The sequence below is a fragment of the Triturus cristatus genome, chromosome 1_2 (assembly GCF_964204655.1).
Source record: "Triturus cristatus chromosome 1_2, aTriCri1.1, whole genome shotgun sequence".
NCBI lineage: Eukaryota > Metazoa > Chordata > Amphibia > Caudata > Salamandridae > Triturus > Triturus cristatus.
The window spans coordinates 465,179,081-465,251,169 of NC_140580.1; positions in this window are offsets into that span (position 1 = coordinate 465,179,081).

The window sequence follows — 72,089 nt, forward strand, 5'->3', positions numbered from 1 at the left end:
TCCCTAGAGCCGATTTAACAGAATGCACTTCTAAATCTATGTTTAGCCAACCATACTGACATGATCATGTTCAACGTGTTTTATAAGAAAGACATGTGTTTCCCTTCCCCTCTGGGGATCATTTTCATGTTTCAGTCTTTAATGATAATAACATCCACATGCACATTTCACCATAATGCATGCATTTACAATATATAACCTTTGAGATATGTGCAATTAGGAAGGGTCAATTGAATTTGAGGGTCTCTCTCGCTTCATACTTCTCTATATTGCCGTGTTCATCATCATTTCAGATACTAGCATGGATATCCCCATGGTGTATTTCTTCCGTATTTTGATGTGCCCTCATGTGTGATGTGCCTGCTCCATAAAATGTATAATCTTCTAGAAAAGCGATGTTGAAATGTTCCTTTTTAACCAGAACGTTTTCCTCCCCACAGTTATCACAAAATCAAACTTCTTTTCTTCAGAAACAAGACTGTTCAAACAGATGCATCACTAACTTATGCTGTACTATACTCAGAGTCTAAGGGCCATATCTATCAAGCTATTTTGCGTTCGCAAACATTGTGAATCACAAAAATAGTGTGTTTGCGAACGCAAAATAGCATATCTCAATGTATGACAGTGTTCTGCATCGCAAAATGGAAATTCGCAAAAATTGAGATTACCGAATTTGCAAGGCAACAAATCTGCGAAAAACCATTAGAGAATTCGCAACTTTAGAGTCCCAAATTGCAAATTCGCAAAAATGTATGCCGCAGTTTACAAATTCACACTTGAATGTATGAAAAATTTGCAAATTGCGAATATGTAGAAATCGTAATTTTGCACCTTGAAATTACCACCAACTCAAGGCAGGTGGTAACCAGGTGCAACCTATTTCAACAGGCCTAGAAAGCGAGGAGGATGCAGATTCAAGCAGCAGCACAGAGAAGGAGGAGGAGACAGGAATGCGTTTACAGAGTGCACATAAGCCTGTTCCAGCAGACAGAGGAAGAAATACATGCGAAGCATAGACTAGACTCAGCAACTATACTAGACCTGATAGTGACCTACAACCTATGCTTGAGCATCCAACCTGCAGGACCCAAGTCATTTCAACACATGTGTAGGTCCTCTGTTCACAACACTTACTAGCATCAGGGAGCTTCCAGGGAGTGATAGCTACAGCAGGAGAGGTGTCCCAAAGTTGCCTGTCGCACTTTTTTCATGCATTCTTGGATGCAGTGGTACAGAGGATACACAATTACATCAGATTCCCCACCACACAACAGGCATTGCAGCAGACCAAACTGGATTTCTACCAGATAGCACAGTTTCCCCATGTAATCGGGTACATTGATGGGACACATGCAGCCCTCTGTCCCCCCTCAGATACTGAGTATGTATTCAGGAACAGGAAACCATTCCATTCACTCAACATACAGGTCACATGTAATGCAAAACACATAATAACTGATATGGTGGCCACATATCCTGGCAGTGCACACGATTCCTTCATATTTAGACACAGTGGAATATACACACGTCTCACTGGGGGTGAATTTAGCGAAGGATACCTGCTAGGTAAATGCATGTTACACACTGATGGAATCATTACTTCTGCATGAATAGGACAGTGATTAACCATATGCCTTTCATCCTGTAGGTGACAGTGCATATGCTGGGTGCTCATTCATCCTCACACCGTACCTCAATCCGGCTAATCAGAGTGAGAGAAAACACAATGGCGCACACAAATCAACGTGCAATGTCATCGAGCGGACATTTGGAATACTGAAGAGCAGGTTCCGCTGTCTGCACAAAAGTCGAGGAGAACTGTAGTATAGGCCAGAGATCTGTTGCAAGATCGTGGGTACTTGTGCCATGGTGCACAACGTTGCAACAACAAAAGGCATACCAGTGGAACTCACAGATTCAGAATCAGATGAGGATGAGGACCCAGGTCCACATCTCGGACCAGCAGGGGGTGTAGGTGCAGCAGATGGCAGCCAGAGACGTGATGAAATAACACACAATTATTTCTAGGTGAGCAATGATGACACAAAGCTATTTATGACTGTAGAATAACTGTGTTTTAATATACCTTAACATCAGGTAAAATGTATTCACACAGCCTACAAATCACAAGTAATGTGTGGCTTTTATTGTTTCACATGTCATGTACACAGGACATGAAAAATGGAATGACATATGTATGTATGCCATGGGTTACATCACTTAATAGCATTAAGCTGTGGCAACACTGTCTATTTTTTGCATCCACGGATTGCAGTTCCACGCTCAGTGTTCTGACTGCCCTCCCTTGATGAGGCATCTGATGCTGTTCCCTGCTTCACACTACACCGTCTGGGTTCAGTCATGGGTGGGGTAAATCTGCTGCGGCTGGAGACCTCCTCACTGTCCCCTGCCCCCTGAATTCCTGTGCCAGCTATGTTTGCTGTCTGTAGCTGGTCAACTGCATTGGTGACCTGCACCAAACCCTTGGCAACATCCTGGCTGCAGTGTGCCATTTCAATCTGCATCCACAGAGTGCGTTTTGATAGTACAGTTGTGGCATTGCACAAACGGTTGACTGCCTTACTGCAATGATCCAGACGGGTGAATAGATGTTGCTTTTCCCTGCAAATGGATGCATGGTCCCTCTGCATTGTGGCACAGAGGTCCTTGATGGCTACGGTCATTTCCTTAATGCTGTCTGAACATGCCTTATTGCCCTCTTCAACAGTGTGGTTTAGCTCTCTGATGCCCTCCTTTATGTCTGTTAGATGGTGATTGACAGACACCAGCTGCCTGTTCATTGACTGCATGCTTTTTGCTTGCAGACGCTGAACCTTGACCATTGTGCCCTCCAGCCCAGAAAAGACAGAAGAATCATCTCCCACGTCTGCAGTGTTTTGTGCCCTTGGCCTGCATCTCATGCGACTGCTGTCCCTATGGTACATAGGAGACTGGTCATGTTCCTGCCGTGCCTGCTCCTCTTGCCCTGGATGTGGCTCATCCTATATGCCTTCCAGTTCTCCCTCCAACTCCTGGAATGGAGCCACAGTGTAACGGCATTTTCTTTACGCAGGTGTTGGGTGTGTTGTGTGCTCTGTCTCCTCTCCCCTTGCCTATTCCTGTAGCTGTGGTGCCTCATGAAGTTCTGTGTCGTCACCCTGTGTCGCAGGTTCACCTGTGAATACAAGAGAACTACTTATTGTGTGTCCTGCTTTCTGTTATTCACAAAATTAAATTCGATACAGTTGGTGTACCTAACTGCTGTGATTCATATTGGTTTTTACTGTTGTGTCTCAACTGCAGATATATTGCTGTGTGTCAATGCTTAAGTGTGTTATGTGTGTGACTACATCTCCCATGATGCATTGCTGGGTGACCACTAAATTGTGGAATGGAGTGGCATTGATACTTAGATATTGAGGTATTCCTGAGTGTGGTGTTTTGTGGGCAATGGGTCAGGGCTGATTTAGCATACAACTTACCTTGTCTGGTGTTGGGCGTGGCTGAGCTGTCAATATCTGCAACCCCGCTGATGCTTTCTGGCTGTAGGGTGGACTCCACCAAATCCTCAAGGAGTGTGGATGCAGGCTCAGTAGATGGACCTCCACCAGTTTTCTTTGCCTCCGCGAGCCTGTTGGCAACCTTATGTTTTGACCTTGAGCGCAAGTCGTACGAACGCTTGCGTAGGTCCTCAATGGAATCGCAATTTTATAAATCGGTAATTGCAATTACGATTTTCACCGAATCGCAGTTTTTTTGCGAATTTTTACATACATCGTGTTTTGCAATACTCAAATAGCAATCTGGTAAAAATCGCTATTTGGGAATCGCAATTCTCTTTTTTTATACATATACCCTAAGCTCCTACAGCATATTTTCTATTTAAATTCTTCCTTTACTCCAGGTAATAACCATTTTTATCAAACTATATAACTATATCTTTTTTTCCCTTCCAGTAGGGACCATGCTGGTGCGTCATGTTTGGGTTTGTTTCTAAAGAAGCTTTTTGTGGGCTTAATAAGCATCTTTCCCTCGATACTGTATGCTGATGGAACAGAAACCATTTTGAAGGCAGGTATTTGCTGTAATCACCTCTTGTTAGGCACTATACAATCAGGCTCTGGTGACATTGGATAAAGGAAACAGAGCAGGATGAATCGAATAAAGAAAACAGGGCATAGAAAAAAGAAGTGGACGGAAATATGCAGATCAAGGGACAGTGAAATACAGAACAGACAATATGCACACAAACCAGGAGACAAGTGGAAGTGCACAGGTAGAGGTAGGAACACTGGAATACAAAACAAGGAAATTGCACACAAACAAGGACAGAACTGAAAGTATGCAGAATGAAGTAGGAGCAATGGGATCATAAACTCGGAATCTACACACAGGCAATTCAGGACTGTGAGTGTGCAGAATGGACTAGTAACACTGGAAACAAGGAATATAGAATGTTCAAAACACATAAAAACTAGGAACAAGCCTTAAAGCAAAGCAGTTAGACAGCCCAGATTGACAAGAGTCTCAACATAACATGATTGAGTAAAATCATGTACTGCACTGGCCTCAGAGGAAATAAATAGCTGGAAGCTTAGGAAAGGTGAAGGAAGATACCGTGTATGAATAATTCGCCGGATACTGGAACTCAGTGATCCACCATTGAAGGGAAGGTTGCACCTGGGGAGTGAAAGACTAGGAAAGGAGAAGGAACAAGAAGGGAAACATGGAAACCAGGTACAAAGAGTTGATCATACCTGAGCTAGAGAAGGTACAGAAAGTAGGTATGTATGGGTCAGAATATCTGTATGGAACAGGCAACATGATATTGAACAGAAATTCACCTTCAGAACATGATCTAGGTAAGGTTTGAATAAGGAAGAAAATACATGGCCTAAAGCCACAGGATGGTGTTGAGGAAAGCAGGACTGGAATGACAGGCTTAGCCAGGTGTGCAGTGTACTGGTGACTGTTCTGACGTAATCTGGTCAAAAAGCAGGACCTAACAGAGTCCTCATGAGCGCTCTAAGGGTGATTTTAGGGTTTTTGGAGTGAGCGCTCAGATTAGCTGGCCACATCATGAGCAGAAATGTTTTAGCAGGCATTACAGGACTCGAGGACTTGACCCTCAGTCCTGAAAATATGTTTAAAATAGGACACATGGGGACAAGGTAGGGAAACCTTGACTATCCAGCCCTTGAGGGACCCCCCCCCACGGAAAACATCTAAACATTTAAAGAATCTGTTTTGTAGCCCACTGGAGTCCTGAGGTACTACTGCAAAAATATTACTTTTTATAATGGAGAGGCCCTGCTTTTGTTTAATTTCCCCCATGGCGGGCCAGGGAACAGGGGAGTGGGGTTGAAACATTTTGTAAAATGTTAAATATGGAGCCGGGGCATACATGGGCGGCTGAACAAGCTAAAGTTTGGCCGTGAGGACTACATCCAATGGGGACTATTGCAAATTGCTAGTCCCAGGACCCCATCCCCCTGGAACATCATAATAATCTTTTCTCCCTAGCCGTGGTCCGCCCAAACCATCGGCATGAGCAGAAAAGGAAATGCACCTTCTAGGCAGTAGCAGAGCAATGGTGGCTTCCACAGAGTGCAGGAAGCCAGCAGGGTCATGGGGTCTTGGGAACCTGCACTGCAGCCCCCAACAGAAAAAAGTGGCACTGGGGCACCCACATAATGTGCATACCCATCCCAGCTGACTGCATGAAGCCAGCATGGTTGGCAAGGCACCCAGCAAAGCAAATATATTAGATGGTTGCCCTAGGTGGGACTACAGAATTCTACTAAAGGCAAAACATTTACAAAAAGCAGAAGAGGAAAAGAAAAGTGACAAAGCCATTCATAAAAATTCACTTCTTCTGTCGCCAGGCGCACCCCATAATGCCCTTTGTGGACTTTGTATAAGTAGGGCTGTTTCCCAGGCTAGTGCACTGAACAGATTCTATAGAAGCTGTGGGAGACACCATTTTGGCCATGTTTTGTCAGTGTTCTGGGTTAAATTCCCCCTTCATTCTCATATGCTGCTGAGGTGCTGGATATGAACCACTGGCTCTCCTTCGATAAGGCCGAAGGTCAAATTTGTAACCTAAACTCTCTGGCTGACCCCCATGCTTTATGCCTTGAATTTGGCTTACTCTCCTCATATACTTTATCCTTGGCAGAGGTTATGAGGTGGGGGTATTCCCTCACCATTCTTTAGGTCCTTTAAGCGAGCAAGCAATTTATTTGGGCTTAGTTGGAACATTGACCCTCGCATGCCAAAGTCTGTATTGAAGCAGTTTATAAAGAAGTATGTAACAGCCATTAGTCTGGCCAGAGATATTGCTTTAAGTCAGCCCAAGTCGTGTAAAGAGGTGGTTTGTGGGAGCGCATTGGGGAATAAACCACAGCCTTATTTTAACTTGGAACCTATCTCATGGGATTAGAAGGTATTTTGAGACTCCACTTGTTGCCACTAAGAGAAGTTGCTGGCATCTGGGATAAAATACCGAAAGAGGAGAAAATTTGTGAAATCTGCTGTTTACAAGTTCAAGATTTTAATCATGTGCTATTTGTGAGTCCGGAGCTACAAAAAGCTAGGCACATATTTTTAAGACCATCATTTATCAAATTTAACATTTATTCCACCAATGAGGCCTGTTTATTTTTCTTGTCCCACCAAATGAAATGGTCAGTTATAGGATTTATCCATTTTTGAAAATGTTTTTGGCTGTTTATTAGGTAATTTTAGTTCTATTTCTTATGATGTAATATTTTGATGGTTAGTTATTTGATTGTATATGTGTCCTAATATTTTTCCTGTTGCTTCATAGGAATGCTTTGTCTTATTTTTTCTCTTGTATACAGTATTTTGCACTTTGCTGTTTTATATGACTGTATCATCGTCATCCATTGCACTGTATGTATGATAATAGATTTTTAGGAGGCAGCCTTGTACAAAGGAAGAATTATTTATTGAATGTAAGGTATTTCTTGTTTAACCTGTAGTGTGTAATTTTGTGGACCTCCGTAGGAGTTCCATATTATAATATACTTGACTTGACTTGTGGACTAATTAGCATATTTTCTATTTTTGGTGCCCCAACCTGGGCACCAACATGTTCTCAGAGGTTTGTGGAGGCATCAGGGAGTGGAGCAGTACCCCAGAAATTATTTAGAAAAAGTATCCCAATGTTTAATGAGATGTATACAACGTGATCACAGGAAAGGTTCATGACGGCTTGAAGGATTGTTAGAGCTGAAGCTTTTGTTCTTTAAGTGAGGATTGCAAGAGTATCTTGTGGTTTGTATTATGGTTGCATTATGCGGCCAAAGAAGTCTAAAAGGAAGACTTTGACAAATGTTTAATGTTGTTTTAAGTACTTGTTTAAATGTTTAGTGCTAAACGTTGTAATGTTATTTATGAAGAATGAGTGTCTCTGAACATAGTTTTGGATTTGAATGAACTTAGTGTTGAATCCTGACATGCGATTACTGTTTTATCAAGTTACTGACCTTTTGATAAAGCCAACAAGCTTGTCGTCATATATTGATGTTGTGATCCATTAACAAAGCCAATAGACTTGCTTTGTATATTGATGTAGTTACCCTTTCACAGAGCCGATAGGCCTGCCTTTTATATATTAATGGGGCGATCCATTGAAAAAGAACAGTAGGCATCCCACATTTAAAATGGCACTGCCTTAGTTGTGATGTTGCAACTTGTATAGGTGGTATTAATACACACAGCCTTTACCATCTACAGAGGTTCAGAGGGCAGCTCAGACCCACCTCAAATCCTTACACACACAGCCTTCTTCCTGCATGTAGGTCTTTGTGGACAGGCCTGTTCCTCACTAAACTCTACTATGTATAGCCTTCACCCTGCACAGAGGTTTTTGTGGTGGGGCCAGTTTCACAACACACCATACTACACACTGCCTTCAGCATGTACAGGGGTCTTTGCAGACTGGCCAGTCCCTCACCAAACCCTAATATGCCTAGCCTTCAACCAACTCAGAGGTCTTTGCAGAGAGGCCAGTCCCCCACCAAATGCTACTACGTACAGTCTTCACCTTGTAAAAAGTTCTTCACAGAGAGGCTAGTCCTTTACCAATACCGCTTAGCAGAGCCTGCGCTCTGTACAGAGGTCTTTTTTGGAGAGGCCCATCCCTCACGAAACCCTGCTACACACAGGCTTGACTCCTTAAAGGAGGTATTTTTGAAGCCAGTCCTTCACCAAACCCTACTCTGCAGAGCCTTTGCTCTATACAGAGGTCATCATGGAAAGTTCAGTGCCTCACCAATCCCTACTATGTACAGCTTTCACTCTGTACAGAGGTCTTTGTCAAGAGTTCAGTCCCTCACCAAACACTAAGCTCAGTCTGTGCTCTGTGCGCAGAGTGTGTGTACAACCCATACACCTAAGCCTCATAAGGTGGGAAGTCTCTACTACACACAGCCTGCTGTCAGGATTCCCGCCACAGATCACCTCTTTTGACTATCACAATATAGCAGCATGACTCATTTAATCCCTCCCAACTAGGCCTGGGCGGAAAATTCCGTTCTGCTTGCGGAATTTGTGGAATTTGGGTAATTTTCTGTTCCGCGGAGAACGCGGAATTGCCAAAAATTCCGCAATTCGCGGCTTCGCGGAATGTTTTGCTTGTTCGCGCTGTCAAAATGTGTGTTCACGAGATATTTCTCCCCAAGCACGTAAACAGCATTCGCGAACAGGAAAAAAGCATCGCGAACAGGCGGAACAAGCAATTTCGCGTGTTCGCTGAACTTTTGCATGTTCACGGAGATTTTTTACTGTTTCGCGGAGCTTTGCGGAGCGCGACTACGCAAATTCCACCCACCCCTACTCCCAACACTTATGAATGAACAAATGTCTTGTACCCTGACTTTTGGCCATATTGCATGCTGTTGGTAATAGCTAGGTGCAGCTGGTGTTCCCCGGTTTGTTTGAAAAAGATTATTAGCTGTTACAAATGTTTCACCATGCATATGCAAGGACAGGTTTCAGGAACCACGGAAACATCCCGAAAATCCACCAGAATAGGCATCAGGCAACTGGCATAGATGACATCAATATGAGCCTTCCAGAAAACAGCCCTCATCAAATTAATCCCCTGCACCTGTTCCTTGCTATAAGAAATTAGAACGCAACCTTTGTGAATTTTCTAAAGCACCTTCTAGAAGACAGCCTCATCAAATTAATCACCTGCACCTGTTCCCTTATATAAGCAATTAGAACGCAACCTTTGTGAACATTCTAAAGCACCTTCTAGAAAGCAGCTTAATCAAGTAAATTATCTGCACCTGTTCCTTGTTACAAACAAGTAGAATGTGACCCTTGTGACCGTTCTAAATCAGTCTTATTTAAAGACAGTACTCACTCCTCCCCTTCGCTTAGCCTCTTCGCCTGCCACTTACCTGTTTCTCGGCTTTTGTCTTGCCAGCTCCCTTGATCCTCCCACTTCGACATCACCACAAAGAACATCCTGCATTAGTCTCACACCTGGATGGAAAAAAGAACAAGAAAAGGAGGGCTGCATTAGCAGACTTGATATTATTACACGGTGAGCTAATCCACAACATCGTGCTGTAAGCAGAGGTAACCAGTGTTTTTGTGCAACTTGTACATACTGTTGGCAAGACTCTGCCAGAGTGGACTTGGGTGATGCTGGACCCTTCCAAATTTGGTTGTGGGTTTGATGCTGAAATCATACTCACTACGGTTTTGAGAACTTTGATGAAGGGGCCTCTACGGACAACTTAAATGAACACACAACAACAACAAAACTAAAGGGTTGGCTGAGATTTGAAAAGCTTTTGTGAGTTCAAACCTTAAGAGATAGAGTTAATATTAGACTAAGCCTTATTATTTGTTTGTTCATATGTACCATATCTGTCGGTACCATTCATCATATTAGCGTGAATGCCTGCTGCAGTGTTGCTTTTGAGTAGACGAACTACAGCATCTTTAACTCTACATGTTCTCTCCAACCCAAACCCCTTCCGCTTGGGATTTGCCACAGGAGAAGTGTTGACTCCTGTAAATGGAGGAAAAGCCTCGGGAGGATTTAGGAACTAGCGTCGCTGCCCCATTGTAATCATTTGGGATCCAGGTAGGTAGCTTATGACACCTGCACTCTCTACACAGCTTTTGAAGGAAAGCTCACTCCCCACCACACTCAAGCTTCGTATGTAACAAGACCCTACTATGTACAGTTAGGTATGGTAGTAATATTTTACTGCACATTAAAAAAAACTAGAAAGTCAATAAAACACCAAAGGTTAAAGTGATATTACAATTAGCTGTGGTATTAATTTCTTACCAAACGTTTAAAAATCCCTAGAAATTCACTGAAAAAAAATCAAATGTTAAAGGTACGCTACAGTTGGGTGACAATGTCAGTAATGATGTCACATTTTAAACAAAGATGAAAACACAGCCCAGCGAGGTAGCGCCTCTGGTTGAATTGGCTTGTCAGGTTTGTTCTGGTCCCCCAGAGGTCTTGAAGTAAAAAAAATTCCCAGGTTTTCAGGGATGTTATGAGTAGTCCAGTTGGACACAGTCAAGGGTCCCAGCAGCACAGGGACAACATTTGAGTGTCAAGACTCACTCCAGCAAAGGCCACCAGCAGGATCATGTCCATTCAGTACTAGTGATCCGGGAACATCGAAAAAAAGGTCTCTTGCGGCGTGTTTTCTCCCTCTAGTTTCACAGGAGGGCAGACAACTGACCCCTTTGTCCTGAATATAGGTGAGAGCAGGCCCAGCCCTACAGGTTTCTTTACAGATCACAATAGCAGGTGCAGTCCTTCTTCTGTTCTTCCACAGGTCCAGAGTGTTCTGTGGGTGCCACTTAAATGCCAGGCACTATCTCATAGGTGAGGATGACTCCTGGCCCCTGACTAACCAAAAGGATAAATGTTCCCAGTGGTAACCTACCACTTTTGCAGCAGTTCCTCTCTGCCCTACTGAAACAATCCCACAGTGCCCTTGAACTCACTAAATCCAAGTTGGTGAAACCCATCTCCCCTTGTGCACAGTTTGTATGCCCACCCAGAGGTATGGCCAGGGTACTGATTAGCCCCTTTTCTGTGGTCACATGAAAACTGTTCCCCCACTAGGTTTGGTTCCTGCCTGACTGACTGGGAGGACAAAGGAGGAGGTTAATTCAGGTGGCCTCTGGCATCTGCTTGTGACAGGAACGGCTCCTTTGAATTAAATTAAGTTATTGGGCACAGCCAAACTGGTCTTCCTATCGAGGAAACAAAAACACTTCACCACACCCAGCTCATTGTCAATGCTATGGAGGCAGATTTCACATCTCATTAGGGCTATACACTAGCTTGTGACAGTTGGAGGCTACTGCAAATTAGCCCCCCTAAGCTTAGGCAGGAAACATGTAGCTTTTTAAAAGTGCCATGTCCTTACTATTTATTAAAACTTGAACTTCACTATTGATCTGGGATTTTGAAAAATATAAAAAATTGTGTGTTAACCATAGAAAAACATTCCCTGGAAGAGGGGGAGGTTAGGAGCAGCCTTTGCTCCCCGGTTTCGCATATGCAGAATGGAGTAAAGTGAGACTAATCTACTAATAGTCCTCACTGCGTCACCCTCTCCTACCCAACCCATGGGCCCTGGGCAGCGAGGAAATAGAGGTGCTCCTGACTGCACGGCATTCTGTACTTGGGCCTCACGTAAAATGGGAGTTGCGGGAGCACCCCGGGGCTGGCATCCATCATTCGAGTAAGAATGAAGCCACGTTTCTCGTGCATTGGTGGTAATCCAAAGTTATTTTTGTTTAATTCTTCCATGTGAGGAAGCATTTCTTATTCCTAGGCATTTCTTATTCCTAGGCAGCCACCCCAGAATATTTCACCTTTTGCTTTGAAGACGTTTCCTATTAATGGAAGGGGCTGGTACACAGTATAGCTAAGCAATTGCAGTGCACGGACGCTGCAGGGTGCCGGTGCAAATTGCTTGTAAAGAAACCCTATAGCCACTCTCGCCCCACTCTTAAAGTTAAAAAAATAATTAGTGAGGTCCTCAGATGAACTGTGTCAAGGCGAGATAATCTGCAAATTGCCAACTAATGTCAGCAGTTCGGGCCACTGAGGAGTTTTTCCTGCGTGGTGGAGAGTCGGCAAAGCCGGTAGAACAAAGAAGGAATTGCTGTGTAAAATATACATGGTCCTAGATTTACAAAGGATACTGCAGCCACAGAAAGTTTTATTGACCTTGGTGCAGAAATACAATCTATGCCACTGCCAAATATTGTGAGAAATAGTCACTGCTAGCCCCATTACTGCATGCAAACAGCTACATCACATCTGCCCAGCCTGCGCACTCCATTAATTAATCACCTCGAAGTCTGTGCAGGAAACATGGTTGTACTTGGTTAATGAAAAGCACATACAAAGGAATTACAGCATGGGACATTGATTGTGCTAGAAAACACAGAATGTTATTCACAGGTAGGTGGCGCTGCTAGAAATATAAGGAGCTGAAGCGCTATGTCATACTGGTTGTGAATGAATCAAAGACGCACATACAAGGTTATGCACATGCAAGTGGTTTGGCCACTGGTGTTTGCAGATTAATCAAGGTCTTTCCTAGTGTTCAGCCTCATAGCGCCCATAATAGCAACATTATTACTTGAAAATTTAGTAATTGACCACCAAAATGATTCACAAATAGAATCTGTTGTATTTTTACACTACCAAAGAGTTTAATTATCTGAAAGGGAACATGTGGTATAAATGTGATTTCAAATTAGGCTTATTTCGGGTAGAGCCCTTAAACATTAAAATGTTGAAACCAAATCCAGTAAAAAGAATTGCATACAAATATTAAAACAAGCAACCTCATTATAGTTAGTAAGACTTGCTCTTGTAACATGGCACTGCTCAAGTGCTGCCATCATAGCATCAGATGTCTAGCATATTCAGAGGTGTTATCACAAAGTCTGTTATGAAGTTCTGTAGACATACTGAATAAGCAGCTACCTATGTCATTATCATATGAAATCTATTTATTGATGTACTAACTATACTTTCACAATTGCTTCATTAACCAACTTGCTTTCTCAAATCTGCTTGAAAATGCACCATTCACCCACTCTTTTTCTCAACATTTTCTCAGGAGGGAAAATACCTGAACCCCTCTTTTGGCGGTTAGACTCACTCACTATGCTCCATGCCACCGGTAACTCATGCACAACTTTTACGCCTCACCTTTTTCAAAAGTCACCAGCTTCCACTGTTGTGCACATTGCTTGCTATGATCTCTCTAAAGCATCAGGAGCAGACATACATTAATTTCCATCTCCACCCAAGAAAAGATGAAAAACAACCCCAAGTATACCTCATACGGATTATCGCATGGCAACATACCAGCAATCCCTGGTCATGCTCTGGTTACTGATTACTGACTAGGGGCCAGATGTAGGTAAATGTGAAATACCGATTCCTTAATACCGAATTTTACCGATTCGGTATTAAGAAATCGGTATTTCCTATGTAGGTAAAGATTCGGTAAAAAATACAGAATCCTTAATATTCCTTATTACCGAATCGGTAATTGAGATCCGGTAATAAGGAATACCTACCCATTCATTTCTATGGGCTTGGAGGCCCATAGGAATGAATGTGAAGACATTCACTATTAGCGATTCGGTATTACCGAATCGTTAATAGTGGGAGGTATTTCACTGGGGCTAGGGTGTGCAAAGGACACCCTGTTGCACCCCTGAAATGTGCATGTGTACACATGTGGCACACATACATGCCATAAGGGCATGGATGTGTGCCACATGGCACATTAAAAAAATCAAAAAAGTGCTTTTTGCAAGGACATCACTACTTACCACCAACTTGAAGTTGGTGGTAAATAGCGATTCCTTAAGGCTGGGGTGCACTGTGTTTAGTGCTTCCTACATTGCATCTAAGGAATCGGTATTACCGATTCCTTAAATGCAAGAGCAATAAGGAATCGGTATTTACCGATTCCTTATTTACCGATTCTTACCTACATCGCACATGGCTAAATACCGGTCGGTAACGCTGAAATTTACAGAATTTCGCCATTACCGACCGGTATTTAGCCACCTTCATCTGGCCCTAGGTGTTCTCCGAGGTCAATCTGATATTAGTATCCTAGATGCAGTAAAGGTTTGAGGCAAGTAGGCAGATGATAGTTGTGAAATAACTGTCAAAACACAGAAGTTTGATGCCAGAAATTCTTTCTTAGAAATGGGTGTCCATCCAGGCATTTTGGACAGGGTGATTGGTAGTAGCGGCTGGTGTGTTTTAAAACTGGTGAGGCGTAAACACCTATCTCAGATAGGTCAGAACCTATGAGTGAAGCAATTGAGCCCAGCTTCTTCTAGGAGAATAGGTGAGTTTTCCATCTAAGCAAATAAAACTTTAATAAAATGGCCAAAAATACAGAATTTTACAGCACAAACGTCATATAAAATGTCATGAATTAAATATTCAAAAACTGTTGTGGTGTGCAAGGCAAGGGTACTGGGACTAATTCTCCTGAAGAAAGATTAGTAGATTAGTAGATGTTTTAGTATAATTTCTCAAAAAATGCTTGAAGAGATGTATGTATGAGAACTAGTTAAAAATCTTGGATAGTCACTGCACATGGCTTATTTTTCAAAATGCATGCTCCATTTTCTGTTACTTATTTTTTTCTATTCTTCCCCTTCCGCAAGATGCTCAATCTTATGGTATGACGGAGTTTCCACTCAGAAGGGGAATGATGAAAAAATCAGGTATTATAAATTTCATAATCATATGTCAAAATGCAAGCTTGACAGGTATTGCAGGATCATAATGCAATGTTACTGTTCAATTACATACATACATCTTACTTGGTCAGACAAGTCACACCAATTGCACATGCTCAATACTTCAACAGCATTAGTTGAAAAGTGTTATCCACATGGATGATAAAATACCACCACACAACACGTCATGAAACAGCAACAACAGTGAGTGTAGTTTGGTACCACGTAATAGAAATCTGCCATTAGCCTCCAGGTTTTGGTACAAATGATTCCCCAAATAAAAACTTTAATATGTTTGTTTCATAAGTGCCATAATTTTGCCTGAAGTATCTTCTTGTCAGTTTCCAAAAATATAGACATTTCGCCATGACATACCTAATTTTCATGTTGAATAAATAAGCTCAGTTTCTCCCTACAGAAACAAATCCTTTTCCTTTTTTTCTGCAAATACAGATTTCATTCCCAGAGAGCATCTTGTCACTTTCCCAAGCACGTGTACGTACTACTACAATACATCATCTGACTTTGTTCATGCTTTTTTTTACTATCCTCATCAAATACCAGGAATGCCCAACATATTGCAGGGATTTTTATCACCATTATGCATCACTGTCCCAGGGACATATTTATGCAACATATTTCCAGGAATACGTTAAGGACACAGACAGAATGTCATGAACAGGCATTATTATTCCACCTGCAGCCAGTCATCAACAAAAGCCACACGGTATATCAAATATGCACACTAGCTCCCCTGACAACCACCCCAACCAATCCATCCCCCGATTTAACAACATTACTGAAAACTCACACTCATTCAGACTCACATTAGTCACGAGACACACAGTTACATATATATTTAAGTCAAGTCAAGTTTAGTTTATTTTGAAATGGAACTCCTACACACATATTAGGTTGTCCTATTTTAAGATTTCCATACTTCTTTCTGCCCTTTATTTGTTCTCTAATTCTTTTATTCTTACTTTTTTATGTATTCTTGTCAATGATATTGTTTGTTTAATTATTTGCTTTAACTTCTATTTTGTTCCTTGAAACCTTTCCTCTTTACCTTTTAGCCTTACACCTCCCTTTCTTACAACACCCCCATTAATGTTTTCTTTTCTCACTGACCTTCCACACTCTTTCAATCTTTCCTCCTTCTTCAGTCTGTTCCTGATCACCTCACAGCTCATCGTAATGCCCTCACACAAACCGAAGAATACAGCAGCCCAGTTAATTTCACAGTTCACATCACAGATCACACTGGTACTCACCCCACAGACAACCCACTGTATATTTAAGGTATTGGCTCAGAAGCTGTGTGCCAGGGCCTCCTTACCACTAGACGTCATGCCACTTGGAGGTTGTAATAACCCACAGCAGTGATTTGTCGGTGCCCGAGCCAGTAGCTGTTGTATCTCTGTTTCATTTAAAATAATGAAAGCTTCACATTTTCTAAAAAGATCTTTTCAAATTTACAAGACAAGTCTTTCCAACTATGTACACCCTAGTGTTGCGTAAACTGAGTCTATGGCTCAGCTCTACAAGGTTTGTTGTCACACTCACAGGTGACACAAGTGAATTTCGTTCAATGCACCAGCACTGAATGTGGAAGACAGGCTATTTTAGCCCTGCAGAACTCTACCCAATATATGAATGAGGTGGCGAAAATACTTTTGAGTTACTCACAGGGAGCAGTGGTTGTTCATTAAGGATTTACACATTCAAGATCACTAACTAGAAGCGAAATACATATTTCAACATATTTGTTATTTAAAAATAGTTATTTAAATATGGAGAGATGTAGTGCACATAACATTGGTAACATTACAGAAGAAATTAAAATGCAGCTAAGCTTTTCAATAGCAGTGAAAATAGAGAACAATTATAACACCACAAGTTATAGCCCTTACAGCCTCAATGTACTGTCTCTAAGAGCTATTCTAGTTCTAGCAGATGTATAAATAATAAGACTGAGTTTTCAATGGTGGTGAGCATACCAGGACAACAAGGCTTGTTGTCTGTCTGGAATAGCTTATCAGCTAATTCACCCACAAGGCCAAGAGCTAAGATGTTGCATCTGTGCACAAACACAATCTTGGCACCAGTTTGTGAAGGCAGAATTGAATGTTTCACAGAGCCTTGGGGAGTTTTGCTGGAGGTTTCTTCTATCAAGATGGAATCTGGTTCTGTGCTCATCTGGATCTGTGATCTACATTTGTGACCTGGATGAAGTTTGTCTCCACCTAGGCGAATGAGTCGTGGTCCTTAAATACAAAATTATTATCAAGGATAGAAATCTCTTTCAGTAATGTTGGATACAGATTACGGGTGACAGAAGAAGTGTCTTAGATACATCTTTAAAAAAATGGGAGATGAATGGATGTCAATTCGAACTACACTCTTTTGATGATTTATCTACGGATGTTCCTTTGATGGCCTTGACATTATGATAAGAGAACACTTGTCCCAGACTGAGTGGTATATCTAGGTTGTTATCCGAATGGAATGCAAACAACGATAAGGGAAGACGTCATTGGTGTTTTTAGTATTTATCCCGGATATGACAGTGATTCAGCAGAAAACAGGAGAAGTGTTGTCCGAGATGGAATCTGGGGGCCTACTCAGAATGGAACTTGTCCCGTATGTCTTTAGGAACCTAAAACTAAAAGACAGAAGTCTAAAAGCAAGTTATTAAAATAGATAAAATAATAAAATTATGGAGGGAAACAGTCATAAGATTCATGACATTCCTGGAATAATTTCTAAGCTACATAGTCACTAATTTATTACTGAAAGTGTGTCTGACTGATCTTGCTTATCAGAGATAAACATTATACATTTACAGAATAAAATTAAATGCCAGAAACGTCCATTTGATGAAACAGCAGTCCACCACTTGTTATATGTTCAATAACACGTCTTCAAACAGAAATGAAAACGGGGTCTCTGTTCTGGAGGACATGATCCTTACAACACTACTTAAGAGTTTTAGTGCAGAGCTCCAATGCTTTGTAATATATAGAGCCTTGCTCTGTAACTTGCCTCCAATCATAATTATTATGTTACTTGACTTCTCAGCGAGCATCATTTAACTTAAAGTCTATCTGTTAAACAATGGGAACATCTCCCCCTTCTGTATCCACAATCTGACTGAAACTGTCATTGTCTGAAAGAAACCACCCCTTGTCTCCACATTCTTTAATTGACGCATATAATAGTGGCAATGGAGACTACCGTACGGATTGATTTAGTTTACATTGTTAGTTTAACTGCTACCAACATGTACATTTTGCTGTGTCGCCGTGGTTTGTTTTTATTTGTCAGATGCACCAAAGATCAGAAGCTTGAGAGAACCCATTAAAATAATATTAAAGTAAAAACAACTGTGCAAAAGCAGGCCTTACATACGGTGTTCGAAAGTTATAGGTATGGTTGTGAAACACACATTTCAAAGGGCAGGCTTTGGGGGACACAGTACAAAGCACAAACTTCTCACATTGTGTGGAACCATAAAGACCAATGCACGTGCCAATGCACATTTTGGAAGATAGACTATAGGAATACTTCACAGGACAAACTTTGAAAATCACACATCCTTGAGCAGATATGAGCATGGCGCGGACCAGGAGACGCTGTGCAGTATAGACAATACAGCAAATTGAGTATGGCAATGCTCAAAGTGATAGGTTACCCAAATTACCAAAAATAGACTACAAACTGGCTAGTAGCTTCTGCTTTCTTTTCAAATGCTGAAAATGCACTCCTTTCTCAAATGCAGAAAATGCACTCATATTACATGTATACATATTTAAATATTATCAAACTCTCCTTCTAATACACATACACATGCATGCAGCATTGATACTACACAGCCATGCTTAAATAATATTGTGGAGATCATTTTGTATTGATAAATTAGCAAGGGACTGCCATGTTTTACATCTCTATTTTTCAATATAGCACAATCGTGACCGAAGGGCATTAGAGTACCAGCTTACATTACGTCAAACTCCTCTATTTTTATTTATTTTTTATGAGTGGTGAGTTTAAGTAGGTTGGCCAGAATCACAGGATTTCGTGCTGATGCCAGGACTCGAACCTCTTTCCCCAGTTGTAAGGGCAGCACCTCTGGCCACACCTCATCGGATCGGTGAGGTTTAGCGGTGCAGTACGAGGAATTGTTTTACTTGCTGATATTTGTATGTGGAAATTTTAATTGGCGCTCTATGTGAGGAATTGGGCAAATATATTTTAAAAAACGAGTTGTGTTTGACTAAATCCTGCTATTTGCACTTTACACTGCTGTTTGCACATTACTACGGAAAGGAGCTGTGTTCAATGCTCCAGGGGGACACATTAACGGGCTATCCTGCGCTAGCATGCGGTCTAGTTGCGATGCCAACCACGCCCACCACTCCTTTTTAGGGGCGGCTGACGCGGCCGAGCAGTTAGAAAAGCCTCTCGCCGTTCATTAGCGGATCGGTGAGGTTTAGCGGCGCAGTACGAGGAATTGTTTTACTTGCTGATATTTGTATGTGGAAATTTTAATTGGTGCTCTATGTGAGGAATTGGGGAAATATTATTTTAAAACGAGTTGTGTTTGACTAAATCCTGCTATTTGCACTTTACTCTGCTGTTTGCACATTACTACGGAAAGGAGCTGTGTTCAATGCTCCAGGGGGACACATTAACGGGCTTTCCTGTGCTAGCGTGCGGTCTAGTTGCGACGCCAACCACGCCCACCACTCCTTTCTAGGGGCGGATGACGCAGCCGCGCAGCGGATGCGCTCAGCGGGTGTGCCGCTGGCACACCGAAGGCGCGCCTAAGGCAAGCCCGTCTGCGCCCGTTCGTGCCCACCGCGACCAGGGGCCAGGAACCCTGATCCTTTGCTTAAAAATGTGCCTTTTTATACTCGCGATCAGTTACTGGCTCATAGACACAGCCCACAACTTCGCTGCAGCCATGTCTTGCTGCCTACAAATTGTGCTGATAAATGCCCTCAGTGCCCGTTTCAATTGCTCCCCTCCTCAATCATCACCAACTCTTGCCCCCTGCTGACATTAACTTTTAACTTGGCCCTTCTGAATTGTCGCTCTCTACCTAGGCACACCACAGAACTGTGCTTATTGTTAGATGAATATGACTTTGATGCTTTGTTGCTTACCGAAACTTGGCTCACTGATTCTTCTGACCCTGCGGTAGTACAAGCTCTTCCCTCTGGCTACCTTATGCAAAGACTTGATTGTGAACATAACAGGGGTGGGGGTCTAGCCATTATTTATAAAGAAAAATTCAATTGCCGCATGTCTGCCAATAATATCACTGACTGTGAAAGCTGCCTATTTTCTCTTGGTTTTTCCCCCACATGTACCTTCACTGGCGTCCTTATCTACCGCCTTCCTGGATACAGCGGCCATTTTATTAGGGATCTCCCGGATAACATTGCGAGATTGGTCAGTTCCTTTTCCAATTTCTCTGTTTTAGGAGACTTTAATATCCATTTTGATAAGGAATCCGCTACGGATACGGAAGCTGTCGTTGATAGTTTAGGTGCATTGGCTCTTAAGCCTAAAGTTTCCAGTCCCACACATCAGAAAGGTCACCTTCTTGACCCAGTGTTCTCTAGTATTAATAATCTGAGAGTAGGAAAGCATATTCCCCTACCTTGGACTGATCATCTTATTCCTTTTGCCTGGACTCACCAGAATGGTGTGCAACCACGGGGTGAGTCGAAAAGGTGGAATAGCAAGTGGTCCAAATTGGACACTAATGGCTGGGCATCGATCTTGGAAAAATCTAGACCTGTTATAGGTAATGACCCTGAGATAGCCAATGGTTCAGTGACTCGATGGCTGGAAATGTCTTTAGACTCGCTAATCCCGAAAAAATTAATGACCAACAAATAAGATAATCATCGCTCAGAATGGTATAATGCCAAACTCAGAGAGCAGAAACAAACGTACAAGCGCCTGGAAAGAAGGTGGAGAAAGAATTTCTCAGTAATCGAGAAATCTAAGTACAGGAAGGCCATTAGTATCTACAAGGCTGAGATCAGGCTGGCACAAGTAGAATATTATGGTAAAAAGATCTGTTTGGCCCATAACTCCCCTCGGGAAATTTTTAGAATTGCCAAACACCTTCTTAAGCCACCTGAGCCCCCCCTCCCTTCTGATGGCCCCTTAGGGAGATGTAATAAGCTGGCTCATTTCTTCTTCAAAAAAATCAATGACATCTATTCTGCTTTTCCTCCCCCGTCAGGGCTGATAGAGCCTCCTCACTCAGATGGTCTATCCAAATCCCCGGGCCCAGTTATTGAGACCATCCCCCCCATGGACTTGGAATCTTTAAAAGCCTATACCCATCAACTGAACTCCCAGTGACGTGATAGCACCGTTTTTTTTTAACCAGGTGTTTGACTCTATCGGCCCAGTTGTTCTTGAGCTCATTAATCTTTCATAGTCTACCGGAATTGTCCCTTCTTCATGGAAACGGGCCATGGTCCGAGCCCTTTAAAAGAAACCTACTCTGGATCCGGATATCTTTGCCAACTATCGGCCAATCTCACGGCTGCCAGGATTTGCAAAGATTTGTGAGAAATATGTTAATCTGATCCTCTCTACCTTCTTGGAAGAAAACGATTGTTTGCATTCTTCCCAAACCGGCTTCCGACCGAAGCAGGGCACTGAAACTGCCCTCTTAGTAGTGGTCGAGGAATCAAGGAAAATTCTTGATGTCGGAGGGTCCGCAGCTATAATATTACTCGATCTTAGCGCGGCCTTCGACACAGTTAATCACCAGCTTATGATCGATAGACTCAGGGAGGCTGGGGTTTCGGAAGCCCTACTTAAATGACTTGAGTCATTCCTTAAAGACAGATCTTTTCAAGTCTTTGAGGAAAACTTTATATCGGACAGAATGCCGGCGCATTGTGGGGTTCCCCAGGGTTCCTCCCTAAGCCCTACGCTTTTCAATGTGTATATGCGACCTTTGGCAGAAATGGTTAAGCCTTTCAGGGTCAAGATCGTCTCATACACAGACGATACACAGCTAATTGTGTCCCTTAATCAGCTACATGATAATCAGTTTTGCCTGGCCAGCTGTCTGGAGAAAGTGTCCGCTTGGATGGATAACTCCTTTCTAAAATTAAATGCTGCTAAAACTGAATTGATGTTTCTGGGTAAGCCCACAAACATAAACCCTGAAGTTTTTTGGCCTAAATGCCTAGGTACTATGCCCACACCCAAGGAACACATAAAGAGCCTTGGGGTCTGGCTTGACCGCTAACTAGAGTTCAAGGAGCAGGCATGTAAGGTAGCTGCTGCCTGCTTCGGAATCCTCAAAATGATCAGGAAAATCCTACCCCTGCTCCCCTTTAGTGCAGGGAAACTGCTGGTGCAGGCCCTGATTTTATCCCGGCTCGACTACGCCAATGTGCTCTACCTTGGCTCGGCGGGAGCCACTATTAAAAAGCTTCAAGTGGTACAAAATTGTGCCGCTCGTGCCCTCATGCAAGCCCCCTACCAATCTTTGGCAAAGCCTTTGCTCATCTCGCTGCACTGGTTACCAGTGTCAGAGAGAATCCAGTTCAAGGCCCTGTGCATCGCTCACAGGGTTTTGTCCTTCTCTGCACCTCCCATTCTGAGGGCTATCGTTACCCCCTATGTTCCGAATAGATCTCTACGCTCAGGAAAGAAATGCCTGGCTACAGTTCGTAGAGTTAATCGAGTGCGGAGTGGTGGTAGAATGTTCTCTATTATATCTTCGAAAAGCTGGAATCAGTTTCCAGACCATGTTCGCTCGAGACGAATCACCTTTCCTTCTGTAAAACGCTGACGACCCTACTGTTTCCCTGATGCTCCTCATGGTGGGTGATTGGTATTGTCATTAGCGCTGGGAGGCCTTTGGTAGCCATGCGCTTTATAAATGCCTATTCATTCATTCATTCATTCATTCATTCAACTATAATTGGATTCTTAGGAGAATTAACAAATATCTCTAGTGAAGGCCTGTTTGCTAAATGTCATATGGTAAAATCATGAAGAAATACGTATATGTGCACAAATAGAAACAAGCTTTCTTACTTTAAAAAGTCCCCTGGGGGTTTGATCTTCCACAGAGCTGGTAAAGGTGCACACAGCCCCGCATCCCAGGAGTTGGCAAGCACGTCTCATCTGGGCTTGTGTCGTCAGTTTAGACACTCCTGCTGTACTACGGTTTTGGTGTGATTCCATTCCCGCCCGGTGGGTTCGAAAGTGTGCTGGCTGGAGCAGACGTCACTGGGGTTGCTCACCTGTGATTCAGGTAGACTCCAAGAGTTTGCTGCTTATTGCCCTATCAGAAGGCAGAGAAGAGCAAGGATGGCTCTCTCATTCTTCATCTCTGCTTTAAAAATTATTTCAGTCATTTCATACTTAAGGTGTACAAACCTCCACCAACTACTCGCCTCATCCTGCGTTCTATTAGGGCTTCCAGTGGCTATGATCAAAATTCATCACTGCCTGAGCAGGCTCCAACCGTTAACACTCCTACGCCGCACAGGAATTGCGCACCATGTCTATGGATTGCAAATTCATGATTGGGCTGAAAGGAAAAAGCACCCCTCGCACATGTGCAATCCATGGAGCCCTGCTGTAGCCCCTCGCCTGTACTTCTGACATACTGTCAGCAGCGCAGTCCTCAGCAATGAAAACAAATGAAAAGTCATACCTGTCATATTGTAAGTATGCTTTTCATCTGCATGAAACTGCTTCTTCTTCTGTGACTGCTTGTGTTGGTGTTCAATGCCCTGGCGCCCCGTTAGGGGCCAACCGCCCCTGGTGGTAGGCGATGGTCAGGTACGGGAGTGTAAAACATAAATGTCATACGGACAATCTTATAAACTCCAATGGGGAACGAGGAGGGCGAGATATTGAATGGTTGGTCAATTGGCTAGTCAGTGGGGCCAATGATTGATGGGCAACACATTAACAAAATGCTCCTACTGGTGCCATCTAAGAACTAGTGTTGTTCTCAGTGCTATCTATAAAAAAATGTAGTTATGAACATCTGCAATGAATACAAAGGGCCTGATTCACAAAGGGACTTAGGACTCATAAAGGTACGAGCACCGACCCTTGTGGCGGAATCTCCACACTCAGGGTGGAATCTCTGCACTGCGGTGCTCAGTGCAGAGATTCCGCCCTGAGTAGGGAGACTCCGCACTTGATAGTCCCTTTGTGAATCAGGCCCAAAGTGTGTCATTCAAGGCAATCAGGGAGAGATTGTGGTCATTACAAGAGCTTTCCTAGTATAAAAACGTCAGGTCTTTTCTTCCTTTTTGAATTTCAGATATATGAATAATAAGTAGATAATTTATTTCTGATCTGTAATGAGGATTTCCAAATGGTGGCAAAAGCCATAAGTCTTCTAAATTAGAATGATTTACATTTTTCTTTCACTCATAAGATGAGCTATGGTGAGGTTGATTACTTAGACATAAGATTGCTGGCACAAAATTGAGAAATAGTGATCAGTGTATTCTTTATGGAGACCTCACGGAACATTGTCCTCCATGCTAGAGATCACCACCAGAGTAACTGAAGGAATTATATACTGTATGGAAAACTAATATGCGTTAAACACAACTGTAGCTCTGTGCCTGCCTTTAAAGATGAGAGGAAAGTGAGTAAGCAATGATTTCAAGAGAGTAGGTACTCCAGCCAACTGTTAACTGGAGTGTCAAAGAGAGCAGATGAAAGAAAGGCGAGGAATTGGTCAGTTTTGTCATTAAGTGTACAAAGGGAAGACAACAATCACGATTCAGATTTATTTGCACTTTTAGTATAATTTCTCATTAAATATTGGTGTGATACCAGAATTGGTAAATATATTGGAAAGAGGCCATCCAATGCCTATAAGAAAGTCAGGTCAGTAGGAGAAAAACTGGTCTATACTCATTTGAGCACAAAGTATGTAGGAATATGGGTACAAGCAACACAAGCTTTCTACAAATGAGGTAATTGCAAAAACTGCAAACAAAATATCAGCTGTTTTTTAACTATCCACAGGGGAATAAGAAATGTAAAAAATATATGTCAAATAAAAAGAAACTAACATCTTATTAACTGAAAAAAACAACCCTTAGAGGGACTCTACAATTAGGTTTAGATTTTACACACACAATCCACTTAAAATCACCAGTTAAAGTTATCTAAAGTAACTATAACGCGTGCCCTAAGGTAACTATAAGTAGCGCACCTGCAATGCACAATTTTCCCATCAATAATTTTATTGCAAATTTTGCAGTGCTCTTATCAATGATATCATCATTAGGGGTGGGTGTTAAACTGGCAGAGCTGGGAGATTCTGCAGAGTTTTGCTGCTCTGCTTGGTGTGCTCATTTTTGAAAAACCTCCACCAACCACCACGGAGCAGAGTTTACCAACCACCCCTAGCAGTAAATCAACGATATCCAATCAGACAGCGCTTCTTAGAACAAATGAACAGCTGCTTTGGGAAGAGCAAGAAAACTTGCACACCTGGCCAATAGCTTACACATGCAGAACCTTCGCTGGTAGGGTAGCAGTTCAGGGACAACTCTTTCCTCTGGCTGCAGTGCAGCAGAAATCTGAGAAGCAGGGGGATGTGGAAGAGAACTTAAGTCTTTGGGTTCTTGGATGTTACTGAGTGGCTGCAGCACGCACATGCAGCAGTAGCCATGCCCCCGAACCCGTGCCACCCGCCGCAGCCTTTTCCCCAAGCTAGAGAAGTTGAGCCAGTCCAGCTTGATGACGAGCTGCCGCACAGTGGCAAGATGGCACCCTGGCTGAAGGAGCAGATGGAGCAGGGCAACTGGCAATTGCTGCTCATCAACAGCCGCAGGAGCTTTATATGTCCTTGTACATCGAAGCACTGCTCAGAGTGGCCCTTCCGGGCCTCATGGTGTGTTGCCAGCATGTTAAAATAATACAGCTGTGGGCTCCCTTCCACCGTGCCTAGGACCCACGCTGCCACACAGACACTGCAGCACTAAGCTGCTATATGACTAAGGCAGAGACTGCAACCACAACGCCAGCGTCATCACCAGAGAAAGCGTGCTGGGGTTGCTGATGGAGTGGCTGAAGGACGAGGGCTGCAGGGCCTTCTACTTGGAGGGTAAGAGCATGGACCACTGGCCTGGGCCTTGGGGGAAATGTGGTTTACTTAGTACCACAGGACAGACTGGGGAACCTAGGGAAACCCATTTAGAGACGTATTGTCCTGGAAAGAAATATTGTTCTCCTGGGATGTGCATGTACCTCAGGAGAATAAGAGTGGCTCATGGCTTGCCTTAAATCAAAAGACGTGACATACGCATGTCTGCATTTGGTAGGCATAGAATAATTTTTTCATTTTTTTTCATGAGAATGTGCAGTTGTGGACATTGTTGTTTTGGCCAAGTGCATGATTGCTGTGGGTTGGTGTATATCTCGATTTGGATTTGATTAACATGCTTTATTATAACATTGACATGGCATGTACATTGGGTTTAAGTGTGAGCACAAATGTTGGCACTGGCAGTAACATTTCTTGTCCAGTGTATTTAATAATTATTTGGCAATAGCATACCTTATGCAAACAACCAGGGGATACACATTTTCATGAGTTTGTTTTAAGACATGTCAAACACTCTTTTGAGAGCTGCTTCTATCTAGAGCCCCTTCCCACAGCGCAGTTCTCTTATGTATAACTGACAGAGTCTTGATGTTGCACACTGATCAGCCCCATTCCCTTTGTTCTCACTGTCCCTAGGGGCTAAGCTAATGGACTAATTTGCTTAATGGAAGCGGAAATTAGCGGCACTGCACATGCCCTGTTATGTGCCCAGAGTCTTCAGATAACAGCACTGGGGATAACACAAAGGGGTTATCGATGTGGCACTGATCTGACAATAATCATACATATCTCAGGATCTTACCACTTTAAAAGATTGCATACGGATATTGACATTGGCCTTGTCCTTCCCTGACCCCAGGTTCAAGCAAATAGAAACGGGTGGCCTTCCACGCATCCTGAGTTCTAAAGACCGTAGTTTTATTTTTTGTTTTATCGCTGGATTTTGTAAGTAGAGCTAATTTGGTGACATTTTAGATAACAATATTACTAGTCACTGGTGCCACAGTATTGTGGCCTGCAAATTAGCAGACCAGTTCTCACACTTATTGACAAATTTGCATTTGATGTTCTAATACTCCATCTGCTCACGAAACTCTGTGGAATTTCGCAGAGTTTTTCGGTAATGCTGCGGTTTTCCATGGAGTCAAACTCTCCGAGCATCGCCCCGGTCTAATCATCATAGAAGATGTCATGAGTGATGTAATGTGTGGGGCAATTAGCAATGCATTGCGAGGGCGCGGATTATAGGCACCTTGATACTTGAGATAACCATAAGTATAAATTATGAAATTCAGTGGTTTTGTACGTGTACAATCTGATCCTAACTATAACATCCCTGTAACCTTTCTTTTTGCAGTGAATTTCTAGTTTAAAAAAAAGTCTATTTCCTAACTATAACATCCCTGAATGTTTGTTTATTTCAGTGAATTTATACTGTTATTAATGATATTTCCTAACTATAACATCCCTGTAACCATCTTTAGTGAATTTCACCAGTCTTTTAAATATATATTGTACTACAATTTGACTCATAAGTTCAGTTTACTAATATATATTTTTACAAGTTTATGAATACAATGTATTCACACATTCATTCTTATTATATATGTTAAAGCTAAAAATGTCAAAATTAAGGTGAGGTATCCTATGCAGTCTTTTTATAAATGTAATGCACAAAGTCTTTCTTTTTTTTAATTCATTTTATGGATCCGTGAATCCTTTCCCAAACACAAGCACACATTCAATACTAAACCAACAATGCATTTAATGCAAACATATGCTATTGCAATGGCTAGAAGTGTATCACTGCCTGTGTGTGGGTGTGTGAGTGACTGTGTGAGTGACTGTGTGGTTGTGTGAATGGCTATATGAGTCTGTGAGTGGGTGTGTGAGTGGCTGTGTGAGTGTGTAACTAAACTGGGTATGGGAGTGGCTGTGTGGAAGTATGAGTGGCTCTGTGGATGTGTGAGTGGTTTTGAGACTGTGTGAATGGGTGTGTAAGTGGCTGTATGGATGTGTGAGTTAGTGTTTGAGTGCTTTTGTGGGTCTGTGAGTGGGTATGTGAGTGGCTGCATAGGTGTGTGAGTGGGTGTGTGATTGGCTGTGTAGGTTTATAAGTGGGTGTGTTAAAGGTTTTGTGGGTCTGTGAGTGTGTGTGTATGAATTGCATGTTTGTGTGTTTGGGTGTGAGAGTGGTTGTGTGGGTGCGTAAATGTGTGTGAGTGAGTAGTTGTATGGCTCTGTGAGTGGGTGTATGTGTTTTTTTAATTGGGTGCTAGGTTTGCAGATCTGTGGCAGATCCACGGATCCGTGATAGATCTGCAGACCCTGATGCACTCTAAAAAAATGTTTGGACCAGTTCTTGCCCATGAGTGGTCTCCCACAGACCCCTCCATCAGTCCAATGGGTACTTTTACACCCTGCCCCCTTCTTTTACTGTTTATTTTTCCCCCTGGTAACAAAGTCCTGATACACAAAATGGCAGCCGCACCTTTCCTCTCAGGTTGCGGCCAGCCAATCATAGCATTACTGTGGATCCCTATCTCTGAAAATACATACATTGTTTTAGTTTAATAACTCCAAAACTATTGAACGTATATACTGGGTACTCACTTGTGTCTGGAGAAGGTTAAACCTCTCTGAAGAACTGTAATGACAGCAAAACACGTGTAAGGGGTGCTTTTATTCATTCCATGTGTTGAAGGGTGCTCTACACATTTTTATGGCATTTATGTGGCACTCTAAGCCTAAAAGGGTGTCGTTTTGACTTATACTGGATACTCCCTTGTGTCTGGACAAAGCTAAACATCTCTCAAGAGCTGTAATGACTGCGAAATATGTGTCAGTGTTTGCTTTGATTCATTCCAGTGTGGCGTTGGATGGTATTTTAACATTACAAAGCTGAAATACTGGAGTAGTAAAAGGCTTTTGTCATTTTTCAGCTCAGCAAGGATGGCACTAGCTTATCCTATGCTTATAGACTTTGCTGAAAAATGGCAATTGACTTTGTCACTTTCTAGATCGGCATGGATGTCAATATGCTAATCCTATGCTAAAATCCTTTGCTAGAAAAAAAGACATTTGAGGTGAGCAGATACATAGTGTCGCTGGTGTTGTAGGGCGTTCTATACATGAGCAGCTCTCCACCTAAACTTGGTAACTACCCAGAGTTCCTTCCTACCTTTTTGGGTAATTTATGCAGCACTCTAAGCCTGAAAGGGTGTTCTTTTGACCTATATAGGGTGCTTCCTTGTGTCTGGACAAGGCTAAACCTCTCTGAAGAGATGTAATGACAGCGAAATATGTGCCAGAGTTTGCCATTATTCATAACAGGGTGGCTTGGATGGTATTTTGAGAATCCAAAGCTTAAATACTGTAACTGGAGTGGTAAAAGGCTTTTGTCATTCTTCAGCTCGGCAAGGATGGCACTAGCTTGTCCTATGCTTAAAGAATTTGCTGCAAAATTGGCAAAAGTATTTGCCACTTTCTAGCTTGGAATGTGTGGCACTGTGCTAATCCTATGCTTAAAAACTTTACTAGAAAAGCAGACATTTGAGGTGAGGAGATTCAGAGTGTCGCTGGTGATGTAGGGCACTTTATACATGAGCTGCTTTCCACCTAAACTTCGGAGCTACCCAGGGTTCCTTCCTGTTTATTTTGTCAAATGTATGTGGCACTCTAAACCTGAAAGGGCATTGTTTTGGCTTATACTGGGTACTTCCTTGTGTCTGGACAAGGTTAAACATCTCCGAAGGGCTGTAATGACAGCAAATTATGTGTAAGAGTTTGCTTTTATTCATTCCAGTGTGGCGTGGATGGTATTTTACTGATCCAAAGCGGAAATACTGTGCCTCTATTAGTAAAATGCTTTTGTCCTTTTTCAGCTCAGCAAGGATGACACTAACTTATCCTATTCTTAAAGACTTTGCTGTAAAAATCGCAATAGACTTTGTCACTTTCTAGCTCCCCATAGATTTTAATTTGGTGTGGATGGCACTATGCTAATCCAATGTTTGAAACCTTTGCTAGAAAAACAGACATTTGATGTGACCAGATTTAGAGTGTCGCTGGTATTGTAGGGTGTTCTGTACATGAGCTGCTCTCCACATAAACTTGGTAACTACCCAGAGTTCCTTAGGGCCTTTTTTGAGTAATTTTAGCGGCACTCTAAGCCTGAAAGGGTGTTTCCTTGTGCCTGGACAAGGCTAAACCTCTCTGAAGAGATGTAATGACAGCAAAATATTTATCAGAGTTTGCCTTTTTATTCATTTCAGGGTGATGTGAATGTTACCAATCCAAAGCTGAAATACTGTACCTTGAGTGGTAAAAGGCTTTTGTAATTTTTCACCTCAGCAGGATGGCGCTAGCTTTTCCTATGCTTAAAGACTTTTCTGTAAAATTGTCAAAAGACGTTGTCACTTTATAGCTTGGAGTGTGTGGCACTGTGCTAATCCTATGCTTAACAACTTGTCTAGAAAAGGAGAAATTTGAGGTGAGCAAACTCAGAGTGTCGCTGGTGTTGTAGGGTGCTCTATACATGAGCTGCTTTCCACCTAAACTTTGGAGCTACCCAGGGTTCTTTGCTGCTTTTTTGGAAAATGTATGTGGCACTCTAAGTCTGAAAGGGTGTTGTCAAAATATGTGTCAGAGTTTGCTTTTATTCATTCCATTGTGGTGTGGATGGTATTTTACCTATCCAAAGCTGAAATACTGTAACTGGAGTGGTAAAAGGTTTTTGTAATTTTTCAACTCGGCAAGGATGGCACTAGCTTATCCTATGCTTAAAGACTTTGCTATAAAAATCACATTAGACTTTGTCAGTTTCTAGCACCGCATGGATTTTAATTCGGCGTGGATGGCACTATGCTAATCCCATGTTTAAAATCTTTGCTAGAAAAATGGTCACTTGAGGTGAGCAGATTCAGACTGTCGCTGGTGTTGTAGGGTGCTTTATACATGAGCTGCTCTCCACCTAAACTTGGTAACTACCCAGAGTTCCTTGCTGCCTTTTTGGGTAATTTATGTGGCACGCTAAGCTTAAAACGGTGCTCTTTTGACCCTTACTGGGTGCTTCCTTGTGTCTGTACAAGGCGAAACCTGTCTGAAGAAATGTAATGACAGCAAAATATGTGTCAGAGTTTGCCATTATTCATTCCAGGGTGGCGTGGATGGTATTTTACCAATCCAAAGCTGAAATACTGTACCTGAAGTGGTAAAAGACTTTTGTAATTTTTCAACTCAGCAAGGATAGCGCTAGCTTATCCTATGCTTAAAAGATTTGCCCCTGCCATGTACTGCTTAGGACCTCACATATGTCATCATTGATGCCATAAATGATGTCATAGAACATGGCATGAGTGATGTCATATGTGAGGCCATAAACAGTGCATGGCGGGGACGCAAGTTTTAGTTAGTGCTTCTAACTATAACTCGTGAATTTCTGTGTTATTTTTAGTTCAAAACATTAATGTTGCCACTGAGAAAATCTCCTAACTATAACGTGACTTTAACCATTGTCTTTTCAGTGAATTTTTCAGGTTTATTTTCATTAAAAAACCTAATATTTTGATTGCACCTAACGAGAACTTTACTTAAACCTTTGTTTCTTTCAGTGGCCTCTCCACTGGCACCTCTATCTCACATGATGGGTGTGCATAGTAGAGTGTGCTAATAGGGACTGTTCTCTCTGTTGAGACACCTCTTTGAGATGATGGGTGTGCATATTAGAATGTGTACATGCACTAGCCTCTCCTGTCAGACCTCTCTCTCAAACAATTGGTGTACATAGTAAGGTCTGTACAGGGACTTCCCTCTATTCCACACCTCTCTCTCAGATGACAGGTATTCATAGTAGGGTGTGTGGAGAGACACAGGCCTCTACCCTGAGACATCTCTCTCAGATTATGGGTGCTCATTTTAGGGAGTGGTGTGGGACTACCCTTTCCCGTCAGACATCTCTCTCAGATGACAGCTGTGCATATTAGAGTGTGTGTATGAACTAACCTCTCCTGTCTGACCTCTCTCTCACATGGCAGGTGTGTGTATTAGGTTGTATACATGGACTTGCCTCTTCTCTCAGACCTTTGTCATTGGTGTGTGTAGTAGGGTGTGTGGAGAGAGAATGGGCCCTACACTGAGACCTCTGTCTCAGCTGACGTGTTCATATTAGGGTCTTCTTTCAGACCTCTGTCTCAGATGCTGTCTTGGCGTAGCAAGTTGTGTACATGGACTATCCTCTCCCGTCAGACCTCTCTCTCAAATGAGAGTTGTATGTATTAGGCTGTGTGCATGGACTGGCCTCTTCTGCAGACCTCTCTCTCACATGACAGATGTGCATTCTAGGCTGTGTGGAGAGAGACTCGTCTCTCCTCTGAGACCTCTCTCTTGGATTACAGTTGTGCATAGTATGCTCTGTCCTAGGACTGTCCTCCCTAATAACACCTCTCTCTTTGATAATGGGTGTGCACAGTAGGGTGTGGGAAGAGATTATACTCTACTCACAACTCTTACAAAGCAGATGAGCATAAATACAAGTACACTCTGATAAACAACATCTCCAGTAAGACTCCTCCCCACAGTGGCAAGTGTGCATACTACAGTGTATTCAAAGATTACCTACTACTTTCTACTGTTCACGATCCCGCGAGAGACTCGCAAGATCATAGCGTTTTGGGAAAATAAGAATTAACCATCTACTCATCACAGTTCTGATCTCTTTCAAAAGCATCCACCACAATGTGCATTCCTACTAATGGAGTGTATGGTGAACTCATATACTCCTTTTTATTATTTGCAATCTCACGAGAGTCCTGCGAGATCATAAAAATTTGTTAAAAACAATATACATTTATATTTTTCACTGTAAGTATCTCTTAGACACCTCCTTTCTAAACCTAGGGGGACAGCATGCCTTTCTGCTGCCCCCTTATAATTCAGGCCAAAGCCCCACTGACATTGAGGAAGGACTTCTCTTTCTAGGTGCAGAGGGGCGAGTAACCACAGTTAAAAAGAAGACAGACCAGGAGGACTGCATACAATAGAATCCAGGAAGCAACTCGAAGGGAAAGGTCACTGAAGGAGCACGCCAGAATAGCACTGGAGGAGGGGAGGGACCTGACTATCAGGAGCCTGCATACCGCATTGCTGGAATGTTGGGACAGAGGCCCCGGTAAACCAACTCCATCGAGGACCCCCTGGAGACCTAGTGTGGGGACTGATGGATGCTGCCAGAAGATGTGCAAAATCAAGCTATTGCTCAGGAGAGTTGTGGAAGTGCACTGAGTGACCCAGGAAGGGGGAGCTCATGAAAGCATGAGGGGATTGCTGTTTTCATTTAGTTTAAGTCAGTCCAGTTATGCTCACAGTGTGCTGCACTAGTCTTGTGTTTTTCTTTACCATTGTGTATGCTGTCGATACCATGAGTCACTAAGCTCACATTTTTCTTTTACACTTTTGTATGCTGCCATTGCCATGAGTCACTAAACACTTGCAAAGTATCCCAGATGCGTATGACCCTCACTTGGGAGCATACATCCAATCCCCAAACTTTGCCATGCATTTTGCTACTGCCTATAAGAAAAAGGGTCACATAAAAAAGGCACCATTATTGGGTGATCCTGCGACCTCTGGGAAATTCAGTTATCTATTGCTTCTTTATCAACCCATGATCTATAGTGGGAACCCTTCCTTGCATCGGGAAAAAGGTCATGAATTTGTCAGGATATCGTGGGTGTTTTGGTGAAGGAAGGGAAAATCGTTCTATGGGTTTTAAATACTTATTGCATACTTTGCTGTTTTCCTGAGGGCTCTGGCAGTGGCAACCGCCTCCTGGGACCAGCAGAAATGGAAAAAGAACAAGATCACTAACTTCTACCTCATCTAGAGTATGACAATCACCCAGCCATGCTAGACACCCTGTGGACTACCCATCATACTCTGTTTTGTTTATTCCTCTTACCAATAAAAGCAAAAAATTCATAAATCAGAAAAGCCTCCTACGCCATATTTCAGCCCGTCCCTCCTACAGGTGGTGTCAGAAGTGGGATCAGTGGAAATGGAGGCTATTGTATCCCAAATGGCTGTAGAACAACAATGCTTGGAGACAGCCATTGAAAACTTTCTATCAACAGCCACTGAAGACAGAGAGACTTTCTAGACGGCAACGACAAACCAGGCGGAAAGATTGATAAGTGGCACAGGATGCAGCCATTGGCAAACTAGACGATTTGTAGGGCCAGCAATGGGTCCACAGCGTTCTACCTTCTTTAGTGTTACAAAATTATGTGGGGGGAGAAGACCCCGATTTCTTCTTTAATACCTTTGAGTTCTTGATCCAGTTGGCTGCCTGGCCAGAGGATAGATGAAAACAATATTTGTGGCCCCTACTTACGAGTGATTTACAAACCATCTCTCAGGCAGCTAATCCCAGAGGAACCACCCTATATGTGGATATTAAAAAGAGCATCATAGAGAGGTTAGGTGTGGGCGCTGACACCTACCAAGTTCGGCTGAGCCACCTCAGGGAGGCGACCCATGAAACCCATAGATCTCTGTATTACAGAGTGAATGACATGACCGACAGATGGCTCAGTCCTGAGAATGCTACCAAGGAAGAGATCCTTGAAAAGATATACCCTGGGGCTATTTTTGGTATCTTTGCATCCTCCAGTCCAAAATGGGTGAGGCAGCACAGCCAAGTATCCCTGGACAATGCGGTAGAAATTCCCAGTGCCTATAATCACGCTCAAGAGCTTCAAAGGGGGTGAGAAGATGGCAGTTGGCGGGGCAGAGGTCAAGGTCCTGAGAGACCTAGCAACCCACTTGGACACCGGAAACCTAAGATTGCTCTCCTCTTACCAGGACCTGGTCAGAGGCCTGTGCTGCCTGGTCCACAGTGTTTCAATTGTGGAGGTATATGACACATAGCCCGTTATTGTACACAAAAGGAGGAACTGATTGATGTTGGAATGACTAGAACTCTATATTATGCAAACTCAGGATCCCATAAAGCCTATCAATGCCTGATGAAAGCAAACAGTGAGCTTGTCCCTGCTTTGTTGAACAAAAGTTGCCTTCAAAGTGTTATAAGAACTCAGCTCATCCCAGGAGGCTCAACCAAGCAGATGGGGTAGTGAACATTCAGTGTGTACACAGTGACAAAAAAATGTATCAAGTATTTCAAGTCAACCTAAAACATGAGGGGGACCCTGTAGTTTTCCTACAGGTAAGGTTAATAACACTGTTACCTGAACGGCTACTTGTAGTTACAGATTACCATGAATTAAATACCATGGTCAAGGAGACTAGGAGAGAGAGGCACTCTTGGTGGGAAAGTGCTCCTTTTTCACAGATAGAGAAAAAAGAGTGGCCCCTTCCCAGGAACTGGAAAAGTAGAAGGAAAAAAGAGAACAGAGGCAGGAGATACACAGGGTCTTGCCTTCCCATATGGATGACTATGTCTGGTGATCAGACCGGAGTTTCCAAGCAACACAAAGGAAAGAACCATTGTTCCCGGAAGCTTGGAGTAAGGCCAATAATGAGGCAGATCTCCAAGCGGTAGGTCCCCAGTTCTTTATGCAAGAAGGGTTGTTGCACCAAAAAAGGGGGGAAAACACACCCCAGACACTTACTCATATCTGCACCACTCAGAGACAACGTGATGTTTTTAGCCCACTGATACCAAAACTGGGTTTGGCTCAAATCAGTAAGGCCAAGCCTCCTCTAAACAAAATAACATCAAAGATGCCAGTACTGATAATAATTTAACTCGCCATTAATTACGAGGGACCATATTGAACAAAACAAAATGAGCCACAGACCTCTTTTTTCATCTGATTAATCAATAAGTTTCTTTTATTATTTTAAACAATCCATTACCAATCATTTTTTATTATTCAAAAACCTATACACAACACTGCTACTATGTCCTATATACAAAAAGTAATCTAACACTCTTTTCACACCCAAATCAATCTCGTCAAACATATGCAAACATACTCATTCGCTTACATCATCATCCATCACCTCAATCATACATCCACTCTACTCTATATAGGACATAGTAGCAGTGTTGTGTAAAAGTTTTTGAATAATAAAAAATGATTGGTAATGGATTGTTTAAAATAATAAAAGAAACTTATTGATTAATCAGATGAAAAAAGAGGTCTGTGGCTCATGTTGTTTTGTTCAATATGGTCCCTCGTAATTAATGGCGAGTTAAATTATTATCAGTACTGGCATCTTTGATGTTATTTTGTTTTTAGCCCACAGCCATTAATTACGGGGATATTTTAGACCAGAGAAAACAGAGAAGACAATACTTGAAAGGATTTATTGGCTGGGGATTTATAGTCAGGTCTGTCTGGAATGTCCAGTCTGTCAGAAACACAGCCGCTATCGGCCTATGAGAGATCCTTTGCTCCCCCTACCTGTGATTGAAAAAACATTTTTACAGTAGGGAAGGGTATAATAGGGCCCTTAATTCCTTCTCACAGTGGGTGCAGCTAAGTTTTAGTGATGGGAGACTAGGCTACCCGGTTCCCGAGGCTGTTTCTCTTTGCCAACCTAATTCAATTCAGTTTGTCAAACCCATGATGGAGCTCTTCTCCTGGGTAGGTTTTCCCAAAGAAATATTACCAGACCAGGGAAACCCTTTCCTTCCAAACTCATGAAGCATGTATGTGACCAGTTGGGCATTAAACATATCGGAAATGCTACCTACCGTCCCCAGATGGATGGCTTAGTAGAACGATACAATGCTACCTTAAAAAGCACATTAAAGAAAATGTTGGACATGGAAGCTAGGAAATGGGAACAGATGCTGCCATTTGCTATAAAATGCAAGGAGCAGAGAAGCACAGGTTTTTCACTCTTTGAGCTGTTGTTTGGCCGAAAACCTTGTACCCTGCTAGACATGGCCCAGGAGGCATGGGAACAGAAGAGAGACTATACAAAATCTTTTGGGGAATATGTCACAGTTCTAAAGACCCACCTAAGCCAGATATGTGAGATAATGAGATTGAACCTAGAACAGGCCCAACAAACGCAGAAAGTACAATATGATAAAAAGGCAATACTCTTAATGCGGCCTTCTTCTGAACACAAAATGTTGAGTCAATGACAGGGATCATTTACAGTATTAGACCAGGTGACCCCGGTAACATATAGAGTGGAGGTCAACAAAGAAACAAAAGAGTCACACATTTATCATGTGAACCTGCTAAGATAATGGGAGGCCCCTTCCCGGTCTTTTTCGGAGGTACTATGGAGAAGAATATACCAGACCTACAGTTTATTGATCCCAAACTTGAGGTAAAACTATAACAGGACTTGATGGAGCAATTGAGGCCTTACCAAGGGATGTTCTCAACCTTTTCAGGGAAAACCCATATAATCCATCACTCGATCACCACGGAACCTGGGGAAAGAGTTCTTCTTAACCCTTATATAATCCCTGAAGCTCACAGACAAGCTATCATGGAGGAGGTACAGAATATGTTAAACATAGAAGTTATATAACCCTCTATAAGTTAAATCGAACTCCCATTGTCTAGGTCCCAAAACCGGAGGGCTTCATCAGGTTTTGCATAAAATAAATAAGATCTCCAAGTTCGATAGCTATCCCCTACCTTGTATCGATAAGATGATTGAGTGAATAGGAGACACTAAATACATTAGTACACAGGACCTGTGTAAAGTGTACTGGCAGGTCCCACATAACGCTGGTGATAAGGAAAAAACAGTATTTTCCACCCCGGGTGGGTTATACCAGTTTACTGTTCTGCCCTTTGGGTTACACTGGGCCCCAGCCACATTGCAGAGAATGATTAACACAATTTTAAGACCCCCATAGTTCTTACGCAGCTGCTTATATGAATGATATAATCATACTTAGCCCCACATGGGAAGCCCACCTAAGACATCCACACTATATCTTACAAGCATTGGGATCTGTAGGACTGAAGATAAACCCAGCAAAAAGCCATCTAGCAGCTAACCGTGTGAAATATCTGAGATACTTATGAGGGGAGGGCCTTATACAGCCCCAATCAGAAAAGATCTCAGCTATCCTGCAGGTGCCTTTGCCAAAGTTGAAGAGAGACGTCTGAACCTTCCTTGGTCTGGTTGGCTATTACCGGAGGTTTATCCCAAGGATTAAACCAACTCTCACAACATGTTCTAGACATGTTCCATTTTGTTACTAAATACCCACACAATGGAACCTGTTGTCCGTAATCCTGTTTTCTCTTGCCCATTCATCCTGAAAAAAGACACCTCAAGCATAGGTCTAGGGGAGGTCATATCTCAAAAGGCTGAACCAGAGATTAAAAGATCCATTGTTCAGTCGGAAAGTCTTTCCAAGTCTTACTGAGAAAAACTATGCCATTGTTGAGAAAGATATTGAAAAAAAATGGGGTGACCCGGTGTCCCTCAGAACCTGGGTATTAGTACTAAACAAAACAATTGGTTCTGTCGGCATATGTGCAATTTCTTAGAGTACTGTTTTTAAATACAGAGAGTAATTACTTATTTATAATGCATAGAACAATGATTCATGAAAGAAAATGAAAACACACACCAAAATAAGATTCAGTAGTATATTCCAAAAGAGTACCAAATAATAATGGTTGTCACAATTTACAAATTCAATTGCCGCAAGGAACAATAAGTGACTGTGGTGAAAAAGTGACATGTAGTGATTCAGTGATTTAGACAGTAAACTATATACAAGATGAAAATATGTGAGATGAAGAAGGGGTGGGGGAAATTTAAAAAAAGGGTTTTTGTCCTGTTTATTTTTGCACATGTGCTACAAGATCCAATAATGAATTAAATCATGATCAAGACGGCGGTGCGGACATAAATGGCATGTCGACGTTTCGACCCTGAGAGTAGCACAAATGTAAGGTGCATCAGAGCGGGTCTTCTTCAGGACTATGGAAGGATGACAGCTAATGCGCAGAAGTTTCAGTGGATGGAGGAGGAGAGGGACCTGAATGTCAGGAGCCTGTGTACCGCATAGCTGGAGTGTCAGAACAGAGGCCCAGAGAAGCCAACTCCACCGAGTACCCCATGGAGACCTGGTGAGAGGACTTGTGGATGCATCAGGAGAGTTGTGGCAGTGCGGTGAGTGACCCAGAAGGAGGAGCTTTCAAAAGCATGCAGGGATTGTTGTTTTCATCTAATTTAAGAGAGTAAGGGCATGCTCATGGTGTGCTGTATTAGTCTCACATTTTTCTTTACCCTCTTGTATGATGTCGTTGCCATGAGTCACTATATATTTCTGCAGTATCCCAGACACAGATGAAAATCGTTTGTGACCATAAATACAATCCCCATACCTTGCCACACTTTTTGCTACCATCTATATGAAAAGGGAGCATATAAAAAGGGCCCCATCATTGGGTGATCCCGCAACTTCTGGGAAACTCAGTTATCTATTGTTCCTTTATCAACCCACAACCTAAGGTGGGAGCCCTTCCTTGCATAGTGAAAATGGTCATGAATTAATTAGGATATCAGAGGTCGTTTGATGAAGGAAGAGAAAAAATGATCCGTGGGTTTTAAATGCTTACTCCATACTTTCTGGTTTTCCTGAGGGTGCTGATGGCAGCAATCACCTCCTGCGACCTGTAGAAAAGGAAAAAGAAGAATATCGCTACCTTCTGCCTCACCTGGAAGACAGCAACTACCTAGCTGCACTTGACAAAATAAGCACTAGAAAAAGTGACACCTTTTTTGGAAAGTTTTGCAGTTGCTACTGGGTAGTTAAGATTGTGTTTTCATAGGAAATTCATTTCTTGTGTTGCTAATTAATTTGGCCCGTTTGATGAATCTCCACGAAACTTTTTAAAAAGGTGCAACTTCTTGACTAGTTTGAGCATGGGAAGTTTCGGGCGATCTCTCAAGCAGAGCCTAAGAAAAATAGGAGGTCCCAAAATGAATGTTCCCCATTCTTTTTCCAGAGGAACTTTTAACACCACTACAGACTAAACTGCTAAATGGAATTACACCAAATTTGACTGAAAGATAGATATTTGTCCAGAAAGATATTTGTCGTTTGAGATGTCATCAGTGATGTCATGAGTGATGTCAATGACCATGTCATGAGTGATCCAATATGTGATGTCATCAGCAGTGCATTGCGGGGGTGCAAGTTATAGTTAGCTGAACTAACTATATTGGTGGAATTTCTCTGGTTTTGTACGAGTGAAATGTCCAACTAACTATATCATCCCTGAAACCTATGTTTTTTTCAGTGAATATATATATATTTATATTATCTACTGGCGGTCGCCAGTAGATAGTTAGAGTTAGGACCGAGTTTCCATAGGAAATCTGAAAATTCTATTTTGAATAACTTTGGCGCCGGTTGACGAATCCTCACGAAGTTTTAAAAACTAATGGGGCGCTCCGTTCAGCTCATACCCTGAAAGTCTCGGGGTGATTCATCAAGTGGGGGCCGAGAAAAAAGGGGGGTCCCAAAACGCGTTTTCACCATGCATTTTTCCATAGGACCTTTAATCGAAGGTACAGCCCGAATGACTGAACAGATTTACTTGAAATTTGGCAGAGAGGTAGTCCTCAGGTCAGGGAAGTGCCTTTTGCAGGTCTGGTGTCAATCTGTTCAGTAGTTCCTGAGAAAATAGCATTTAAAAGCATATAAATATCTATAAGCGTGCACCGTGCGCGCACCGTGCGAGCACCCTAACGTGCGCGAGCGTAATTCTGATTGGTGGTTACATGTTCGTCAACGTTCGAATCGGTCGAAATCAGGAAGTGTCGGCCGCCATTTTGTTTGTTTTCAGTGCGAGATTGAAAAAGGAAGGTGGCGAACGTGAAAAGGGGGCAGGGTAGAGAGTTCCTGACCCCCTAGCCTTTGTCAGGGGGTCCCTGAAGGACCCCGAAGGCAGAACATTTTTAAAAAAAAAATTTTTTAAAAATCGCGGGGGTGCGCGCACGGTGAAAAACCAAGAAAAAAAAAATTAATACGTAGTTTATTGTAAAATAAATATATAAAAAAAATAATAATACATAAGTAAATTAGCATTTAACAAACCGTACAAATTCACTGAAAAAACCATAGGTTTCACACACGTTATAGTTAGGAATTAGCATTTAAAAAACCTTGCAAATTCACTTAAAAAACCATAGGTTTCACACATGTTATAGTTAGGTAGATATTTCACTTGTAAAAAACCAATGAAATACCCCCGTTATAGTTAGTTCAGATAACTATAACTCGCGCGACCGCCACTCTATCACAAGGATGATGTCATCAGTGATGTCATGAGTGATGCCACTGACCATGTCATGAGTGATGTAATATGTGACGTCATGACGTCATGACGTCATGAGCAGTGGATTGCGGGCGCGCGAGTTATAGTTATCTGAACTAACTATAACGGGGGAATTTCATTGGTTTTTTACCAGTTAAATATCCACCTAACTATAACATGTGTGAAACCTATGGTTTTTTAAGTGAATTTGCAAGGTTTTTTAACTGCTAATTCCTAACTATAACGTGTGTGAAACCTATGGTTTTTTCAGTGAATATATATATATTTATATATTCTTTTAGCATTTTTAGATATCAATACTAATATTTATATTTATATTCTAAAACTTAATGCATTTTAAATGTATCCAACATGATTTTAAAATTACAACATTAATGAATTGTGCAGTTTTGAAAAATGCTGAATTTTACCCTCCTACCATCCTATATGCTGGTTCATCAGTTGCCATTTTCATGAAATCAATGAATAATGCAATTTTTGCCAATAGAAACTAGATGCCTAGTAAATTTTCTCTGTCTATGTGATAGTGCTTTTTTATATATCATGTGTTCATGCATTGGCACTTTAAGAATGTGGTTCTCCTCATTACACGTCATGTGATCAAGGCCTCTGGAAGGCCCAAACATGTGATGGCGGCAGTGCTGGGTGACAAATAAACAAGAATACTTGCACTGACATCTGGGTCTGTTTTGTCTGTTCCCGGGAACGTTGAAGCTGGTGACGGAGTGTACAGCATCTATTTTACAGAGATTGCATCCTCGGTACCTACAGACCCCTCCTTTGTTTTGGGCCGGACAGCTGGAAGCAGATTTGCGGTTTACCAGAAAAGACTTTCAGTCCTATAAGGACCGGCCGCAGCAGCCCCTGGACTACGTATCAGTCCTCCACGCCTTTGATGAGAGTGACGAAGCCCGAGTCGGAGGACCCTAGTGTCGCCAGGGAACTCGCTGAGATAAAGGGGGAGAATCGTATGGTCTGGTGAAGGAGTGTGCGTGAGCAAAGCCTAGGATATTTGATCGAAGGCTGAGCTCACATTTTGATATTTTACCCGTAATTTAGCACAATGGCCGCTGACGTTTTGAGGCACCATGAGGAGGCGGCAAATGAAATGTTTGAAGACTCATCGGCTGGTGAGCTTCCCCATTCATTGCAAGCATCAGTGACAGTAACTGGCAATTCCTCACTAAGGGAGTTATTCAAGAAACTGGAAAAACTCATGCACGCAGAACAGGCTAAATGGTGGGAGCACCGATCGCTATCTAGGTACTTAGAAGTGGGGCTGATACCTAGAGTTTTGCGCATAATGCTCGCGCCGAGCTATGAACATCCGGACCGTAAGATGCTCAGTGAATGGGCAGAAAGCAGTTTGGATTCATAAGGTCGACTAGTAAGAATTTTGGTTAAATATGCAGAGAGTGATCGCGCAGCATTGCAGATTAAAATTTACGATATGTACGCTGAAAATGACAAAATTGAATCATCTGACAATTCAAAAAGATATCGAGAAGAAATGCTCAGTCGCTTAAGGAAAGAGGAAGAAATAATCAAGAAACGCAAAGCGTTTAAATTTCAAAGAGACAAACTTCATTATCAAAACGGACAAATATTTACATTTGCTAAAAAGTTTGATTCTCTGAGAACCTCGAATCAGCAACCAGCAGCCGTTTCCCAAACATGTGCAAGTACAAGCGATGCTTTACAAACCTCGACATCTCTGTCTGATCTCAGCTCAGCAGCTGACAGCGAGTTGGACAATGAGCAATCTCGTTTAGCATCGAGGTTGGGGTTTCCACGACCATCCCTGACACAGGAGGTGGATTATCTGCACCAGGATCGACGTTCAACTTTAAGGCCACGCATGGGAAATCTAAACAAACCCAGCGAACAAATACGGAACGCCGTGAAAAATGACTCTGAAATAAATGGCGACAAACAAAACAACAAAAAGCCGGCATATAAAAAGAACAAACGTTGGAATCGCAAATAGATGAATCGTTTGAACCATCTAACGACCCCCAAACTTTTATCAATCTCACATCGACACCATTAAATGCGGCGGAAATACGAGTTCTATCATTAGGTTTGACTTACAGCGCAGCCAGTGATTTTAATTATGCCCAGACACAGATTGACATCTACAAATATACTCGTAAATTGAAATTACGCAAATATCATGTACTTAACAAAAATCAACGGGACAGGCAACCTAAAATGGCTTTGCCAGTAACATCGGATTTGAGTGCTAATGATCTTGGAACCTTGCAAAATCTTCAAGAACTGGCAGAAGAAAGCACCGGGAATATCAACAATGAACTTATTGCTTTAAACATGACTGGTAAAACACACTTCAAGTCCAAATCAACATTTACTCCCATTATGCTTCATGACAATATTGACACGTTTACTGAATTGGTTACAATTGAATTAAAACGATTGTATGTGTCTATAGGTCATTCCCGGCATGGATACACACAACAGAACAACTGTTATTCCGAATTTATCAGGAAACTTCAAACTAATGGTAACATTATTGTACGCCAGGCAGATAAGGGGGGTAATGTGGTGCTATGGGCCAGGGAACTATACCTAGATGAGGCATTCAAGCAGCTTAATGATCATATCAGCTACAGGAGAAATTATATTGGCAAAGTCAAACAAATGTGGTGTGATTTCTATGTGAAATTGACTGCTTGGTGAAGTGCAGGTCTTATAAGTAATGAAGAATTTAAATTTCTTTAAAATGATCATCCTGTAATACCGGTTATGTACCTTATTCCCAAAGTGCACAAGAGTTTAGAAAGACCCCCAGGTAGACCCATTATTTTCGCTAGGAATAGTATCACTGAAAATACCTCCAAGTATGTAGATTACTTTCTAGAGGAGCATTAAACAGCTCCCGTCATACATTCAGGATACAAGTGATTTCTTAAACAAAATCAAAGATATCAAATGGGACCCTGGGTATTTATTGATCACTCTTGATTTCACCAACTTTTACACCAGTATACATCATCTAGATGGTGTAAAGGCAGTAGGGGACTACCTTGGAGCAAAATCCATTAACATGAGCAATCACAACAAAGTGTTGATAACAATGATAAGCACTTGTTTGGAAAATAATTTCTTTCTGTTCCAAAACCAAGTGTTCCAGCAGGTCAGGGGAGTTGCGTTGGGGGCCTGCTTCTCCCCCAGCTATGCTTGTTTGCATATGGGGCTGTGTGAGGAGCAGGTCCTCAGAGCGACTTTTTCTGAGACGCTTGAGACTCATGTGATTTGTTGGTATTGTTTTATTGACGATCTTTTTTTGATTTGGAAGGGTACAGAACTACAGGCTACCAACTTCATAGATCAAATTAAAGTCAATTCCCTGAACTTGGAATTCACGGCCAATATTAGTAAGGAAACCATTGCATTCCTAGATGTGGAGGTTTATATCTGTGAGGGCCAGTTGGAAACTAGGTTCCATAGAAAACCCACCGCTGGGAATTTAGTACTCCATGCATCAAATCACCTTCCGGGCCACCTGATCCGCAGCATCCCCTATGGGGAAATGTTGCGTATCAGACGTATTTGCACTCTACATGAGGAGTGTATGATGGTGCAAAGTGCAAGCAGAAAAAGATTCCTAGCTAGGGGTTATTCAGTAGGTGATATTGACTGGGCAATCATAAGAGCCAATCAGGTTCCTAGGACGGACGTCATATATAGTACCCGAGTTGCTCCATCCACAACTTTAAACCAACTTGTAGAACCTAACAGGTTGATACTAACCTACAACTGCCAACATCGCACTATACGCAAAATCATCAAACACAACTGGAATTTAATTCGTAATGATCCTGTTATTGGGGAGCAGGCTACTCCGGGCCCTAACATAACATTTAGAAAAGCGCGATCTATGTGTAGTGACTTAGTCAAAAGTAGCCCAGCGATATTGGTGACTAAAACATGGCTAAACTCCAGAAAGGGTTTCATTTATTGTACAAATTGCAAAACATGTAAATATGGTGTAAGTACACCATCATACAGAACTCCTTTCCATATGAACATGAGATGGATCACCAAGTTGCTCACTTGCAAAACGGAGTTTACTGTTTACAGGCTGGAGTGTCCCTGTGGCCTGCAATATGTGGGCAGTACCAAGTTGCAGGTACAGAAGAGGATACTCCAGCACGTTAGAGCCATCATCAACAGCGACCCAGCTTATCCAGTTGCCAGACATTTTAAAGAATGTCATGGCAATGCAGTTGGTTTGAATGCCAGTGAAGATTTTTATACTTGTTTATAGAATTGATGTTAGAAACTGTTAGTCTTGCACTTGATATAGTTTAAGAGAATATAAGAATACAGATGACAGACATTTTTTCAGTAGTGTAATTTCAGCCTCCTCTAAAAACTTTTTTTTGACATATTTTTTATGATATTATTCTAGCACATATTTTTTAGCATTGGGTAGCAATTTTTTGCACAAGCACTTTAACTTGAAAAAACGTAACATAGCTTACATGGGCACAATGTCTATGCATCAGCACTTTATGTACGATAACATACATTTACAGCATTATGTTATTTGATCATATGTACATTTGATATTTGATCCTAGGGATTTCACAAGAAAGCAGTAAATTATGATTGGGGGATATTTATGCAAATAAGTTTTATAAACTATTTAATATGCTTTTTCTCTTTTTTAAAATATGTACACTATTTTAAAGAAATTAATTTTAGAATATACTCACTGGGGTTTTATTCTTTTAGCATTTTAGATATCAATACTAATATTTATATTTATATTCTAAAACCTTATGCATTTTAAATGTATCCAACATGATTTTACTTACTTCTTCAAAATTACAACATGTTTTTGAAATGCAAACATTAATGAATTGTGTAATTTTGAAAAATGCTGAATTGTACCCTCCTACCATCCTATATGCTGGTTCATCAGTTGCCATTTTCAGGAAATCAATGAATAATAAAATGTTTGCAAATAGAAACTAGATGCCTAGTAAATTGTCTATGTCTATGTGATAGTGCTTTTTTTATATATCACATGTTAATGCACTGGCACATTAAGAATGTGGTTCTCCTCATTACACATCATGTGATCAAGGCCTCTGGAAGGCCGAAACGTGTAATGGCGGCAGTGCTGGGTGAAAAATAAACAAGAATGCTTGCACTGACATCTGTGTCTGTTTCGTCTATATATTTAAAAACATTCAGTGTGACCTCATTCCGCATGTGAACAAGGGCTCTCGAGCCCGAAACGCGTCATTTTTATGCTGAAAGAAATGGTCGAATAAAACATCTTACCTGAAGATTTCCGTGGTACGTCTCTCCTTCTACGCCAAGCTTGCAGGTTGTGGGAGTTCTAACGTACAATATATATTTATATATATATATATATATATATATATATATATATATATATATATATATATATATATATATTACCTACTGGCAGTCGCCAGTAGGTAGTTATAGTTAGGACCTATTATCCATAGGAAATCCGTATTATTCTATTTGGAATAACTTTGGCACCGGTTGACGAATCTTCGCAAAATTTTTAAAACTCGTGGCCCGCTCCGGTCCACTCCTATCCTGAAAGTCTCGGGGTGATTCGTCAAGCGGGGGCCGAGAAAAAAGGGGGGTCCCAAAACGTGTTTTCCCCATGCAATTTTCCATAGGGACCGCAGCTACAGCCCGAACTGCTGAACGGAATTACACCAAATTTGGCAGAAATGTTGACCTTGGTTCAGAGTCATGTCTTTTGCTTAAATGGTGTAAATCCGTTCAGTAGTTCCTGAGAAAATCAAGATCAAAATTACATATATATCTATGGCCGCGCTGGATCCGCGCACCCTGCCATGCACGAGCTGTATTCTAATTGGCTGTCAACACTCCAAATCAGGAAGTGTTGGCAGCCATCTTGTGCCTCGGTAGAACCGAGGCACAAGGCCTCAGGGTTCCCACAAGGACCCCCAAGGCCCCAAAAAAATATATATATTTTTTAAATCAGCAAAATCTGCGCTGGGTGCGCGGATCCTGCTGATCAAAAACAAAAACAAGCGCGGGCTCCCGTGCTTCAATTCTAATTAGCCCCCGGGGGAGCCAAATCCCAGAGGCATGATAAAAATAATGTGTGGGGGGGCCCAACCCCCCCACACTGCCCCGGGGACCACCACCCCTGGGGCGCAGTATGAATAATTGTGGGGGCACATGGCCCCCAGCAGCTCCGGGGACCGCCACCCCCGGGGCTTTATTTAAATAAATAAATACCCTGTGTGGGGGGCTCAAGTCCCCCCACATGCCCCAGGGACTGCCACCTCCCCGGGGCACTAAAGATTCAAATTGGGGGGGTCCGTGATGGACCCCACAACCCCATGAACCACCATCACCCGGGGCTCCTTGTTGTGGCCCTGGGGACCGCCACCCCCCAGGGTGCCCACCCCGGGACACTGTAGTTCGCTTTGGCAGGGCGGGAGCAACCTGCTCTCTCTTCCAAATAGCAAAGCAAATTGCTTTTCCACAGTGGGAGCTGCATCTTAGCAGCTCCCCATGTGGAAAAGCAATGCCGGCTCCCTCAGGAGGCGGGGAGCCGGCGGGACCGTGGGGGGGATTGGGGACCACCCCACGGTCCCCAACGGAGAGGTACATTATAATTACATTATACATTACATTACAAAATATACTTTCTCAGAAGGAATTACTTTAGTTTAAATACTTTGCAAATAGGCAATAGACTTTTAAGTACAGTAGTTACAGTTGTTACAATGGGCAACACAATTACAACCCAATGCAACATTGAGCTCAATGGGAACTTCTAGTTAAATGCAATTAGTTACTTTATGGATTACGTTTCTAATCACAGGACTGGATCCTAGATTCAGTCCTGGGACATTTCCTGTAAACAGTTGAGTAAATGCGTTTTGATTACACTAGTGATTTTTAAGGAATATTATTGTATTTTAAAAGTTGACATTTAGAAACTTTTCTGGAGCAAACCAGACAATGGATTCCTATGGAAGGAAATACAAGTTACTGGTAAGTACGGTTAGTATAACTTTTCAGGGTCAGTGCTGGGCTAAAAGATGCATCACTGTGATCTCTCCTGATAACAGGTGAGTAAATCGGAATTCGTTGTTCGGATGATTGCAGGTGAATATTTTAAAGTTCCAAAACTCCACACTTAGAAGAATTTCCAAGTGAAACCAGTCAATGTTAGCCTATGGAAGGAAATTCAAGTTACTGGTAAGTACGGTTAGAATTATTTTTCAGGATCAGTACTGGGCTCATAGATGCAGCACTGATGTCTCTCCTGATAACAGGTGAGTATATCGGAATTCGTAGTTCGGCTGATATTAGAGGAATATTTTAAAGTTCCAAAACTCCACACTTAGAAGAATTTCCAAGTGAAACAAATCAATGTTAGCCTATGGAAGGAAATTCAAGTTACTGGTAAGCACAGTTAGAATTACTTTTCAGGATCAGTACTGGGCTCAAAGATGCAGCACTTATGTCTCTCCTGATAAAAGGTGAGTAAATCGGAATTTGTAGTTCGGCTGATTTTACTACGATCCAGTATATATAGAGCCACTTTCCTACACCATCCCCTCCCTTCACCACTGTGCAAACAGGCCCTGTGGCGTGTTTTAAGTTGGGGAAATTATTCCCCTTCAATCCTGAGGGTCCCTAGTGTCCAACTAGCCCACTAGGTACATCCAGTAAGCGCCACAGAGCTGTGTTGCAGAGAGGTGTAAAAAGGGGCATGTCCTCTGAACACCTGTCTGCAAAGCAGCTTCCTGGCACATACTGGAGATACCTGTTGGGCTATTTGGCCCTCAGGGACCATCAGTATTGAAAGAGAATTAATTCCCCAACTTAAAACGCACCACAGGGCGTGTTTGCACAGTGGTGAAGGAAGGGTGTGTGGCCTGAGGTGACATGTCTGCAAACACGCCCTTGTGGCGCGTTTTAAGTTAGAGAATTAATTCTTCCTCAATCCTGTGGGTCCCGGGGGGCTAACTAGCCCACCAGGTACCTCCAGTATGCGCCAGGGGTCTGCATTGCAGAGAGGTGTTCAGAGGCCATGCCCCTTTTTACAACACTCGGCAACGCAGCTCCGTGGCACTTACTGGAGGTACCTGGTAAGCTAGTTGGCCCCCAGGGACCCTTAGGAACGACAAGGAATTAATTCCCCAACTGAAACCGTGCCACAGGATGTGTTTGCACACATGTGAACTCAGGCCTGCCCCCTCCCTTCACAACTGTGCAAACGCTCCCTGTGGCGCGTTTTAAGCTGTGGGATTAACTCCCCTTGAATTAGAGGATCCCTGGGGTGCAACTAGCCCACCAGCTACCTCCAGAAAGTGCCACAGAGCTGCGTTGCAGAGAGGTGTAAAAAGGGGCGTGGCCGCAGACCACCTCTCTGCAATGCAGTCCCCTGCCGCATACTAGAGGTTTCTGGTGGGCTAATTGGCCCCCAGGGACCCTCAGTATTCAAGGGGAACTCGTTCCCCCTCTGCAAACATGCCAGGGGGCGCGTTTGCAGTGTGCTCCAAGAAGGGGGCGTGGCCTCCAGCTCGATGCCGGACTTTTTCTTTTTTTTTTGTTTAAGAAGGGGTGCTGTGTGGCCCCCTTCTTTATTCAGGAAGAGGGCCGCTTGGCCCCCCTCCCAAGCCCATAATCGACCCCGGGGACCCCATCCCCCGGGGAATGGCCTTTTTAAAAAAAAAAATTGCATATAGGAGGGGGGCTGCCTTGCCCCCCTCCTTAGCCCATTTATGGTCCCGGGGACCCCATCCCCCGGGGCCGGCCTTTTATTTTTATTTATTTTAATTACATTTATGAGTGATGTAATATGTGATGTCATCAGCAGTGCATTGCGGGCGCGTGAGTCATAGTTAGCTGAACTAACTATAATGGGGGAATTTCAATGGTTTTGTACAAGTGAAATGTCCAGCTAACTATAACGCCCTTGAAACCTATGTTTTTTCAGTGAATTCCTAAGGACATCCTTGGGGGCCAACTACCCCTCCTATTACCTCCAGTAAGTCCCACACAGCAGGATTGCTAAATTCTCAGAGCAGGCCACGCCCCTTTCACCCACCATTCTGCACACGCGCTCCCTGGCGCGCCTCTGGATGGGGATTGGAGTCCCCTTTACTGATGGGGTCCTTTAGGGGCCAACTAGCCTACCTCTTACCTCCCATAAGCCCCACACAGTGGGATTGCTGAGAGGTGGACAAAGGCCATGCCCTCGTTCCCCACCACTCTGCAAACGCACTTCCTGGCGCGTTCTAAGTTGGGGTATTAAGTCTCCTTCATTCCTGAGGGTCCCTGGGGGCCAACTAGCCCATCTGGTACCTCCAGTAAGCACCACACAGCTGGATCACTGAGAGTGGTCCGTGGCCATTTCCCCTTTTTACACCTCTCTGCAAACGCGGCTCCCGGCGCACTGCTGCTCAAGGAATGAAGTCCACTTGTGTCCTGTGGTCCTTAGGACACAAGTGGCCCTCATCGTCCCACCAGCAGTGTGCCACGAGGTGCGTTTGCAGAGTGGTGTACAAAGGGGCGTGGCCTCGGACCACCTCTCTGCAATCCAGCTTGTGGCACTTACTGGAGGTACCTAGTGTTCTAGTTCGCACCCAGGGACCCTCAGTAATCAAGAGGACTTCATTCCCCAATGTAGAACGCGCCAGGGGATGCCTATGCAGAATCATGCAGGGAGGGAGCAGGGCCTCTGGCAGGTTGCCAGTTTCGTTTTTCTTTTTTCTTTATTTTCTTATTTTAATGGAGGGGCACCACTTTGGGCCCCAGGGGACCCCATCCCCTGGGGCCAGCCAGCCTTCTTTTTTTAATTTATTTTTTTTGGAGTGGGGCCGCGTTGCCCCCTTCCTCAGGCCAATTATGGTCCCCCGGGGCCTGCCATTCCGTTTTTTTCTATTTGTTATTATAATTAAAGGGGAGGGGGGCCATGTGGCCCCACTCCCGGGCCACTTCTGGCCCCTGGGTCCTCATCCCCTGGGGCCTGGTCTCACCGTTGGGGACCGTGTGGGAGCCCCAATGCCCCCTCGGTCCCGCCGGCATTGCTTTTGCACAAGGGGAGCTGCTGACATGCAGCTCCCCTTGTGCAAAAGCAATATTGTAGCAGGTTTCCTGCTCTGGCTTCCACAAAACAAAGCAGAGTTTGCTAAGCAGGGCGGGAGCCATGCTCCCGCCCTGCCATAGCAAACAGCAATGTCCCGGGGGTGGGCACCCCGGGACATTGCAGGAGCCTGCCCTGGGGGATGGCAATGCCCAGGGCCATCGAGGGCTCCCCTCCCAGCATTTCATAAAGCCCTGGGGAGGTGGTGGTCTCCGGGGCCGGGGTCCCTAACAGACCCCCAAATTTAAATAAACAGTGCAGTGTGGGGAGCTCGAGTCCCCCACACTTCAATTTTGAATGTAGGCCCGGGGAGCTGGCGGTCCCCTGGGCTGCAGGGGGGTGCATATCCCCCTGCATTTAAATTAGGTAGTCGAAAGGGAGGTGGTGGTCCCCAGGGCTTGTCTCAAATGCAAAGCCTGCAAAATCAGCCATAAGAAGAGTACCTATGAGACACAGGGAAATGGGTCTAAATCTACCAGAAAAATCAATTGTTTGATCAATTGCAACTCTGAGTTTACAACATACTGCTTAGAGTGTCCCTGTCAAAAAAAGTACATGGGTAGTACTATACATCCTGCCAAGAGGCGTATTTTAGAACATATGCGCGCAATAGCCAAAAAGGACAGCACCTATCCGGTGGCTCGTCATTTTGAGAATGCCCATCAGAGTAATCACAATTTATTAAAATTGTATTTCCTGGACCAAATTTCCAAAAATGAGAGAGGCGGGGATAGGGTCAGGAGATTACGTTCGTTGGAGTCTAAATACATTATAGAGCTTGGCTCAAGGCTCTGCAAGGCTTGAATAATGACGAAGAGTTGTGGGCACACTTAGATTAATGGCCTTCATAGTTTCACCATACCTCTGAAAGAAAACATAATATATTCATTGTCTGTGTATAGGATAAATTTAAGAACTAGTGTAGTGAGTATGTTTCCTAAGGGAGGTATCTATACTCGTGTTCATTCCAGCAAGAGTAGGACAAAAACGCCCATTCAGGGCGTAATTGCAAATAGTTTAAGAAAACACGTCTTTTTGCTCCCTAGATTTGTGATTTAAATCTCCACATAATAGAACTATATGCCTATTCAGGGCCGTATAATTAAGCCATAGTAGCTGTGTTCCCCACATACTAGACATTTTAAAGCCTTGTGAGTAATAGGCATGTTATACTATTAGGGAAGCTTAGGACAACTCAGTGATGTCGGCTCTCGATGCCATACTTGCGATATGATGACACAAAAAATATATACGTTATCAATGATGAATTGTGATATAATGTAATGTAATATAATGTAATATAAAAATAGCCTACTTTTCACAAATCGTTTACAGGCTAATATTTACACCATGATTTGGGATTGTCACATGAAATGGTTGTAAATATGTATCGATATAATGTGGAGATATGATGAATTATGTGTATGATGAATTATGTTTTTTAGATATTTATCTATTATGATTTTGTATAGCACCACAACAGGCTTTAAGATGGCCGCCACTGAATTAATGCATTATGTATGTATTAAGCCATCTTTTATGTCTACCACTTTTATCTGCACTTTAAAATGGTGGTGTTTTATGAACAAACTGACATTGACAAAGCCGTAATGGCGAAACTCGTCTGTCAGCACTGAGGGGAGGTACACTGGAATAAAGCAATCTTATCACTAACTCTCGTGTATGCCATTGTTTGTGTCGGCGGACACAATTTTGGTCAAAGGCAGTACCTGTATATATATATATATATATATATATATTACTTCCACTCCTTTAACTTGCACTCGTTCCCGCTGCAGATAGGAGCCCAGACCGTGATTAGGTGCTTCAAAAGAATCTTTATTCGTCCGCTCTCAGGTATTTACACAGCCATTACGCGTTTCGAGCCCGTGGGCCCTTGATCACATATATATATATATATATATATATATATTACCTACTGGCGGTCGCCAGTAGGTAGTTATAGTTAGGACCCCTTTTCCATAGGAAATCCGCAACATTCTATTTTGAATAACTTTGGCGCCGGTCGACGAATCCTCGCGAATTTTTCAAAATAGGTGGGGCGCTACGCTCCGCTCCTACCCTGAAAGTCTCGGGGGGATTCGTCAAGTGGGGGCTGAGATAAAAGGGGGGTCCCAAAACGCGTTTTTCCCATGCATTTTTCCATAGGACCTTTAGACAGGGCTACAGCCCGAACGGCTGAACAGATTTACTTGAAATTTGGCAGAGAGGTAGTCCTCAGGTCAAGGAAGTGCCTTTTGTAGGTTTGGTGTAAATCTGTTCAGTATTTCCTGAGAAAATAGCATTTAAAAGCATATATATATGTGGGCGGAGCCTAACCACACATCTCATCCTGAGATCTGATTGGCTGTCAGCACTTCATCCAAGAAGTGTTGGCAGCCATCTTGGGACCAATATACATGATAGCACCTCATTAAAAAGCATTGCAGTTAATAGAAGGTTTTAAGACTTTAGTTACATTATAAATCATTTGTTGATGGTACCATACTCATTTTAGGAATTGTGGTATGTTCTAAGGTGATTTCACCATGTGAAAAAGCCTTCTGCTGGGATATCATGATTGAGAGAAAAATATTTTCTCATGCTTTTACCACAGAGGTTTGGAAGGTGATCTATAAGCTAAACTGAGAGCTTATTTTCTGTAAATTCACATTATCTTTCTCAGTCATGTGAGAATGAAGTCTGACATTCTCAGTAAAACATGTACATCCAACAAGGGCAGAGACTGTCAGTTGATTCCTTTGTGTTCTACTGCAGCTTCTCAGAGTGTTCCAAAGAACTACTAGAGCGCTAACAGTCCTACCTATGATAAACGTATGGCACACCTGAAGCCATCTTGCTTGGAATAAAGTGGTAACTCTTAAAACATTTAATTTCAAAAGGAACAAAATGAGGGGGTTCATTTTTCCATAAAAAGTATGATTAGTGCTGCAGAAAGAAAAATTAGGGCACATTTTGAGTGACTTCTCAAATCCTCTTCTATTTCATTAAAAAATTCTGACATGCAGACTGAAACATGAACTTTCAATACCAGCAGCAGTTTTCCCTGGTGAGCAGTAGCTTTACTACAGTGATCTAATGAGCAAAAAGAGTGCTAACATTCTGAATTTATGGCAAATGTGTGACACATCTGAATGCCTTCTTGATGGAATCAAAGTAAAAAACTGAAAGTATTTCCTACTGAGGAGACTGCAGTAAATGAGGAAATTAGGAAACTTCATAACAAATAAGTCTCCCAAGATGGCCACCAGAGACAAAAGAGCCCAAATGTAGCCCAAATATCACCCAGATGTAGCCCAAGTATAGCCCAATGACAGAATGTCCCAGAATGTTCTTAAAAACAACTAGAGCGCTTACTGTCTTCATTATGACAAAAGTATGGCACACCTGAAGCCATCTTGATTGGAATAAACTGGTAACACTTAAAACATTTAATTTAAAAAGGAACACAATGAGGAGGTTCATTTTGCCATAGAAATTATCATTAATGCTGAAGAAAGAAAATGAGGGCACATTTTGAGTGACTTCTCAAATCCTCTTCTATTTCATTAAAAAATTCTGACATGCAGACTGAAACATGCACTTTTAATACCAGGAGCAGACTTCCATGGTGAACAGTAGTTTTACTACAGTGATCTAATGAGCAACTAGAGTGCTAACATTCAGAATTTATGGCAAATGTGTGACATATCTGAATACCTTCATGATGGAATCAACGTAAAAAACTGAAAGCATTTCCTACTGAGGAGACTGCAGTACATGAGGAAATTAGGAAACTCCATAACATTTAAATCTCCCAAGATGGCCACCGGAGACAAAAGAGCCCAAATGTAGCCCAAAATCACCCAGATGTAGCCCAAATATAGCCCAATGACAGAAGTGTGCAAAACACTTATTATTTAGTGTTTTTGCAGTGTTATATAGTGCAGACTTGTCAGGTATTGGAGTGCTTTACATGAGCATTGGTTACATCACACAAGCACATATTCATTTTGGTTGTAGACATGGGGAGACTAAGTGATTTGACCAGAATCACAGAATGTCGAGCTGAAGCAGAAACTTCAACCTGGTTCCCCAGTTGCAAAGTCTGCAGTTCTGGAAGTAACACCACATCCTCTCCCCTAAGTGCAACATTTAATCAAGTGGTCAACTGGATAAAAAAACATAAAGATAACAAATAATTTAAAAGTGCTTTGTCGCTATTTGAAAACTCAGACAAAATGTCCTTATTTTAGTCTTTTAGAGCACTAACCATAATTTTGATGCCAATAAGACCCTCTCATATATGTAATTTCTAAAGGAAATGCTCTAGGTATTACAGTTTTGATTACATCAAGATGATGTCAGGCGTTCCACACTTTTGTAATAAATATAGAATGTTAGCAATCTAGTTGTTCATTGGGATACTGTTGAGAGGCAAAGGCCAGGGGCACGGACTCTGAAAATTGAAGGCAGGTAGGAGAGTGCAAAGGCAACAATTTAACCACACTGAGCAGGCAGGAAGGGCCGTGGAAGCACAACAGACTATGGAGGGCAGTGGAAAGGGGGGCAGGGGCAACAAACCAACAATACAGGACTTGCAAGAGAGGCTGTTGGAGGGAAGATCTATTACGGGTCAAGGAAGCTAGAGGCGGTCCCCAGAGCCCCGGGAGCCACCACAGAACTGAGCAGGAGAGTGAGTCAGGGACAAAAGGGGCACCTTAATTTGAGCCGGGGTGCCTAGGAACGCTTGCTCCAAAAATGAAGAAAACAGACATATGAGACATGGAATTGGTGGCAGAATACAATGGCAGTTTAATGAGAAGATACAACTTCAAAGAAACCGCAGAATAGAGACATAAAGTACAAAATACAGAATCCAGATAATCATACAGCTGTCATGATATTCTCTGTATCTCAATTAATGTACTGACAGAGAGAGAGAGAAAACACATCTATAAATGCATCATGAGAAACAAGTTACACCAAGGAAAATGTTACCTAGGAACACTCACGTTTACTCTTAGAGCAAGCATTCCTGCAATTACAATACAAAATCTTTTAAATGCAAAAGTAAAGTGAACAATGGTTAAACTTAACATGACATTTCATATAGGTAAAATAGAATAAGATACTTCAAGCAAAGCAGAGCAAGACATTTTAGGCAAAGGAAGACAAGAGCTCCCAGCTCTTGGGGAAAACCTGCACAGCCTGTTAACCTACATACAGACGGCGAGGTAGTCCGTCGATATCTGTGGGTGCTCCCTTTTTATATCATTTTGTGGGCTCCTTTGCACGCTACATCTACCTACGTATGCTACCCAAAAGCTTCGTCTGCAGATTTTACCAGACATTTCGTCATTTACCCACTTAATGCTGACAATGGACTGGGTGAAAAGGTCAGTCTCTCAGGCCAATCGCTTATCGTAAGTTCCATAGAGCAAGCAGAAAATAATGGGTATTGTACGGGAATTCAATATATTCATGTACAAAATCTCCTCAGTTCTCCTAACTTGACGCTCTGCGGTTGCCACTTCCTTAAAAGCGGGAAACCTGCCCAGGAAGCAAGTACCAGTCCAGGATGCAGCCTACTGTAAGTCGACAGCTTCAGTGGGATGTTGAACTTTGATACCGAGCACGGAGCACTCGGGTAGGGTGGGGGCTACTAGTTTGGAGCAGAAGGCCTCGCAGACCTGCCTTCAGACTGCTATACACTAAAATTGCAGAGCTATGGTCAATTTAACAAAGAGGCCTACATATTGAACAGAAGGGCCTACACAGGGGTTTTATGCTGGCTGAGTGGTAAGGATGTCTCAGGATAATTATATAGCAACACAGGACCCGCTGGTCAATTTAATACGGCCTACAAATGCGGCTGGCAGGGCAAGGACAAGGGTCTCATACTTCAGGTGTGGACAGAACGGGCCAGGGGCCCCCTGTGATACAAAATCTACCATCCTTTCAAGGCTGTGGCAATGTAATAGACCATTGTGGGCAGAAGGAAGAGGCAATGGTAGTACAACCATACATGCCAACAGACCCGATTCAGCCAGGAAACGTCCAATGTTTTTAAGCTCAAATGGGCTTTATTTGATCTGTCTCCTGTCTACAATATCCTCTTTTTCAATGTAACTCAAAGGGGAAAATCAATACCCCAGTTTTGTTTCAAAATCTCCCTCTTACCAAGTTCAAAATGTTCGCAAGTATGGTACATTGGATCATGGAAGGAAATGGGCTAGGGACATGGACTTGGATAACAGAGGACAGGAGGGACATGGAGAGGTGCACCAAACTGACCCTGCAGGGCAGGCATCAGGGTTTGCAGCAGCACAATACACCACACAGGGCATGCAGGACGGGAGTGCAGCACAACAATCCTTAGAAAGCAAGAGTGAGGGGACAGGACCATGCACATGGACAACAGAGAACAGAGGGGCAAGAGGCAATGGTAGCTAGCTGACCATAATGGACAGACAGGAGAGAAAGCTGCAGCATTACAGACCATAAAGGGCAGTAGGGACGGATCAGGGGCATTACAATGGAACAGACAAGCCAGGAGGGAGGGAGTAGGGGTCTTCACATGCAAACAGAGGGCTGGGGGCAAGGGGGCAGGGCAGGAGCAGCAAGATAGCCATGGAGGTCAGGCAGGATGGGCACTAGAAGCAAGACACACCATGAAGAGCAACAGTGAGACTGTGATGGCATACACACAGACCATGGAGGGAAGGTGGGAGGGGGTCAGGGGCAGCTAACTGACCACACAGGGAAGGTGGGAGGGGCCATGGCAGCACAGAAGACCAATGGCTATGATGGGCAAGAAGGAGGGTGCAGGGGCATGCACAAAGGACGATGGAGGATAGAAGGGAGGGTCAGGACCTGTGCACAGACAAGAAAGTTCAGGGGAAGGGACCTCACAACAGACCACACGGGGCAGGCAGGAGGAGCAGTTGCAGCACAACAGACCAGGGAGGGCAGAAGGGTGTGGCAGTACAATGGACCATGTAGGACAGGAGGAAGAGGATAGGGGCATGGCATGTGGACAGGCAGGGTGGAGGTGGCAGGGACAGGTTACAGTCATCTGACAATGCTAGGCAGGTGGGAGGGGAGTGGCAGCTCAACAGAACACTCAGAGTAGATAGGAGTGGCAGGTCCATGGGACATGGTGGGCAAAAAGGATGGATGAGGGGCATGCACAAAGACATCGGAGGGCAGGGGGAAGGAGAATAGGGGCAGCAAGCTAAGCACAGAGTTTAAGCAGGAGGTCAATGATGGGGCATAGAATTGGGCAATGGAGGGCAGGAGGAGTGGACTGGTACATCATACTAAATTGAGGGCAGTGGCAGCACATCAGACCATGCATGGCAGGAGGGAGGAGGCTATTCCATGGATTCACACAACAGAGGATAGGGAGGAGGGGGATGGGGCAGCAAGCTAACTGTTCAGAGAAGGCGGGTATTAGGAACTTTATTGTTTTTAAAACATTGAGTCTGTGCGAACTACTTAAAATATGAACAAGTATGCAGCATAATCTCACTTTTATTCAGGAAGAAGAGGACGTTTGTGACTGTGACTCCGGGCTCACTTGGCAGAAACACCCCCTGACCCTCCACCCCCTATCGCAAAATGTAATGCCCGTGAAAAGGGTAGGTGAACACAGTGTTATATAGAACATAGTCCTGAGAGCACGATTGAAAATGAAAACTAGATATAGTGTATGGTATAAACTATGCACCAAAAAGTGTGATATAAGATGAACCGGGCGTGAAATATAATATGCAACACATTGTGCGCAATGACAGATTCATTGGAGAGCGCGAGATAGCACAGGCACTAGCGCGTGCTATGCGATATGCGCCTTGGAGTGTAATATGCACAGGGCAGTGTTGTGTAACCTAACTAGTCTCTAAAGTTGTAATATAAAATATGTGCTGGGGAGTGTAACGTTGCATATGCACTGTGACACAGATATGGATCGCAGATTGTAATATGTATGGCATAGCACTGTGCGTTATAACATAGGCATCGAGGAAGGCACGTTAGATGGGGCGATATAACCCGTGCGAAGACAAGTGTGGCATGACATATTCACGGGGTGGTGTTACAGTGCACATGGGCTAGAGAGTGTCATAGCATATGCACTAGCTAGTGGAATACAACACAGAGGTGTGTGGCACTCGGCAGGCAATGGTGGGTGTAACACAGCATTGGGCTCTGTTAGGAGCGCGCTGTGACTCTCAAGTGATGTTCGTCCCCTTTCCAGAGAGTAAAATAAAAAGTATTACACATCCGGCAGTGGATGTGTGTTTTATTAACCGTGAGGGGGGTTTCTTGCATAGTTTTGGTCGAATTTTTGTCGAATCCCCTTTGAATGGCTTGGTGTGCATGTGTATTAAATGTGCCCGTCAATAGCTACCCATGTTTGTATAAATAAACGACAAGGGTGTCTACCGGGATTAGGCACGGTAGGGCATCAGACATGTCAGAGCTTCACTAGTAGTGTAAATACATTCCACGTGGATTCATTGCATGCATAGTCGCCTTTTAATGAATATCCCGCAAATCGTCATGGTGATAGGTACGTACGGTTTGTCCAGCATGTCCTAGGTGTGTCTATAAATAAATATTTTTTTAAAATAATAAAAAACAGTGGCCGGCCCTAGGGATTGGGGTCAAAAAAATATAATTAGGAGACAGGCCCTGGGGGATGGGGTCATCAGGGCCAATAAATTAGAATAAGAAGGGGAACCACACAGCCCCCCTTCTTAAAAAATTAAAATAAATAAAAGACTGGCATCGTGCCGGAGGCCATGCCCCCTCCGTGCAGCACTCTGCAAACGCGCCCCCAACAGGCATCTCCAGTATGCGCCAGGGAGCTGCGCTGCAGACAGGTGTTCTGAGGCCAAGCCCCTTTTTACACCTCTCTGCAACGCAGCTCTGTGGCGCTTACTGGAGGTACCTAGTGGTCTAGTTTGACCCTAGGGACCCTTAGGATTCAAGGGGACTTAATCTCTCAACTTAGAACAGCCACAGGGCGCGTTTACACAGTGGTGAAGGGAGGGGACGGGGCCTGAGGTGACGTGTGCAAACACGCACTATGGCACGTTTTAAATTGGGGATATAATTTCCCTTCAATACTGAGGGCCCCTGGGGGCTAACTAGCCCACCAAGTGCTTCCAGTAAGCGCCACTGAGCTGCATTGCAAGGAGGTGGTCCAGGCCGTGCCACTTTTTACACCTCTCTGCAACACAGCTCTGTGGCATTTACTGGAGTTACCTAGTGGGCTAGTTGGACCCTAGGGACCCTCAGGATTCAAATGAACTTAATCTCCCAACTAAAAATGGACACAGGGCGTGTTTACACAGTGGTGAAGGGAGGGGACGGGGCCTGAGTTAACGTGTGCAAAAACGCCCTGTGGCCTGTTTTAAGAGGTAGTGTTAATCCCCATGCCCTATTATGTACTAGGGGCTTACAGAGGAGGTCATGCTAATCACAGGGGGACCCCAACGCATAATGTTCCCTAGTGTATGTAGGTGTTTTCACTGTATTCTAAGTGTCTTTTAACATAGCACTGGCTCTAGGACTGGCTAGTCAGACTCAGTTACCACCAGTATCCATCTGAAAAAGTTGAGGGTACAGGATGATTTTGCAACAAGGCTTCTTTCTGCTCTTCTTTTTGTTCTTTCTGCACGTTATCCTTCTTCCTGCACTTATCTTCGTATTTGAGGACTTCTGTTGCTTCTTTCTGCACTTCTTTTGTTTCTTTCTGTGCATTTTTTCTTCTTTCTTCACATGTCCTATCTCTGTAGGCATAGTTAGAAATTAGCATTTAAAAAACCTTTGAAATTCACAGAAAAAACCATAGGTTTCAGGCACGTTATAGTTAGGAATTAGCATTTAAAAAACCTCAGAAATTCACTGAAAAAAACATAGGTTTCAGGGGTGTTATAGTTAGCTGGACTTTTCACTTGTACAAAACCATTGAAATTCCCCCGTTATAGTTAGTTCAGCTAACTATAACTCGCGCGCCCGCAATGCACTGCTGATGACGTCACATATTACATCACTCATGACATGGTCAGTGACATCACTCATGACATCACTGATGACATCTCAAATGACATCACTGATGACATCACTGATGACATCATCCTTGTGATAGAGTGGCAGACCTCCTCTCACCCTAATATAACCTTTGATACACACATTCAAAAATAGAGACTAAAATTTTCAAAACAATGGACATACCAATACCAGTTACAACAACCTCTTCAGTAATTCTAAGATCCACATACACATCCACTCATTCACCAACAGTCCTATACAGTCACTCATACATGTACTCACTCATCATATGTACTCATGCACCTATACATCCTGTTACACAATGCCACTCATCCATAGAGTTACTCACACACATAGTCACTCATGCTAATAAAGAATCAAACATACATTTACTTGCATATACAGTTATACACACACCACCACACTTACTTCTACGGAAACTTACACATACTTAGTCTTTTAAACAATCACTTATAGAAACACATACTTATTCATACAGGAACTCTTTCAATCTCTCACTCTCACATATACTCACATATATACACCAATAGTCACATATACTAGTTTAAAACATATGTAGTTACTCATAAAGACACTATTGAGACAGTCATTCACTCACTAACACACCCATACACACACTCATCCACCCATACAGTCCTGCACACATGCTGTGTTCAACACATACAAACAGTGAGTCACTCATTCATGCACCTATGCACTACGTAATACCCCCCACCGAACCATGCAGACACTCAGACTGATACTCAAAAAACCAACTAATAACCTATATAGACACCCATGTAGCTACTCACCAACCCATGCAGCCACTTATACACAAAGTGAGAGACTGATACAGATATTTACATATTTAAACATTACTCACTAAGCCATGTATTCACTATGATACACTTAATCAGTCAGTTACACAATCAATTTTTGAAAAACAAATCATCCATTTAGACACTTAAATACCCATTTATTCTTCCATCGACCTTGAGATATACATATATAAAACATATTTAATTTTCAGAAAAACACACATTCACTGGATGATGTAATCAGTGATGTCATCAGTGATGTCATTTGAGATGTCATCAGTGATGTCATGAGTGATGTCACTGACCATGTCATGAGTGATGTAATATGTGACGTCATCAGCAGTGCATTGCGGGCGCGCGAGTTATAGTTAGCTGAACTAACTATAACGGGGGAATTTCAATGGTTTTGTACAAGTGAAAAGTCCAGCTAACTATAACACCCCTGAAACCTATGGTTTTTTCAGTGAATATATATATATATATATTCACTGAAAAAACCATAGGTTTCAGGGGTGTTATAGTTAGCTGGACTTTTCACTTGTACAAAACCATTGAAATTCCCCCGTTATAGTTAGTTCAGCTAACTATAACTCGGGCGCCCGCAATGCACTGCTGATGACGTCACATATTACATCACTCATGACATGGTCAGTGACATCACTCATGACATCACTGATGACATCTCAAATGACATCACTGATGACATCACTGATGACATCATCCAGTGAATGTGTGTTTTTCTGAAAATTAAATATGTTTTATATATGTATATCTCAAGGTCGATGGAAGAATAAATGGGTATATAAGTGTCTAAATGGATGATTTGTTTTTGAAAAATTGATTGTGTAACTGACTGATTAAGTGTATCATAGTGAATACATGGCTTAGTGAGTAATGTTTAAATATGTAAATATCTGTATCAGTCTCTCACTTTGTGTATAAGTGGCTGCATGGGTTGGTGAGTAGCTACATGGGTGTCTATATAGGTTATTAGTTGGTTTTTTGAGTATCAGTCTGAGTGTCTGCATGGTTCGGTGGGGGGTATTACGTAGTGCATAGGTGCATGAATGAGTGACTCACTGTTTGTATGTGTTGAACACAGCATGTGTGCAGGACTGTATGGGTGGATGAGTGTGTGTATGGGTGTGTTAGTGAGTGAATGACTGTCTCAATAGTGTCTTTATGAGTAACTACATATGTTTTAAACTAGTATATGTGACTATTGGTGTATATATGTGAGTATATGTGAGAGTGAGAGATTGAAAGAGTTCCTGTATGAATAAGTATGTGTTTCTATAAGTGATTGTTTAAAAGACTAAGTATGTGTAAGTTTCCGTAGAAGTAAGTATGCTGGTGTGTGTATAACTGTATATGCAAGTAAATGTATGTTTGATTCTTTATTAGCATGAGTGACTATGTGTGTGAGTAACTCTATGGATGAGTGGCATTGTGTAACAGGATGTATAGGTGTATGAGTACATATGATGAGTGAGTACATGTATGAGTGACTGTATAGGACTGTTGGTGAATGAGTGGATGTGTATGTGGATCTTAGAATTACTGAAGAGGTTGTTGTAACTGGTATTGGTATGTCCATTGTTTTGAAAATTTTAGTCTCTATTTTTGAATGTGTGTATCAAAGGTTATATTAGGGTGAGAGGAGGTCTGCCACTCTATCACAAGGATGATGTCATCAGTGATGTCATCAGTGATGTCATTTGAGATGTCATCAGTGATGTCATGAGTGATGTCACTGACCATGTCATGAGTGATGTAATATGTGACGTCATCAGCAGTGCATTGCGGGCGCCCGAGTTATAGTTAGCTGAACTAACTATAACGGGGGAATTTCAATGGTTTTGTACAAGTGAAAAGTCCAGCTAACTATAACACCCCTGAAACCTATGGTTTTTTCAGTGAATTTCTGAGGTTTTTTAAATGCTAATTCCTAACTATAACGTGCCTGAAACCTATGGTTTTTTCTGTGAATTTCAAAGGTTTTTTAAATGCTAATTTCTAACTATGCCTACAGAGATAGGACATGTGAAGAAAGAAGAAAAAATGCACAGAAAGAAACAAAAGAAGTGCAGAAAGAAGCAACAGAAGTCCTCAAATACGAAGATAAGTGCAGGAAGAAGGATAACGTGCAGAAAGAACAAAAAGAAGAGCAGAAAGAAGCCTTGTTGCAAAATCATCCTGTACCCTCAACTTTTTCAGACGGATACTGGTGGTAACTGAGCCTGACTAACCAGTCCTAGAGCCAGTGCTATGTTAAAAGACACTTAGAATACAGTGAAAACACCTACATACACTAGGGAACATTATGCGTTGGGGTCCCCCTGTGATTAGCATGACCTCCTCTGTAAGCCCCTAGTATATAAGAGGGCATGGGGATTAAAACTACCTCTTAAAACAGGCCACAGGGCGTTTTTGCACACGTTAACTCAGGCCCCGTCCCCTCCCTTCACCACTGTGTAAACACGCCCTGTGTCCATTTTTAGTTGGGAGATTAAGTTCATTTGAATCCTGAGGGTCCCTGGGGTCCAACTAGCCCACTAGGTACCTCCAGTAAGTGCCACAGAGCTGCGTTGCAGAGAGGTGTAAAAAGTGGCACGGCCTGGACCACCTCTCTGCAATGCAGCTCAGTGGCGCTTACTGGAAGCACTTGGTGGGCTAGTTAGCCCCCAGGGGCCCTCAGTATTGAAGGGAAATTATATCCCCAATTTAAAACGTGCCATAGTGCGTGTTTGCACACGTCACCTCAGGCCCCGTCCCCTCCCTTCACCACTGTGTAAACGCGCCCTGTGGCTGTTCTAAGTTGAGAGATTAAGTCCCCTTGAATCCTAAGGGTCCCTAGGGTCAAACTAGACCACTAGGTACCTCCAGTAAGCGCCACAGAGCTGCGTTGCAGAGAGGTGTAAAAAGGGGCTTGGCCTCAGAACACCTGGCTGCAGCGCAGCTCCCTGGCACATACTGGAGATACCTGTTGGGGGCGCGTTTGCAGAGTGCTGCACGGAGGGGGCATGGCCTCCAGCACGATGCCAGTCTTTTATTTATTTTAGTTTTTAAAGAAGGGGGGCTGTTTGGTTCCCCTTCTTATTCTAATTTATTGGCCCTGATGACCCCATCCCCCAGGGCCAGTCTCCTAATTATATTTTTTTGACCCCAATCCCCAGGGCCGGCCACTGTTTTTTAATTTTTTTAAAAAATATATATTTATAGACACACCTAGGACATGCTGGACAAACCGTACGTACCTATCACCATGACGATTTGCGTGATATTCATTAAAAGGCGACTATGCATGCAATGAATCCACGTGGAATGTATTTACACCACTAGTGAAGCTCTGACATGTCTGATGCCCTACCGTGCCTAATCCCAGTAGATACCCTTGTCGTTTATTTATACAAACTTGGGTAGCTATTGACGGGCACATTTAATACACATGCACACCAAGCCATTCAAAGGGGATTCGACAAAAATTCGACCAAAACTATGCAAGAAACCCCCCTCACGGTTAATAAAACACACATCCACTGCCGGATGTGTTATACTTTTTATTTTACTCTCTGGAAAGGGGACGAACATCACTTGAGAGTCACAGCGCGCTCCTGACAGAGCCCAATGCTGTGTTACACCCACCATTGCCTGCCGTGTGCCACACACCTCTGTGTTGTATTCCACTAGCTAGTGCATATGCTATGACACTCTCTAGCCCATGTGCACTGTAACACCACCCCGTGAATATGTCATGCCACACTTGTCTTCGCACGGGTTATATTGCCCCATCTAACGTGCCTTTCTCGATGCCTATGTTATAACGCACAGTGCTATGCCATACATATTACAATCTGGGATCCATATCTTTGTCACAGTGCATATGCAACCTTACACTCCCCAGCACATATTTTATATTACAACTTTAGAGACTAGTTAGGTTACACAACACTGCCCTGTGCATATTACACTCCAAGGCGCATATCGCATAGCACGCGCTAGTGCCTGTGCTATCTCGCGCTCTCCAATGAATCTGTCATTGCGCACAATGTATTGCATATTATATTTCACGCCCGGTTCATCTTATATCACACTTTTTGGTGCATAGTTTATACCATACACTATATCTAGTTTTCATTTATAATCGTGCTCTCAGGACTATGTTCTATATAACACTGTGTTCACCTACCCTTTTCACGGGCATTACATTTTGCGATAGGGGGTGGAGGGTCAGGGGGTGTTTCTGCCAAGTGAGCCCGGAGTCACAGTCACAAACGTCCTCTTCTTCCTGAATAAAAGTGAGATTATGCTGCATACTTGTTCATATTTTAAGTAGTTCGCACAGACACAATGTTTTAAAAACAATAAAGTTCCTAATACCCGCCTTCTCTGAACAGTTAGCTTGCTGCCCCATCCCCTTCCTCCCTATCCTCTGTTGTGTGAATCCATGGACTAGCCTCCTCCCTCCTGCCATGCATGGTCTGATGTGCTGCCACTGCCCTCAGTATGATGTACCAGTCCACTCCTCCTGCCCTCCATTGCCCAATTCTATGCCCCATCATTGACCTCCTGCTTAAACTCTGTGCTTAGCTTGCTGCCCCTATTCTCCTTCCCCCTGCCCTCCGATGTCTTTGTGCATGCCCCTGCTCCATCCTTTTTGCCCACCATGTCCCATGGACCTGCCACTCCTATCTACTCTGAGTGTTCTGTTGAGCTGCCACTCCCCTCCCACCTGCCTAGCATTGTCAGATGACTGTAACCTGTCCCTGCCACCTCCACCCTGCCTGTCCAGATGCCATGCCCCTATCCTCTTCCTCCTGTCCTACATGGTCCATTGTACTGCCACACCCTTCTGCCCTCCCTGGTCTGTTGTGCTGCAGCTGCTCCTCCTGCCTGCCCCGTGTGGTCTGTTGTGAGGTCCCTTCCCCTGAACTTTCTTGTCTGTGCACAGGTCCTGACCCTCCCTTCTATCCTCCATCGTCCTTTGTGCATGCCCCTCCACCCTCCTTCTTGCCCATCATAGCCATTGTGCTGCCACTAACCCTCCCACTTGCCATGCATGGTCTTCTATGCTGCCATGGCCCCTCCCACCTTCCCTGTGTGGTCAGTTAGCTGCCCCTGACCCCCTCCCACCTTCCCTCCATGGTCTGTGTGTATGCCATCACAGTCTCACTGTTGCTCTTCATGGTGTGTCTTGCTTCTAGTGCCCATCCTGCCTGACCTCCATGGCTATCTTGCTGCTCCTGCCCTGCCCCCTTGCCCCCAGCCCTACTCCCTCCCTCCTGGCTTGTCTGTTCCATTGTAATGCCCCTGATCCGTCCCTCCTGCCCTTTATGGTCTGTTATGCTGCAGCTTTCTCTCCTGTCTGTCCATTATGGTCAGCTAGCTACCATTGCCTCTTGCCCCTCTGTTCTCTGTTGTCCATGTGCATGGTCCTGTCCCCCCCCTCTTGCTTTCTATGGATTGTTGTGCTGCACTCCCGTCCTGCATGCCCTGTGTGGTGTATTGTGCTGCTGCAAACCCTGATGCCTGCCCTGCAGGGTCAGTTTGGTGCACCTCTCCATGTCCCTCCTGTCCTCTGTTATCCAAGTCCATGTCCCTATCCCATTTCCTTCCATGATCCAATGTACCATACTTGCGAACATTTTGAACTTGGTAAGAGGGAGATTTTGAAAAAAAACTGGGGTATTGATTTTCCCCTTTGAGTTACATTGAAAAAGAGGATATTGTAGACAGGAGACAGATCAAATAAAGCCCATTTGAGCTTAAAAACATTGGACGTTTCCTGGCTGAATCGGGTCTGTTGGCATGTATGGTTGTACTACCATTGCCTCTTCCTTCTGCCCACAATGTTCTATTACATTGCCACAGGCTTGAAGGAGGGTAGATTTTGTATCACAGGGGGCCCGTGGCCCGTTCTGTCCACACCTGAAGTATGAGACCCTTGTCCTTGCCCTGCCAGCTGCATTTGTAGGCCGTATTAAATTGACCAGCGGGTCCTGTGTTGCTATATAATTATCCTGAGACATCCTTACCACTCAGCCAGTATAAAACCCCTGTGTAGGCCCTTCTGTTCAATATGTAGGCCTCTTTGTTAAATTGACCATAGCTCTGCAATTTTAGTGTATAGCAGTCTGAAGGCAGGTCTGCGAGGCCTTCTGCTCCAAACCAGTAGCCCCCACCCTACCCGAGTGCTCCGTGCTCGGTATCAAAGTTCAACATCCCCCTGAAGCTGTCGACATACAGTAGGCTGCATCCTGGACTGGTACTTGCTTCCTGGGCAGGTTTCCCGCTTTTAAGGAAGTGGCAACCGCAGAGCGTCAAGTTAGGAGAACTGAGGAGATTTTATACATGAATATATTGAATTCCCGTACAATACCCATTATTTTCTGCTTGCTCTATGGAACTTACGATAAGCGATTGGCCTGAGAGACTGACCTTTTCACCCAGTCCATTGTCAGCATTAAGTGGGTAAATGACGAAATGTCTGGTAAAATCTGCAGACGAAGCTTTTGGGTAGCATACGTAGGTAGATGTAGCGTGCAAAGGAGCCCACAAAATGATATAAAAAGGGAGCACCCACAGATATCGACAGACTACCTCGCCGTCTGTATGTAGGTTAACAGGCAGTGCAGGTTTTCCCCAAGAGCTGGGAGCTCTTGTCTTCCTTTGCTTAAAATGTCTTGCTCTGCTTTGCTTGAAGTATCTTATTCTATTTTACCTATATGAAATGTCATGTTATGTTTAACCATTGTTCTCTTTACTTTTGCATTTAAAAGATTTTGTATTGTAATTGCAGGAATGCTTGCTCTAAGAGTAAACGTGAGTGTTCCTAGGTAACATTTTCCTTGGTGTAACTTGTTTCTCATGATGCATTTATAGATGTGTTTTCTCTCTCTCTCTGTCAGTACATTAATTGAGATACAGAGAATATCATGACAGCTGTATGATTATCTGGAGTCTGTATTTTGTACTTTATGTCTCTATTCTGCGGTTTCTTTGAAGTTGCATCTTCTCATTAAACTGCCATTGTATTCTGCCTCCAATTCCATGTCTCATATGTCTGTTTTCTTCATTTTTGGAGCAAGCGTTCCTAGGCACCCCGGCTCAAATTAAGGTGCCCCTTTTGTCCCTGACTCACTCTCCTGCTCAGTTCTGTGGTGGCTCCCGGGGATCTGGGGACCGCCCCTAGCTTCCTTGACCCGTAATAGATCTTGCCTCCAACAGCCTCTCTTGCAAGTCCTGTATTGTTGGTTTGTTGCCCCTGCCCCCCTTTCCACTGCCCTCCATAGTCTGTTGTGCTTCCACGGCCCTTCCTGCCTGCTCAGTGTGGTTAAATTGTTGCCTTTGCACCCTCCTACCTGCCTTCAATTTTCAGAGTCCGTGCCCCTGGCCTCTGCCTCTCAACAGTATCCTAATGAACAACTAGATTGCTAACATTCTATATTTATTACAAAAGTGTGGAACGCCTGACATCATCTTGATGTAATCAAAACTGTAATACCTAGAGCATTTCCTTTAGAAATTACATATATGAGAGGGTCTTATTGGCATCAAAATTATGGTTAGTGCTCTAAAAGGCTAAAATAAGGACATATTTTCTGAGTTTTCAAATAGCGACAAAGCACTTTAAAATTATTTGTTATCTTTATGTTTTTTTATCCAGTTGACCACTTGATTAAATGTTGCACTTAGGGGAGATGATGTGGTGTTACTTCCAGAACTGCAGACTTTGCAACTGGGGAACCAGGTTGAAGTTTCTGCTTCAGCTCGACATTCTGTGATTCTGGTCAAATCACTTAGTCTCCCCATGTCTACAACCAAAATGAATGTGTTCTTGTGTGATGTAACCAATGCTCATGTAAAGCACTCCAATACCTGACAAGTCTGCACTATATAACACTGCAAAAACACAAAATAATAAGTGTTTTGCACACTTCTGTCATTGGGCTATATTTGGGCTACATCTGGGTGATTTTGGGCTACATTTGGGCTCTTTTGTCTCCGGTGGCCATCTTGGGAGATTTATTTGTTATGAAGTTTCCTAATTTCCTCATGTACTGCAGTCTCTTCAGTAGGAAATGCTTTCAGTTTTTTACTTTGATTCCATCATGAAGGTATTCAGATATGTCACACATTTGCCATAAATTCTGAATGTTAGCACTCTAGTTGCTCATTAGATCACTGTAGTAAAACTACTGCACCATGGAAGTCTGCTCCTGGTATTAAAAGTGCATGTTTCAGTCTGCATGTCAGAATTTTTTAATGAAATAGAAGAGGATTTGAGAAGTCACTCAAAATGTGCCCTCATTTTCTTTCTTCAGCATTAATCATAATTTCTATGGCAAAATGAACCTCCTCATTGTGTTCCTTTTTAAATTAAATGTTTTAAGTGTTACCAGTTTATTCCAATCAAGATGGCTTCAGGTGTGCCATACTTTTGTCATAATGAAGACAGTAAGCGCTCTAGTTGTTTTTAAGAACATTCTGGGACATTCTGTCATTGGGCTATACTTGGGCTACATCTGGGTGATATTTGGGCTACATTTGGGCTCTTTTGTCTCTGGTGGCCATCTTGGGAGACTTATTTGTTATGAAGTTTCCTAATTTCCTCATTTACTGCAGTCTCCTCAGTAGGAAATACTTTCAGTTTTTTACTTTGATTCCATCAAGAAGGCATTCAGATGTGTCACACATTTGCCATAAATTTAGAATGTTAGCACTCTTTTTGCTCATTAGATCACTGTAGTAAAGCTACTGCTCACCAGGGAAAACTGCTGCTGGTATTGAAAGTGCATGTTTCAGTCTGCATGTCAGAATTTTTTAATGAAATAGAAGAGGATTTGAGAAGTCACTCAAAATGTGCCCTAATTTTTCTTTCTGCAGCACTAATCATACTTTTTATTGAAAAATGAACCCCCTCATTTTGTTCCTTTTTAAATTAAATGTTTTAAGAGTTACCACTTTAATCCAAGCAAGATGGCTTCAGGTGTGCCATACGTTTATCATAAGTAGGACTGTTAGCGCTCTAGTAGTTCTTTGGAACACTCTGGGAAGCTGCAGTAGAACACAAAGGAATCAACTGACAGTCTCTGCCCTTGTTGGATGTACATGTTTTACTGAGAATGTCAGACTTCATTCTCACATGACTGAGAAATATAATGTGAATTTACAGAAAATAAGCTCTCAGTTTAGCCTATAGATCACCTTCCAAACCTCTGTGGTAAAAGCATGAGAAAATATTTTTCTCTCAATCATGATATCCCAGCAGAAGGCTTTTTCACATGGTGAAATCACCTTAGAACATACCACAATTCCTAAAATGAGTATGGTACCATCAACAAATGATCTATAATGTAACTAAAGTCTTAAAACCTTCTATTAACTGCAATGCTTTTTAATGAGGTGCTATCATGTATATTGGTCCCAAGATGGCTGCCAACACTTCTTGGATGAAGTGCTGACAGCCAATCAGATCTCAGGATGAGATGTGTGGTTAGGCTCCGCCCACATATATATGCTTTTAAATGCTGTTTTCTCAGGATCTACTGAACAGATTTACACCAAACCTACAAAAGGCACTTCCTTGACCTGAGGACTACCTCTCTGCCAAATTTCAATTAATTCTGTTCAGCTGTTCGGGCTGTAGCTGTGTCTAAAGGTCCTATGGAAAAATGCATGGGAAAAACGCGTTTTGGGACCCCCCTTTTATCTCAGCCCCCGCTTGACGAATCCCCCCGAGACTTTCAGGGTAGGAGCGGAGCGTAGCGCCCCACCTATTTTGAAAAATTCGCGAGGATTCGTCAACCGGC